The sequence below is a fragment of the Castanea sativa genome, chromosome 11, assembly GCF_040712315.1.
Source record: "Castanea sativa cultivar Marrone di Chiusa Pesio chromosome 11, ASM4071231v1".
Taxonomy (NCBI): Eukaryota; Viridiplantae; Streptophyta; class Magnoliopsida; order Fagales; family Fagaceae; genus Castanea; species Castanea sativa.
The window spans coordinates 9,811,460-9,883,548 of NC_134023.1; the positions used below are offsets into that span (position 1 = coordinate 9,811,460).

Sequence of the window (72,089 nt, forward strand, 5' to 3'; positions counted from 1 at the left end):
TTACAAGAACAATCCAAAGACCATGGCCAACATGCTGTACTGAGCCACAAAGTATATGAACGTTGAAGATGTCATGATTGCTAAAAGCGGCGGGCCAAAGAGGCAAGAGAAGTATGACAATCCCTATCAGGATAGAGGAAGAAAGGTAGCCCAAATGAATGACAAAAGGGATGAACGAAGGTCAAGGCCTCCTCTAGGTCAGATTGCCAACTTCACTCCACTAAAAACTCTGCTCAATTAGGTCCTAATGCAAATGAAGGATAACCCTACACTGACATGGCCCGATAAGTTGAAGGACGATACAAACAAAAGGCTAAGGAATAAGTATTGCCGCTTCTATCAGGATCATGGGCACACACCTCTGAGTGTTCTGACCTAAAGCAACAAATAGAAGCCCTCAACAAGCAAGTAAAATTGTAGCAATTCGTAGGTCGGGAAAGGACAAGAGAGAACCCACCAAAGGACCTAGAGCCAAACCGAGGGGCGGAAGAGCAACCCAAGGCTCCACTTGGAGAAATAAGAGTGATTGTAAGGGGAAGCGCAATGGTGGGCTCCTCAAGAAAGGTGAGGAGGACCTACTTACAGATGGTACATAATGTCCAGCTCACCAGTCTTCTGCCCAAACTAACTCGGATCGACGACCAGGTGATCAGTTTCGCTGAAGAAGATGCCCGACGACTCCATTATCCCCATCACAATGCCCTAGTAATCAATCTGTCCATAGCAAAATTCAACATTCGATGGGTCCTGGTGGACAACGAAAGCTTAGTCGACATCTTCTACTACTTGGCCTTCCAATAAATGAGGGTCGGTAGGAAGCAGCTCATACTGACAAATATCCCTCTAATAGGGTTCATTGGAACAAAGGTCTTGTCCATTAGATCCATTACCTTACTAGTCACGAACGGCACCTATCCTTAACAGATCACCAAAGATGTCACCTTCTTGGTAGTAGATTGTTCATCTGCCTATAACGCCATCATTAGGCAATCAACACTCAATGCATGGAGAGCGGCCACATCTACATATTACTTACTACTAAAGTTCCCAATGGAATGCGAGATAAGGTGGCTTGTGGAGACTAGATGGTGGCTCGAGAATGCTACGTAGCCATGCTAGAGATGGACGAGCAACTAACTATCATAAACATTAAGGAGCGACGAGTGAATGTAGAACCGATGGAGGAATTGGAAGACATCTCTCTGGACAAAGGGTACCTAGATAGGATCTCACATCAGCACACAAGCCAGCCCATCAATCCAAAATGAGCGAATTCTTTTCCTAAAGAGCAACCTAAACATCTTTGCTTGGAGCCATGAGGATATGCCAGGAATCGATCCAAAGATTATGGTCCATCAACTCAACGTCACCCCGTCCTTCCTTCCTTTTCAACAAAGGAAAAAGGGTCTTCACCCAAGAAAGGGGCAAGGCCATAGCCGAAGAAGTTCACAAGCTATTGGATGCTGGTTTCATTGGAGAAATCTACTACCGTGAATGGCTGGCCAACGCGGTAATGGTAAAAAAAGTGAATGGAAAGTGGAGAATGCGTGTGGACTTCGCCAACCTGAACAAAGCCTATCAAAAGACAGTTACCCTCTCCCACAGATCGACCTCCTAGTGGACTCGATGGCCGGGTACCAATTGCTGAGCTTCATGAATGCCTTCTCTGGTTACAATCAGATCAAACTTAAGGAGTCCAATAAAAAAAAGATGTCGTTCGTCATAAGTCAAGGCCTCTTTTACTACAATGTCATGTTGTTCAGACAGAAGAATGCGAGAACAATGTACCAAAGGCTTGTGACAAGTGCCAACGCTTCAACAATGCAGTAAGGCAACCATCAAAATTACTCACTCCAATGAACGCTCCGTGACCTTTCAATTAGAGGGGACTTGACATAATGGGACCCTTCCTGATAGCAATGAGACAACTCAAGTTCCTTGTCATAGGGATTAACTACTTCACCAAGTGGGTAGAAGTAGAACCACTAGCAACCATCACGGAGAAAAATGTCCATAGCTTCGTCTAGAAAAAGCATCATTTGCCGATTCAGAATTCTTAGGGTCCTCGTTTCTGACAATGGAAAGCAATTTGACAATGATGCATTCAGAGAATTCTAGCAACAATTGGGGATAAAGAACCACTACTCTTTGCCCACGCGCCGACAAGCTAATGGGCAAGTTGAGGTTACAATCGATTCTTGCTCAAACTAATCAAGTAATGACTTGAGGGGGCAAAGGGGATATGACCAAATGAGCTACCAAGTACCTTGTGGGCATATAAGACAACAGCTCGAACACCCACAGGAGAAACACCATTCTGTTTGGCATTCTGGAGTAAGGTTGTCATCCTAGCAGAAGTGGGAATAGCAAGCTACGGGGATAGCTCACCATGATGAAGGGAAGAACGAAGAAGGGATTAGTCATCACTTAGATCTACTGGATGAGGTCAGAGTGACTGCTAAGCAATGGATTGCCTGGTACTAAGACCTCATGGCTAAACACTGTAACGCCAAGGTCAAACTTCAACACTTTGGCATCTAGGACCTTGTCTTGAGGAAAGTGACCCCTGCCACAAAGAATCCTGCATAAGGAAAGTTAGGACCCAACTGGGAAGGACCATACAGAATCATTGATTGCAACAGAAAAGGTACCTACTACTTGAAGACACTCGACGGGAAAAGGCTACAACATCCTTGGAATACCAAGCACCTCAAAAGATACTAACAGTAGTGCGTTGGCAGCAACTTATGTTATCGCTTTTCTTTAAAGTTTTGTTTAAATCATTGACAGACCAGTTTTTCGGTTGATCAAACACTGCAAGCTAGCTGCATTTTATTCTGTTTAATGGAATTATTATTGAAAGAATGGTCTACAATGAAGAAAGGCACATACAAAAGCTAAGTCCTACCTACGAGGTGGATCGATGATCAAGGATGCCAACGAGCACCTAATCCTCATCAAAAAACTAAGTCCTACCTAAGGGGTGGACCGACGATCAAGCATGCCAACAAGCACGTGATCCCCATCAAAAAGCTAAGTCTTACCTGTGGGATGGACCAACGATCAGATGCACCAATGGACCAACAATCAAAGGTGCCCATGGGTGCCTAATCTTCATCCCTCTATAATCGATCAACAATCAGCTAAAACCAAACCAAGTTCTCCCAAAAAATGGGACCAATGGTTACCGAAGGAGTTGGGTTCACTAAAGGCAAACCGATGAATTAAAGACGTTAGAATATTTTCCTTAAAGAGCCAATAACAACTCAATATTCTAAGTTGATACTTCCTAATTGACAATTAAAGAAAAATTTGGGCTAATATAAAGTCAACCAAAAAACACAAACACTTATGCACAAAACATAAAGGAAAACTGCTATAAGATAAACAAAAAAGCATTATGAAATAACTGAAAGTATGAATGTCAACCCTAACAAAGGGTAAAGTAACTTATGCCTAAAACATGGTACTACCACTGTTTTTAATTTACAAACAAAAGAGCAAAGGAAAAGAAAGAAAAATACACAAGAAAACAAAAAAAAATTAAGGATTAGCATTTGAGTCTGTTGCTTGTTCTTCGGATTCCTAGGGGTCGTCAGCCCTCACATCATTAGGCTCGTTGGTCTCCAGCACCTCATCGTCAGTCTCCAAGTTTGGGAACATGAGGATGGTCTACTTAAGGAAGTCCTCAAAGCTATCCCTATAGTAACCCCCCATTTCATTGAAATAGGGTTGGGACAATTGGAACTCCTCGATGGCCTCCTCTTTAATCTTGTCCATATGCTTATGAAGAGCAGCCACCTCAGTCTTCGAATTGGCATTCTCCTTCATCAGCTCTGTTGGGAAATTTAGACCCTGGTTGATAGAATTAACAAGTTTTAAACTCAAGTTGTTAATTAGATTTATTATGCATAAAACTTGTTAAAACATACAAACATCAATATCATGTCAAAACTAAGTGCAGAGGAAAAATAAATAAGACAAGATATGTGATCTAGAAAAACCAATGAAACCAACCAGTTTCACAGTAAAAAACCTAGGGGGAAACCTTCTTGAAAAGCCTTTGTCCCTAGACTCTACAATCCCCGTAGATGAACTCATAGTAGAAGCCTTCTACCGCTTCAGAACCTCTGAACTCTTCAATATATGAACGCCACCCTTTAATGCACGGATCCCAATACGTGACTCACTCACCAACTTGAGGAAGAAGAATGTTGGCTGCAAAGTTCTTCACTTCATCAACAATGAAGATCAAGAAGCCCTTGGTTACAAAACCCTAAGGTGCAAAGACGTAGTAGCTTCTTCTTGAGAGAATAAGGCTTCAATCACCTTTTGCATATGTTCTCCTTTTTATTCTCTTATGTGACGGCCTCTAAAATAAGCCTTATATATGTCTAAGGTTGAGAGAAAAGAAACCCTACACAAACACAAAAGCCTGGCCCAAAAACAGTTCTGAAAATTCTGATTTTCGTAACCTCGATAGATAGCATCTGTCAAGCCTTATTAAACATCGATAGATAGCTATCTGTCGAGCAGCTATCCACCAAGTGTCTAGCAGGTGTCCAACAACTATCCGCAGGTGTCCAGCTTTAGTAAACACCTTTTCTTCACTTGTTTCTTGGTCCAATCTTCATGGCTTTAATACTAGACTCGAACAACATGTTCTTTGAAGTATTAAACACATCCTAGATCAATCCAAATACAAATAAAGCGCGTTTTGTCAAAGGATTAGCAACTATATAAAATATGTCCTTAACAAGCTCGTCAGTTTGGTGAGTAGCCTCACTAAGCTTAGCCTTCAACTCAATCACATTTTGGCTAAGGGTTCGAGTAGACTCCTTGAATTGCTTCAAAGCATCCGACTTGGTTTCCAAGCGATTCTTCAAATGCTTAACTGATGTCTCCCGCGAAGAGCATCTGATTTGGAGAGCCCGCATCCTAACCGAGCTCTAATAGAAAATTAAAAAAGAGAGTAAATACATTAGAAAGGAAATCGAAAGGGATGAAGCAATAATAGTTGTGTTAGGTTCTAAGTACTTAGGAACTAATGTATTAGAATTCTAATGTGTATTGTTGGCAAACCATGATCAAAACACGTGTCTAGTTATGTTTAGACTTGCTCAAAGTATGTTATTTATGTAAAGTTGGAATCGAGTTAACTGCCTGTGCATTTCTGCCTAGCTCGATCGATCGAGAATTAGACTCGACCGATCAAAAGTCGTGTAGATTGTTTTTTCTACAAAATTTCCAACTCAGCCCTAAGTTCATATGACATGTAGGGTTTTATGTTGCCCAAGGTATAAAAGGCAAACCCTAGTCATATTTTTGAGGTTGTTCATATTGTTGTTTGTGTAAATCTCTTGTGAGATCTGAAAGGTGCTTGCCTTCACACAAGCTTGGGATTATCAAGAAGAAGATCTCTTCGAGAGCTTGATGATCATTCAGTTGCTGCCATAAGAGCTTAAAGATACACAAGAGGGAGTGCTTATACTTGTTATAGAATCCAAGAAAGAAGGAGTCTGTGGTCTCGGAGCTTGCACATGGTCGTGTCAGTAAGTTTCTACTGCTGGGTAGCAATAGGATGTTAGTGGTCTAAGTCCCTATTGTACAACTTCAATTCTTTCATAGTGGATTCAGGTTTACCCTGAGGATAGCTAAGTTAAATCTTCCCCAGGTTTTTTACCGATTTGGTTTTCCTAGGTCATCATATATTTGTGTTTTTATATTTCACACTTTACATTGATATGATTATATGATTGTGTTAACCTAGATCTAAAATTTGGACTAAGTAATAATTTGGCTTGTTAACTAGGTTAATCCAATTGTGTCTTTAAGGGGTCTAAACAAATCAACAAGTTGGACAAAAGGAAATCAAAAGGGACGAAGCAATGGCAGTACAACATACCCTCATCAAGTCAAAGAAACCAGAGTCACCCAGAGGGTCGGTCTCTTGCTCTGAACACTCATCCAGATCAGCATCCCCGACGATGGAACGTGTAGTATCCACTAAATACTCCTTTTCTTTCACCAAAAAAGGAAGAGGAGGAGGGCCGACGGGGCCTTGGAAGGTCATGAGACCCTTCCCAATGTCGCGAGGAGGCACATCAGCAATGACCTCGTAAGATTTCAGACAAATGGAGGGACCAGTGGCATTCTTCCCTGACGACTGAAACTCAGAAGGATGCTTTCTCTTCTTGGATACGTGCAAGGGTAAGGCCGACGATCCCCCACCGTGGGCCCTCAAAGTAGCAGCCTTCTTAATCTCTTCCGGCTTGTTCTTCACAGCTTACTTGTTCTTCAAAGTTTCTAATTTTGAATCCGACAAGTCATTTAGACAGTGGGACATTCGACCTAAAATAAAGTAAAAACTGACGAATAAATATACTTACGAACTCTCGAAACTTGATCAAGTCATTGGGCTTCTTCAGAAGGGACTTGTCCCCCATAAAAAGCGTGAAAAGTGTCCAAAGTGACGAGCGTCTTCCAAGACCTCTCCGCAAAAGGTATGGCAAAAACCTTCTCCAAAACAAGCCTCTTGCTCATGAAGGATCATTGGGCGATTTGTGGCTAAAACAAACCAAGAAAATGTATAAGTTAACTGAAAAAGCCAAATAGATGACCCAAACTATACCGACGACTTAACTAACTTATTCAAGAACCCCTAAGAATGGTCATAAAAAGACCCTACACTATCCCATTCGTCGAGATGGCATACCCAATTGACCCCTCGTACAAAAAAGAACCTAGCCTTCTATTGACGATTAGAATCGAGCATGTCAGATACCAATCTCAAGGCAACCTAACAACACACAAAGTTGTAAACCCCCTTGGATTGGGGAATCTCCAAAGGTTTGTAGCAATAGAAAAATTCCTCAAAGGTCAGAGACCGATGACCTCCACTAAGCTGACCTCATAACACCTCAGCCCTAATGAAAATCCTCGAAGCATTGGGGGTAATCTAACAAATAGACACACCTATGTAGGCTGTTAATCGATAATGCAAGGAAGTCAAAGGCAACTGTAACCCCGCTATAAAGGCAACCTCGTAAAAATCCACATCTAACGAGTCCCTAGTATAATACTTCTCTCCTCTATAGCCCTTCCTAATGGGCATGTTGTCGGGAATCTAGAAACGAGGCCTTAACCTACTGAACATATCCTTGGTCATGCCGACTAGGAAGTCACAGACCTACCAGTCGTCGGGGAGAACAACCTCTCTAGGATGTCACTCAGAAGGATTGGCTTCCTCAAGGGGCAGATTGGATACCAACTTCCTATTGAAAACTGACGAGTCATTCAACATGTACCCGAGTCTAGACTGGCTAGTCTCATCATCATCCTAACCCATGCGGACTGAAGATGAATGCTCACTCATCGCTTCACTATCTCTAGACATTTCTTTACCTACAAGCGATGAATGAAAACTAAGATTCTACTCTATCTCCTAAGTATAAAACTAACAATGGTGTAAAAGGAAAAGCAAAGAATGTGAAACAAAACCGACGAGGGATGGATGGCATACCTAGAATTGATGAAAGCAACGAATTAATGAAAACCGACGAACAGAAAAAAAAAAAAACCAACGAATGAGCTCTGGGATTAGAAATGGAAAAATAATCGAATAATGAGGACAATAACAGCATTGAATTATTTATAGGGTAGTATGGCACAGAAAATGAAGCGTCGCTACGCTTGAGGCCCCGAACCAAAAAACAACACGTCCCTAGCACAATACAAAAGACATAATTACCCCTATTTATGACGCACAACACCAAGGCAAGGCATTAATGATGACATACTCCGCGACCCTTTGGCTACCCCGACGACTTACAGAGTAAGGGCAGCTAATAAGGACATTTTTTATCAATCGACATAAGGGGCCAATAAGTTTCACTTGATCATTGGTTTTGTACTTGTGACCAATCCTAGGGGGTCACCAATCCTAGGGCTCGTCAAGTTAGGTAGGCTACCAACCCAATCCCCTTCCCAACGATCCAAGGCTCCAAGACTCCACGTAGGATTTGCGTGGAGTCCACTCATATACCTCTACATGAAAATAATTTGCACACCATGACCAAAGATCCTACCGTACAATTAGATCTTCCCTATATGGGAAGAGAATCCCTAAGATCTTGGGACCTTTCTCTCTATAGGGAAATTCCCCCCGTATCAAGGGATTCAAGTCAGTTCTCTACTACTATATAAATAACAAACCCTAACCTTCTTGAGGTATGCAAATTCTCCCTAGCTCTTACGCTCTTAAGTTCTTGGAAGTTCTTCTATCACTGACTTAACCTTCAGAGGGTCTTTGGTCGGCACCCCACCGGTGCTCTCTGTAGGTTCCTTCTCCCTTTTTGTTCTTTAGGTACACCCATTGACGCGTGCGTGGACGATACTCACTGACGATTTTGTGCATCATCACTCTCTCACCAAGCTTTAACACATTAAAATTGAATCTATGAATTATTTGACTAGGTTATGATCGAGAAATTATTATTATTTGTAGTTATTTTGTATGTTGACATGCTTAAAGATGTAAGGGTCTTGGAAAAGCCTAATGAAATAAGTTACATTGGCTATTAAGCCCCGCCCCTAGAAAAAGGGATAGAGTCCACCTTGTAGAATCTCATGTTAAAAATGTTAAAGACCAAGAGAATTAGGGGTTTTTTATGTCAAAAGAAAAGAGAAAAAGGGAGGAGGGAAGTGAAGCAGTGAAACTATGAAAGCCAAAGGCTAGCATTTGGTGACAAGTTATTCTTTAATCAGCCTTGACTGATTAGACTCGGATCCAATGCTAGTTAAATGGGGCTTTTTTTTTTTTTTTGGGGGAGAAAAAAATGAGGTTAATTTAGATTGAAATTTTGTAAAATCCAATTTATAAAGACCCAATTTCAATCCCTAGCATAAAAATTTAATCTAATGGGTTTTTGCTAGTAACCAATGTCTTAAAGGTATAGGTTTAAGATAATCCATTGAGGACTGTGATGCTCTACAGCGTGTCTTGAACGTTTATGAAATGGCCTCAGGGAAACAGCTAAATAGAGCAAAAACATCCCTCTTCTTTAGTAGCAACACTGACAGAGAAGTCGAAGAGGAGATAAAGGCCAAGTTTGGGACTTAAGTTATCAAGCAACACAAGAAATATCTAGGCCTACCTTCTTTAGTGGGGAAAAACTAGAAAAATATGTTCAAAGAAACTAAAGAGAAGTTGGCAAGAAAATTGGCGGGATGGAAGGAAAAATTACTTTCTAAAGCTGGAAAAGAAATTTTGATAAAGGCAATGACTCAAGCTATACCAACCTACTCTATGAGTTTTTTCAAGATTCTGGACTCTCTTTGTGAGGAGATGACTAGTCTTATAAGGAACTTTTGGTAGGGCCAGAAAAATGGGGGAGTGTAAAATGGCTTGGATTAGTTGGGAGAAACTTTATCTCCCTAAATCACAAGGGGGTATGGGTTTCAAGCAATTAAAACAATTCAATTAGCTCTTTTGACCAAGCAAGGGTGGAGGTTGCAAGTTGGAGGAGAGTCATTGATGTACGGGGTCTTCAAGGCGAGATATTTCCCTGTGTGACTTTATTCAGTTCAAGGTGGGGCGTAATTCTTCTTTTGCTTGGCGTAGTATCATGGCAGCCCAAGCTATAGTATGAAAGGGGGTTAGGTGGCAGGTTGACAATGGTAAGAGCATACGAACTTGGCATGACAAATGGCTTCCAACACCCTCAACCAATAGGGTGTTGTCGCCTCCTCCTCTAGATCAAGCTCAATGGCGGGTATGTGATTTGATTGATCTTTCCTCGGGGTCCCTGAAGACTGGGCTGATACGAAGAACCTTCACAACTTAGGAAGCTGATGTGATTACTGGTATTGCGTTGAGTTCCCATATACCTAAAGATAAACTAATCTGGGCTCTAACAGGAAATGGCTGGTTTACTTTCTGCAGTGCCTATTATGTGGCAATGGAGATGGTGGATAATAAAGAGAAGGGAACGGTGTCTGATGATGGTCTGTTAAGGAAATTCTAGAGATCATTATGGCGCCTCAATCTCCCTCATAAGATCCACCACTTTGCATGGAGAGCATGTAAAGATATTATCCCTACAAAGGAGAATCTTATTAAAGGGAAAGTGCTGTTAGAAGGAAGTTATGAAGCTTGCCATCAGGAATTGGAGTCTTCAGGTCATCTTTTTTGGGGGTGCGAATCGGCCTGAGAAGTCTGGATCATGTCAAAGCTATTTCCATCGAGCTTGGCAATAAATTTCAACTCTTTCATGGATATGATCTGGTACGGATTGATGGAACCTAAATGGGAGCAGGAGAGAATAGAGAAGATTATGATCCAAGACTTTATCCTTGAAGGTGATTCCTTGACCCTGATGAATGCCCTGAATGAGGTTTCTCCTCCCCCCTCATCGGTTGCTGCTATGGTTTATGAATCTCTATTTGCTTCTCATGGTTTTCGCCAAGTGGAGTTCTCCCATGTTCATCGGCAAGGCAATAGAACAGCCCATCTTTTAGCTAAACATGCTTTGGGCATAAGTGATCTTTCTGTTTAGATAGAAGAGAATCCTTATTTTTTAGAACAAACTATTCTACATGATGTACTGTTTTTACCTTAGTTCAATAAAAGTTTTGAAGTCTTTCCGATCAAAAATAATAATAATAATAATAATAATAATAATCTTCTTCGCGTTATCTTATCTTGGTCACAATAATGCCACGATGCAAAGACGAAAAGATTACTCTATCTTTAGGGTCAATAATGAAATTTTCATCCAATAGTCTTTTTAAAATAAAAAAATAATAATAGTAGAAAATTTTCCCTGAAAATTCTAACTATGGTATCACCGACCTCCTCCACGTGTTTCAAGCTTTGAAAAGGTTGTATGAAAAGGAATTAATACTACTCCTAATAAAGAATTGTGGCTAACCAGCCCTGATTCACTTGCTGATTGTTGTTGAATGTCTGGTGCAGTCTGCATCTGACAAATTTTCCCTTCACGTGTTTCAAGTTTTAAAAAAGTGTAAGGGCATTTTCTGCGGTGTTATCTTTGTAAGAACTATCTGAATTCTAAATTAGAATATAACCTAAATTTAGTAAAATGGTTTTCATATAAATACATCTTTATATATAAAATGTTAGTTGAATTCTAATTCAAACCCCCTAAATGCAATGCAAGTCAACTGTAAGTGCAAATTAATTTAAAAGTTTGTAATTGAATGTCACTGAAATGCAATAGAAAAATAAACACACTCAATGGAATCAACCCACCTTTTGCAGAGACAACCAACCATTTTGTCAAACTTGGAAAGGATGCTTCAACTCACCCAAATAAATAAGTGGAGCACGATCTAATATATCTAGATTAACTTCACAAACAAAACAAGAACAATCAGAACTGATTGAGATCAAATACTCTTTTCCCTCCTGAATCAATCTTAAACATGCAACTTAGAATAAGATACAAATTTTCACTTTGTAGAAATACTGGAGCAATTAGAAATATTTCTTATTTCCTGTAACTTGCAACTTGGTGACTATATTTTAAAACTAAGATAACCACACGATGAAATTATGTTGAGCAATTTTATTACTCAAATTTGCACGCAAGCACGGCCCACACACACACAAAAACAGAAAAGGACCTGATGAGAAAATATGAAAATAAACGCAAACCTTCAATGTAAGTCCTCAAAGGTCCATTGTAAAGTGGAGAAAAATAAAACAGAGGACATTAACAGGTGAGATTGGAGATCAATATTTCACGTCATCATCACAATAAAACTCAACACTATAGCACACAACACCGTTCTCCATGCTTATAACTTCAACCACGGGTTGTGCATGAGTGACAACCATACCAGCAGATCAATGTACAGAAGGATAGAATATATACTAAATACTTTTATGCTATGAGAACCTTGTAAGGCATGCATTAGAGAAATATTTGAAGGACAAATTCGAGAAAATTTGGTCATTGGCAATATTAGTATGTAAAAATCCCCAAGTCCTCACTGAACCTTCTTTCTCCATCCGTAGAGACCTAGGATTTAGGGGTTATTTAAGGAGATAAGCATAATTTTTCAGTTATTTAAAGTAAAAATTGAGCTAATCAAACTATTGAATAATTCACTATATATCTCCGTAAATCTATGAATTAAAAACCTCAAATTTCCACTAAAAACACACAAAACTCATAAAATCCAATTAAATACTAAACCCATAAAGCCAGAAGTTCACTCAAAACTAATGAAAAACTCAACTTGGTGAGCGGATGCTGCCCGGAGAGGTAAGGAGAAGGAGGAGCAGATGGAGACATTGCTGGAGGAAGAAGTGGATTAGAAGTTTAATGCATTGGGTTTAGGTTTTGTGAGAAGAAAATAAAAGAGGGAGAGGCAAATTGTTGCGCATACATTGAGGATGTGGTTGAACGGAGCTATAGATGGGTGGTGCTAGACCAAAAAAATAACCCTAAACCAAAATCAAGTCTTTTAAAAGAGTATATCATATTTAAAATTGAGAAAAAATAAAACGTTTTGACAGAGAATCCAAAAATGTATGTACATTGCAGGCAAGTATTTCAAAAATGTTTATAATTTTTTAACATTACTATTTTTATTTTGGACAATAACTACTTACTAGTTTACATGAATAGCAACTTATAAATTAAGTGTACATTGTAGGCAAAAATGTGGCATATCTCTATACGCTTTTTCAGCGTTCACTTTCGTTATACCAATTAATGAGAAGTGATTTTTTTACATCCTTTAGTCTGTTATTATTGAAGGCGAAGATACACACGCATCTATCTTTTTCATCCTATTGGTGTTTTTTTATATGAGTACACCTCAAAGATCTAGCAACTGTTCTCTCGTAGAATCTCAAAATTAAATTTGAAACAATCATGACTTTTCTATTTTCATTTCCACTTCTGCAACTGGAGGAATTCAGTGGTCAATCATGGCTACCCACTTAACCCTTCTCAAATTTCTGTTCTTGCTCTTCTTCTCATCCTTTTGGACTTCTCATGCCCAATACATCAAACCAGGCGGTACGATTAGCTCCTTTACTGGGTCTCAGCTACATTCTCCAAATGGGAGGTTTAGTTTGGATTTCATGTCGTTGGGTAACTACACATATTTGAATGTACTTCTAGTTTTACCCAATGATAGGTTTCAATATATATGGTATGCAATTCTAGGCATTCTTATTGTTAACGACTCCGACGAGGTTATTTTGGAAAACAATGATGTAGTATTGAGAATTAGGCGCCAATTAGGTGGGATTCCTATTAAGCTATTCTCTTCCGCTACCAATAAGACTGTCGCTACTTTATTGGATTCTGGCAAATTTGTCTTCAATGAAGTGTATTCCAAATTCTCCAATGGATCTACAAAGCGGGTGTTATCACAAAGTTTTGATCACCTGAACTTCATGCTTATACAAGGAATGAAATTAGGGGTCAAAATTGGTCACTCACATCGTGTTTAACTTCGGACATCCTAAATGCAGGGGCTTTCACTCTTGAATGGGACCCCAAGGAGTGCCAATTGGTCATTAAGCATCGAGGGGTGGTTCACTGGAAAAGTGGAGTCATTAAGCATCAAGAGACAACCAATTTGAAAATATTTTACCACATCTAACATCTATGTATAATTTCAACGTTGTTTCAAATGGGGATGAAGAATCATTCTCTCTCATGTATAAAAATCAAAGTCCGCCATAGACGTGGGTACTTAGTGCTTACTCCTACGGGGCAATTAGTGGAAAATTACATAAACGGAGCCGTATGGAGCAGATAAATGTTGTGGATATAACATTGATGGAGGGTGTCAAAGGTCGAATCAGCCAGAGTGTAGGCATAATGGTGCACAGTTAATTTTAAAAGTGGTTTTTTCACTAGTGAAGAAGACTACTATTATACTACTCCAGACACAAATCTTGCCCTCAGTGACTGTCAAGTTATTTGCTAGAACAACAGTAGCTATGTGGCTTTTTATTATTTACATAAAAATGCAACAGGGTGCCAATTTAGACAAATATTTCAACCTCACTTCCTGACGATTCGTCAGGATCAGAACATCTTTATCTCATAACGCCAGAGCCTTCAAATTCAGCGCATCCCAATAATATAACTTCAAAGGCTTCTCAGAGTGGTATGTTTAATAGTCTTTTGTGCTATGAATAACAATGCAAACTCTCCAAACAAGTTAATTTTAAGCAGCTCCTACTCAAACCTAACAATTCTATTTCAAAGATGAAAGTCTCAAATTATCTTATGAGTAATGCTATAGCCACAAACTATTTTATAACATTTTTACAAAATGTTGATGTGGTCAACCTTTTATTGGTTTTCATTTAGACCCACCACTAATATCATTTTTTTTATTTACCAATAATCACTCATCACATCAGTAATTTGTAAAATAATTTATATCACTAGCATTATTCTTATCCTATTTGAACACTATCGGTATGCAATAATATAAAATTTTATTTAGAGAGAATTTCTCAAATGATTACTAACCACAGCTATTTATGACCTGTAGGAAAAAGCAAGTGGATATGGATTGGTATTGTAATTGCCATTGCTTTTGTAACTTTTTCCAATATAATGTGCTATTGTTGTCAACTAAGAAAGAGAAAAGTTGTGCTTCAAGGTAAATAATTCACATATAAATTGAATTTGTTAGAGAAATCATTTCACATTTTTTTCATTATTATTTGTTAGCTTGAAATGGAAGCTTCGATTTTAAGTAAATTTATACAGGACATAACGAAACCATGGAAGAAAAAGAATTGTGTAATTTAGTGATTTCAAATAGATATATTGATGTGAATGAGTTTCCAAATGATGGAAAGGATGGATCTAATATAACTATATTTAGTTACAAATGTATCGAGGTTGCCACTAACAACTTCTCATTAGAAAACAAGCTTGGAGAGGGAGGTTTTGGACTTGTCTACATGGTAAGCCCCAAAAATTTTCTAAGTAAAGATGTATAAATTAACTTATGTCCAACAGTGACTAAACCTTGTTTGATCATCACAACAGAGAACATTGCTAACAAGTCAACAAATAGCCATAAAGCGACTATCAAGAAATTTAGGGCAAGGCATAATTGAGTTCAAGAATGAGTTGATACTCATATCTAAACTCCAACACATGAATCTTGTTAAGCTTTTGTGTTGTTGCATTTTTGGAGAAGAATGGATGCTAGTCTATGAATACATGCCCAACAAAAGCTTGGACTACTTCCTATTTGGTTTGAAAAACATTAATTTTTTTTTTCATCTAAAAACTTCATTTGTTTTCTTCATAGAATTAATACAATTATAAAAGCTTAAACTACTTCCTATTTGGTTTGGAAAACATTAAATTTTATTCATCTTAAGGCTTCATTAGTTATCTTCATAAAATTTATACACTTATCTGTATTACTTTATATCAAGTATATTATTGGTCAGATTTAACTTTTATATTGGCCAGATTCCAATCAAAACAAGCTACTATATTGGAAGAAACGTTTCAAAATAATTAAAGGAATTGCTCAAGGATTGATCTATCTCCATAAATATTCAAGGTTGAAAGTAATTCATAGAGATATAAAAGCCGGTAACATACTTCTTGATCAAAGTATGAATCCAAAGATTTCTGATTTTGGCATGGCAAGAATTTTCAAGCAAAATGAAGTGGAAGCAAATACTAATAAAATTTTTGGGACATAGTAAGTTCACTATACGCTATTCTTCTATAAAAAAGTAAATAATGCTAAAGACTACCACCCTTTTAAGTTCATCAATTCTTTTTTCAAATAAAAATGTTCATCTTGTGTTTTCTTGTATTACATGTCTCCTGAATATGCTATGGAGGGTGTGTTCTCTATAAAATCAGACGTTTATAGCTTTGGAGTTTTAATGCTTGAAATTGTGAGCAGTAGAAAAAACAACAATTTCTATGATAATGAGCATGCACTTAATCTAGTAGGATATGTACGTAATATATATTGTTAACGTGTTTTAGTGTTGTGGGCTTTACACTCACCTAGATTACTTGTATAACACACATACTTGTACTGCACACATCTGCCTCCTATATAAAGACACTCATGTATATTCTTTTACTAAGAAATACAATACAATTGAATTCAGTATTTCTAACTTGGTATAAGAGCCACTGCTCTGACCTTTCCTTAGCAGTCTTGTCTTTATTGTTGTTACTTCATTTTCAACATCACTTCCGCCATCACAGCAGCCGCCACAACCTTTCACTATTGAACCTCCTACATCTTCTAGCCGTCGTCCTTGGGTTCCGAACCTGCAACCGCCACCGTTAAGGAGTTCCACACCGTAAAGACCACTGCTTTTTTCATCACCGATGCGAATATTGCTCCGATTAATTTTCTGTAGGTACCACTGAGATCATCTTGCACCGACCTAAACACTCATGGAAGCCTCGAAGCCATCGAAGACCGCACGTGCCCCCACGCACCACTTAAAGGATCTACGTTGCAACTAACACCCCCACACGCCATCAACTACTCTAGGCTGATGTCAGCCGTGACGTCAGCAAAGCCACATCAGCCCTAACTTACATCAGCATCCAATCATCTATTGACGTCATCACCTCTAACTGTTGACCGAGGGACTATTGACTTTGACGAACTGTTGACTGACCGTTGACTTTTGTCAAGAGTTAACTTTTGCAGTCCAGGTTCTCCTTACCTAATTTTTCACGTAGATTTCAATTTTTGCAGTTTGTTTTTGCATATTGTGTCTTTAAATGGATAAAAATGATATTTTTCGTCCTCGCCCCATCAATAATATATTGGAAGGGAATAAGAATTACTTTTCTTGGTCTCATGCTATACGCAGTTTTCTTAAGGGTCGCATGCTCTGGCAATATTGTACTGGTGCAATCACTATTCCTGTTAAGGGGGCAAGTGAAGACGATGTTGTGTTCCTCAGTCGTATGATTGAATGGGATAGTCACAACCACATGATCCTCACATGGATTCGGAACACTTCTATTTCCTCCATCTCCAATCTGTTGGGCAACTTTGATGATGCAAAATCGGCATGCGATATGTTGGCCAAAAGATACTTCACTACTCACGGATCCATGAAATATCAGTTAGTGGTTGAATTACATCAACTCAGGCAAGAACTAAGGCAATCCATCAATGACTACTATGATCGGCTTCGCTTCATTTGGGACCAAATTGACCTTTTTGATCCAACTTGGGCATGCTCAAAGGATGCTCAACAATATGCCACCATTAGAGATGAATTTCGTCTCTATGAATCCTAATGTCACTTCACAAGGACTATGAGCCCATCCGAGGTCAGCTTCTTAATCGCAGTCCTTCTCCTTCTCTTGATACTACTGTAAACAAGTTAGTTGGAGAAGAAGCTCGTCTTGTAACCTTCAAGCCCAGAAGAAGCTTAATGTTCTGGCCATTACTCCTTCTACTCCACCCATAGAGCAACCTCTACAATCAAGGTTTGATTCCTCTGGCTCTAGCAATCGTCGCAAGTAGACTAACAAAAAGTTCTGCAACTATTGCAAGCTTCCCAGCCATACTATTGAGACTTGTTACTGTCGCAACAAATCTACTATTGTTGTTGCTAATGCTGAGTCTACTCCGCCGATGCCTTCCATTTCAGTTGAGTCCCAGTCCTCTGGATCCACTATTAACCTCTCCCCCACTGAACTACAAGACATCATAGCTCAGGCTGTTTGTATGGCTGGTAATGTATCTTTTTCCACTGCTCTCTCAGTTTTACCTGGTAAGTCTCACACTTGGCTTTTTGATTCTACCTGTTGAAATCACATGACACCTCAATCATCATTATTCTCCAAACTTGACCCTGGACCACATCCTCTTAATATTCATATAGCCGATGGTTCCACCATGCTTGGAAATAGACTAGGTTTTGTTTTGACCTCCAACCTCTCTGTTCCTGGGGTCTTCCATGTACCTGACCTATCCTATAATTTATGCTATGTGGGACAATTAGCTGAACTAGGATATCGCCTTATTTTTTACTATTCTAGATGTACTGTGCAAGATCCAAGGACAGGGCAGGAGCTTAGGACGAGTTCTAGAGTTGGGCATATGTTTCCCATGGACAATCTTCATCTTCCACCAGTTGCTCCTGTTTCTGCTGCTGCTGCAGTTTCTTCCTTACCTTCTCTCGCACTTTGGCATTCTCGTCTTGGTACAAACCCCAATTTGTCACCCCCAAAATTACTCCCAAAAATAATTGCCACCACCAAAATTAACCAAAAATAATTGCCGCCACCACCACTAAAAATCCAAACGATAACCATCAAAACTCAACCCCCACCACTACAACCACTGCAACTAACCACCACAAAAAGCACTCATCATCACCAACCACCACAAACATCAACAACCACCAAAACCCACATTTTGCCTATCCCACATCAAAACCCATCCACCACTGTGGGGTTTGTGGAAGATCATGACTATGAGCAAAACACAACACAACACAAAAAAAAATCCCCCACTGCCAGCAAGCCTAGACCCACGGCGAGCGGCTGCAAACCCAAAAACGATCTAGCACCACTCCGTCCACCACTCCCAACCTAGCCACCAATTTCGTCCAAGCCCAACCAGCCAACACCCTAGCCACCACTCCCAACCCACCTACCACCACATACATCCTAACAACCACCAACCAAAAAAGAAAAAAAGCTTCACTGTCAGCCATGAGAGGAAGAGAGCATGAGAGAGAGATGAGGGAAAAAATAAATAAATAAAAAGAAGAGAGAGAGGTTAGAGTCTGAAGTGAGAGGAAGAGAGAAGAGATTAAAAAATTATATAATTTTTACATCCTCATGAACAGTGAGGTTGCATATAACCTCACTGTAGCTAGGATGAAAAAAAAAAAGGCGTAAATGCACTTTTAGTCCCTACATTTTAGCTGTTTTACCATTTTGGTCCATATATTTCCATTTTACCACTTTTAGTCCCTAAACCAATTAACGCGTGACATTTAAGTCCTTACCGTCACCCAACTAACAAAAAATGCTGACGTGGCTGACGGCACAGTAAAATAATAATTAAAAATTCTATTTTGACATTAAAAAATTGCCACGTCAGCATTTAAATTAAAAAAAAATTAATTTATTAATTTTAATTAAATGCAAAAAAATTAAAAACAAAAAATCACATGAATGGAGATCTAAGAGTGCCTTGAACAAGAACACAACCCAGATCTAAGAACACAACCCAGCTAAAAACACAAACCCAGAAATTAAAAAATAAAAATAAAAACAATACACACAACAACAAACAACCATTCAAGACCGAATTCTCCAGCAAATCACTAATCCACATGATTTTCACAAATCAAACCCATAAACTTAGTAAACAAACCATCTCCAACAAACCCATAACCCTATATTTTTTAGGCAACAAACACAAAATAAACCCAAAAAATTTAGTCTCAAATCTGGGTTTGTTGTTTGAATTGTGTTAGGGCTCTACAATCGAGTTCCACCTACTACTATTGTAGCAGTGGCCTCCTAGTGCTACTTCTCTTCGCAATATGTTGCAGCAATACCATTCGCTAGATCAACAATCCAGCGGCTCCAAATCGCTCAATCACATCACCCATTTCCAAACCCCTACTCCCAAATCTCCCAAATCTCCAACTCCAAAATACTCTATACTCCGGCGCTAAAGCTTAACGAAGCAACCAACCGTGACTCATCTCAGATCCTTTTCTTCAATCTCATACACAAGCAAAAACAGAGTCTAGCTCTGATTCTGACAAGCCAAAATGATGCCGCCAAAGCTCCAACCCCGCTCCTTCCGCCCTTACATCTCTTCCTCCATTAGCGCTCCTTCTTTCTCCTCCTCCTTCAACAATGGCTCCCCTTCTTCATACTCCTCTCCCGACTTTGACCCTAATCAAAGATTCCCCAACACCTCTTCCAGATCGCTCAAAAACTCTCGATTCTTAGCAACATCCTTCGCCTACAACGCTCGAATGGAATGGTTGTTTGAATTAACATTCAAAACCGAAGTGGGTTTTTCTTTCCGATCTAGGTAGTCTCGGATCTGAGTGATTACTTCGACCGAGTGTTCTTGTGGGTGTGGGGTTTCTTTGGCCGGTGTGTTTGGATTTGAAGATGAGTTTGGTTTGTTTGCGCTGTTGCAATGCAAACGAAGTTGGCGAATTCGGTCTTGAATGGTTGTTTGTTGTTGTTGTTGTTATTTTTCTTTTTCTTTTTCTTAATTTCTGGGTTGTGTTCTTAGATCTAGGTTGTGTTCTTGTTGTTCTTGTTCAAGGCACTCTTAGATCTTCATTAATGTGATTTTTTGTTTTTAATTTTTTTTTTAATTTTTTTTCATTTAAATGCTGACGTGGCAATTTTTTAATGCCAAAATAGATTTTTTAATTATTATTTTACTGTGCCGTCAGCCACGTCAGCATTTTCTGTTAGTTGGGTGACGAAAAAGACTTAAATGTCACGCGTTAATTGGTTTAGGGATTAAAAGTGGTAAAATGAAAATGTAGGGACCAAAATGGTTAAACAGTCAAAATGTAGAGACTAAAAGTGTATTTATGCCAAAAAAAAAAGTTTACATACCCGGATGTGGGGGGTTTTTAAGGCTTTAGTGGGTAAAATAGCAATTGGAGGGTTTTTACACCCTCCAATGCTAATGCTCTAAGAGAATCTATGTGATAAAAAAGAAATTTCAGTAATTATTTATTGACGAAAACACCATTTGTCCCTAAATTTTAAAGTCACAATTATTTTGGTCCATACATTTTGATAGCCATCAATTTGGTTATTGTTATTTTCAACTTGTGATCATTTTGGTCTCTACCGTTAACCCACTAACGAAAATATCTACATGACAAACAAAATGTACAGTTGGCACACTTGAATTTGACATGTCTAATATAATAATAATAATAATAATAATAATAATCTATATTATATATATATATAACCGAAACTTTTGAAACTCTCACAATTTTCCACATCAGTAAAATATTTAAATAAAATTATCATTTTATTTAAATAAAATTATTTTTGTTAAAGAGATAGAGCGAAACTCTATCTCTCTAACAAGTCCAACTTAAACTCAAACTCATCATTTTTTTAAACAACATTATTTTTGTTTAATTCAAACTTAACAAAGAGTGAAACTATATCCCTCTAATAAGTCCAACTTAAGCTCCAACTAATACATTGATATTATTATTATTATTATTATTATTATTATTATTATTATTATTATCTCTCTACTTCACTAACGCGATATTTTATGATAGGTGCAAACTTATAACCATGGATTATTCTTTTGAATGTGACTCAATCTTTTTCTTATATTTTTCTATTTTTAAGTTATATATATTTTGTTTTTTCCAATTTATTTCTAAGTCGTGAATCGTTTGATTCTTTAATATTTTTTAGTCTTTTAGAAATTTTAATATCAGAATTTTTAAGTTATTTTTTGCCATATCTAAATTGTCTGACAAATTTTTGTAAGCCATTGACATTCAAGCAATGACTTATTCATCAAATTGTGGTATAAATTGAAGTCATACAAGAGCAAATCATGTAATGGTTAGTTTCTTAATCAATTTAAGATTTTATAAAATTATTTTAGTCTACCTCACAAATAGGTAGATTTCTGAGCATAGCACGGTTTAACGACTAGTAATAATAATAATAATAATAATAATTTAATAGATACTAAAAAATGCCACGTCTTCATTTTTTTTTAAACAATTTATTATTATTTTTAAACCTCCATATCAACATTTAAATTGGAAAAAAAATCTAAATCAGAAAAATATAACAAGAAAACACAAATTTTAAAACATCAATGGGGTGTTTGGTAGAGTAGTTTGAGATGAGATTTTTGTAGTTTTTTGAAATACGTAAGAGTGAAAAATTGTATAAAAATGTGTATAATATTTAAAATGTAAAAATGTGAGTTTGGAATGGGGCACCAAACAAGCCCCAAGATTTTCTTTTCTTTTCTTACATTTCTTAGCAACCAAACATACAAAAACACAAATGTATACAAATCCCAGATCAAACCCAGACTCAACTCTCGGCATAAGTTCGAAAACAATGTTACTGAAATTGGAATGCTCCACTTGATTCGGCAGGATCAGACTGAGTCAACTCACTAAAACACAATTCTAGAGAATGACAACAATCTATCTAATCTAGATTCTTGAAGATACCGTGAAAACAAAACCCACATAATTTTTTTTTTTTTTTTAAAAGAGCCGAACTTTGAACAAAATAACAAATACCCATGAATGATTTACTTGAATAGAGTCTAGCTTAAGAAGCAATTCCATAGCTTTTTGAGAAAGAGCATCAAAATCAAAGTGAGTCTCACTGGAAATAGACAACTTGAGAGAGTTGAAAGTGGACTTGATGAGAGCAAGGCCTTTGAGGTTTCTAAGGGTTCTTGATCTATGAACAAGGAACACCCAGAAATGGGTTTGGATTATACACTTTAACAAATAGTCTATAGTATTAATTTGAAACACTCTTTGATCTAATTCCAAAGTTGGCATCATCTATCACTCTTAGAAGGACGCTGCCCCAATCCTCTTGTCCAAGCTTCTCAACCCGATTCGTTCCCTCAAATCGGAAGCAAGACAACAATGCTTTGTACTTTAAGTCACAATGAAGGAGGTTCATTTTTCTGGGTCCATGTTCATGGTTCACCAGATCTAGGTTCATGTTTCTTTTTCTTTTTCTTTTTTCTTTTTCTTATCCTATAAAAAAAATCGTTTTTTATTTCTTTAAAATTAAAATTTTAGATTTTTATTCAATGCTATGTGCCATTTTAAATACAAATTAAAATTTTTTTTAATATTATTTTATTAGCCATGTAAGCATCAAGTGTGCCAGCTATACAAACCGTTTGCCATGTAAGATATTCCGTTAGTGGGATAACGGTAGGAATCAAATTGACTACAAGTTAAAAATAATAGAGATTAAATTGACTGTTATCAAAATATAGAGACTAAATTGATTGTGACCTTAAAATGTAGGGACCAAAATGATGTTTTCGCCTTATTTATTTGAATTTGAGTATGTATTACAATAAATATTTAATAAAAAAACATTTAGTTCACTGGAACTATTTAATGGCTAATTATCAAAAACCAGCATTAACATACTCATAAGTATATAATTATTATACAACAATGCCTTTATCGTGCAACCATATTGGAAATGGATAACCCATATATAGAATAATTTTCCGATTCTTTCTCACATATATGTGCTTCAATTGCTTTTCTAGCAATAGAACATATGGGTTTTTCAGGCAAAGGTAGTGTCAAACTATCATTTGCCAACATAGCTATAACATCTGACATTGTTGGTCGATCAATTGCACTATCTCCTACGCATAGGAGACCAACATGAATGCATCGAAGCATCTGATCCTTGATGAATGAATCACTAAGTGTTGGATCCATTAAGTCTAACATGGCATCTTCTTTCCATAATTCCCATGCCTGAAACAAGATAACAGAGTGTCAGAGATACAATAAATATCACAAAATCATCCAAGCTGATTCATTTTTCACGTACATATCCAACAAGATTGACCAAGTGCTTAGTGTGGTAGAAATTGTTGCTTTTCCTACCACTCACGATTTCCAGCAATAGAACTCCAAAACTGTAGACATCGGATTTTATAGAGAAAACTCCCTCCATGGCATACTCAGGAGACATGTATCCACTAACATCAAATCATAAAACAAGTTTTAAGTCTAACATCATTATGTGGAAACAATAATATTTAGCATAGAAAGTGAAACAAGTATAAGAAGGTATGAATTAGTTTACTTACTATGTCCCCACAATCCTCCTAGTATTTGCTTCCAATTCATTTTGTTGGAAAATTCTTGCCATACCAAAATCGGATATTTTGGGGTTTATATTTTCATCTAGGAGAATATTACTAGCTTTCAAATCTCTATGGATTACTCTCAATCTTGAATACTTGTGGAGGTAAAGCAATCCTTGAGCAATTCCTTCAATTATGCTAAACGTGTAGGCCAATCTAACATTTTGCTTTTGGTTGAATCTATAAGATATAAATTGTAGAATAAGACTAGTAATTTACTTTGAGCAATCATATACATCAACAAATTACTTGATGGAAAAAAGAAAAAAGAAAATCAAGTGTTATATAAAAGGCATGTCTTCCTAACCAAAGAGAAAGTAGTCCAAGCTTTTATTTGGCATGTATTCATAGATTAACATTCTCTCTTCTCCATGAATGCAGAAACCTAAAAGTTGAACAAGATTCATATGTTGGAGTTCAGATATAAGTATCAACTCATTCTTGAACTCTAACATTCCTTGTCCTGAATTTCTTGAAAGTCTCTTTATAGCTATTTCTTGCCCTTGTGAAAATATTCCCTGATGAAAGAATCAATAAGTCATCACACAATGTTGAACAATTCAGTCAAAACATCTTTCATCAAAGAGTTTTGTAGGCCTAACCTTATAAACAAGTCCAAAGCCTCCCTCTCCAAGCTTGTTTTCCAATGAGAAGCTATTTGTCGCAGACATGATGCATTTATAACTGAATATTCTCAAATCACTCCCCTGCTTTCTATCATTTTGAAGCTCATTGACAGTGGTAAATGTATCGGAGTTCATCAACTCAAGCAATCCATCGCCACTCTTAGCATCCTTCTCCACTATTTAGATTAATACAGAGCTTTAGAGATCATCAGGAAATTCTAAATTTTACTGTAATAAGAGCATAACATATGTGAAGCATTCACCTTGAAGTATTACATTTCTCCTTCTTGATAGGTGGCACAAGATGCAGAAGAAAATTATAACTAGAGCAATGACGCCTAGGGCTATACCAAGCCAAATCCATTTCTTTGTACCTGCATATAGTGATTGTCAATGGGTAAAAGAAGGCGTGCCAGGGGCAATTTCTTACCCTCTCCCTATTTTTTATTAATAAAACTTTTAAATTATATATAAATTTTATTAAAGGACCCCCTTCATATTAAGAAATGTACAAAAACTCATTTAAAGTATCATTGTCTCTTTTATTTTCGTTAACTCCTTTTTTTTTTCCCCAAAGCAAACTATTTTTCATTATGCATCTTTTTTTTCTTTTTTGAGGAACGATTTTTCATTATGCATCTACAGAGCTAGCAAGTGTATTAATATATGGATTTTTTTTCCATTTAAAGAAAAGAAGCTATGATTCTTATGTTTCAAACTGTGGGATATATTCTACTTTAACCTCCGTAAACAAAAGAAAAGTTTTTCATTTAGTTTTATCATCATATATTTATGTTATATATGACATTACATGTGTTTTTTCTTAATCAATTACATTATACTACTTCTCAAAAAAAATTACATTATACTATATAGGTTAAGGCATATGAAGTACATTTATTATTTAATTAATCTATCAAAAATTAATTCATTAGTACACATTTTCTTTTATCTAAAATTACATTTATTATTATGTAATTTTTAGTTTATTTAACAAAAAACATTGATATAAAATGTTTATGAAATATTAATTATGAATGATATAATTTAAAGAATACTTATACATAACTTAATAAAAGAATATATATATATATATATACACCATTCAATATTTTTTAATTAGATACAAATTTTGACAAATTCACAATTAGATTATATTATTTTCATATATTGCTTGCAAAATTTCAAAGTGATCTTTGATCAATAACCATGTTTTAAGTATATATGTGTATACTTGGAACAAAAAATTTGGTTCCACCACTATTTTTCATGACTCATGAATCTAGGGATGGAACCAAAATTTGAACTTAGGGGGAGCAAGCATAACCAAAAAAAAGTTTCACCAATGTTGATTTCAGTCGACCAAAAAATACATACATATTGTAATGTCATATTTGTGAATGTATTCTAATATTAATTTTTAGGAATTTATCCTACATGACCATTCAAATTATTTCTTGAGTTGCGAAGTCAAGAATCTTTATACTATATAAAAATTAATATTTTTTTATTTTCCATTCCTATATTTATTTCTTTAGTTTTATTTTATTTTATTTTTTAATAACCCACAAGCCACATAAATATTTATATTAGTAATTTATTAACACAATAAAGTTACAACAAAATTAATGCTAATAATAATTGGCACAACAAATAACAACTAGTGACCATTTATTTTAATTTTATTGTGTTATTCACTCTAAGGAGTGAATACCATACCTTTTTCCGAAGAAAAAAAAAAAAATTTGAATACCATACTAGAGATCAGATCATTTAGTTTGGTCAAAAAAATGAAATATATAGGTATCGATCATTGCTAATGTACCGTTTCTAGATTTTATATATATAAATATATATATATATATATATATTTATAAACTTACGTATTTTTGTATATTTATAAATTATAAATATAATCAAAGAACTTGTAAAAGGTTCAAGAGCCAAAACATTTGAAAACTCTTAAAAATGCCAATCTATTATCCAATCCATTCACCAGCCCAAAAAGTTCGGTAGGAATTAAAATTTAAAAGCTTAGCCCAAAGAAATAAAATACTACAACACGTTTTTTTTAAGATAGTTTTATGAATATGATCAGACTACAAAAATAAATAAATAAACTAGAAACAAATTAGTGCACGTGGCTTTTATGTTGGCCACAAGAACCACAATGAGTTGTTGCCGTCTTTGCCACAATCTCCAAGGTGCTTTTGTCAGTGCATGCCTTCTCTCTGTTTTACAAAATAGAGAGAATGCATGCATTGAAGTCTCTGGAGTTCCTGAGGTTAGTAAAAAAAAAAAAAAAAAGCAGGCAGAGATGCAGCCGACTAAAGAAGAAGATGGTGGTGGTGCTACACTAACGGATTGTTTTGCTAAGGATTTGTCATTTGTAATTATCTTGTTGGTATATTTTTTCTAGACTAAATTTGTGATTTGTCTAAAAGTTTTCCAATTATCTAGGTTTATGAATTGTTTTGTTGGTTTGTATAATGGATTTTTATGATATTTTAGGGGAAATAGAGCAAGGGATGGTTTGATTAAAATATTTGAGGAAGGGCAAGTATATACAATTTAGGGTCAAAAGTTAGAATTTTGTGTAACTATGTATACTAGTTATTTTATCTGCATGAATCATTTGCTACTGACTGTTGTGTTGAATCAAAATTGCAAAAAATGTATATCAACAATCATGCAACAAGTGGGATATGAATTAACTTTGACATATTCATATCGCTATTACTGGGTTCTTATTAATTTTTGTATCTACAATAATGGAATGAGATTCACTCATCTTAAGTTGTCTTCATTTTGTCATTTTATAGTTAATCCTTTATTCTTTAAATATGTGAGTATATAGATTATCACGTCATTTAAAAAAAAATTCCTATTATTTAAAACTTTACAAAATTTAATGTAAACCATAGTACGCATCCATTATAAATGGAAACAATCTTTTTCCTAGTATAAGTAGATGTAATTAAAGTGAAAATTTCTCAAGAGTTTATTAGCTTTAGAAACATACCATTTTGGGAAGACTTTGGTATTAGAACATAAAGAGCTGGAATTATACCAGAGAGGTCTTGGAAGAATTCCCCCTTTTTCACCCAAAATTTGCATCCAGTCTCATTAACATATAGGAAAGTATAGGCATCACAGCCACAGAGGTTCCAGCAAGTAACCCTGCAATCATTCATGGTAAGTTTAGTGTCATTATCCAAGAAGCTAGGTTCAGGCCCTTGTATGAAGTAACCAGATCTTTTATCAAACATGTCATCACGACGACGACACGATGGTAGCCATCTCTTGCAGCCTCCATCAGTACTGTATCCATTACAGTTTTCAGTTTCTGCAATATAGGATCCATCAAAACTAAGAAGTTTCCCCTCAGAACTTAAAAACCATGCTGATTGTCCACCTTGGTTTATATCATTAACCAAGTATTCTTCATCCTCGTTAGAAACAATGGTGAAATTATACATGCGCTTGGATTCATCTGATAAGAACTCAAATTTGTCACCTTTCAAGACCCCACTAGCCCAAAACTCCACCCCTTGTCGCCGAATGATCAACTGGCGACCCTTGGGATCCCACTCTAGAGAAAACTGCCCTGGAACTGGGACAAGCTTGTTCAACCATGAGGTAAGTGACGAAGGTCTTCCATTCTTGCGGTGGACACCTAACTTCATCCCCGGCAGAAGTGTGTCTGTAGGCTCATCAAAACTTTGCCACAAAACCCTTTGCGTAGTTCCATTGGAATCCAACTCTTGCAGGACAAAATTCCCTGAATCCAATAGAATTGCAAAGAGAGTGTATGTGTAGTTGGTTGCTTGATGAGAATACAGAGATATTGCGTCTCCACCTTGGGGCAAAATTTTGAGATTTCCTTTGGCTTCCAACGTAAGAACCGCAGCAGTGTTCATTACAGGTTCGTTTCTGTTGCCAACCCAAACAATTTTTGTAGGGTCATTGGTGAACCATATTCCCAAGTAGATGTTGTTGGTACTTCCAGAGTGGAAGAACCCCAAAGTGAATTCACCTTTGGCAGAGACTAGATGACTTGAGAAATTAAGAGTGTCGCCTGATTTGAGAGTGTCCCTTGGCCTTGCTGCAGCAATGAAAATCCACATGCATGATAACATTAGCAAGAACACAAGTTTAAGATGGTTTTCATTCGTAGCCATGAATGAACTCTGAATTTCTCCAAAGGGAAAGCACTTTGCTCGAACTCAAACTTAATGCTTAGGCAGCGTAGATATTTGGGGTTTGGAGACCGTATTTCTTTACCTATCTTTATAGATGTGACTTAGCATGGTCAACACGGTTTCAAAGTAGAATCATTTATTAGGAGGATTGTACTTTATAATCATGCTAAAATATTAATTAATTTTTGTTGTAAGCATCATATAAACTTCAAATTTCTTACTGGATAATGAGAAATTTTATTAAATAATTTAATTGAAACTCATAAATATATAAAATTTAAATTAAACTAATATATATATATATATATAATGACGTACAAAATTGTGACATTTCAAAAAATTTATATGGTACAATTATATTAGATGAAGTAAAAGGCATACTGTATAATAGATATTTGGTACAGTTTTTTCAAACTATCTCATATTTCAAAATTTGGAAAAATAAGCTGAATCAAAGTTCAAACGAGCATTCATATCTCTTTACTTTTCTTTTATTTCTTCTTGTACCGTATTTAGCTAAGTCAATGAAAGACCAAAAAGCAAAAATAAATGGAGCACGTGAACAGTGCAAATGTGCCCTGAGCTTTTTCCTAAACCATGAGGCTATGAAATCCAAGGAGAAAATTATTGAATACTCGAGAACTACTCTAAATGAGTACTCTCTTCTTTCACATAATTAAGAGTATTGGTGCTCACAGTTATGTAAGAAGAGAGAGTATGCATTTATGATATTCCGGAAGTGCTCAATAATTAATGTCAGTAAAAGTATATATTTGTTTACATTATAATATATAGTTTTAAGAACATGGCTTGCATCTAGTGTCACGTGTATTATACCCAAACCTTGCCCTAGTTCCAATATTTTCAAAATTCTAGTTTTCCTTTTCTATTTTTAGCTCCTGATTTGGGGCAGCCAGCGACCACTTACTTCAGCTGCGTGCTTTATTGTAAATATTGCTAATCTCAAGTTTAAGACCTTGACAAAGCCAATAGCTCCAGCAAACTATGAAATCAGCATGATAAGGAATTTCAGACAGCATTCACGTTGGCATAAATAATAATTTTTTTAAAGCCAAATTGGTTAGTGAATAATGCGATTAGATTAAAAAAATTCATGATTCTCACACCCAAAAAAAATAAAAAGAAAGATTATCGAAAATCATGAAGGTAGGAAAGAAGAATATATGGGAAATGTTAGGGAATACTCTACTTAATGCATAAATATTACCTCTTAAGTAAAAAATTAAATTTTATTGGTTTTGGACCAATTATGTTATATTCATTCTTTAAATTTATTGCCAAAGACTGTAAGTCTATTATGGGTTTCTTATGAACCTGTTCTTTCTCTCATACTAGGCAGCAGGGTAACGCGGTTGCTCATACTTTAGCCAAGAGAGCTAGAATGTCTTCCCCCCTCTCTATTTGGATAGGATTTGTTCAACTAGACATTTCTTATTTAGTTTATGTTGATGTACCTCCCTAGTTTTTGATTTAATACATTGCATACGGATGTTTTTCTCAACAAAAAAAGAAAAATCGTTATTGACTAATCATTTTGACTCTCAAAAGAGGAATATCTTCAAATTCTTTAATTTTCATATATTTACGTTCGACCTCTACTCATATACGTATGGAAATACCACTTGTTTGAGAGATAACACTTTCAAAAGTTTAGACATATATATGGGTTCGATGTTTGAGCCCAATTCTGTAATTTTAGTTTCTCAAATTCTTTATTTTCCTCCGTGTGAAATTCCACTTATACGTCCCTTTGAAATTCTAAGAGAATTTTCAAAAATCATAAGAGAAGAACTTTGTGATTTTATTAGAGAACAGTCTCAGCATCGTTATACACAGGTTAGTCAAAAATTAGAATTTCTTTGTCCTACCGTCTTTTAGAGTTGAGAGTTGAGACTATTCCCAGTTATTCATGAATAAATAATAGGAAAGTTCCATCTTTTGTCCCTCAAATATGTCTTTGTTCGATTATAGTCATAAATTAGCTAGAATTTGGAAGAAAAAAAAAATTCAAATAACACCTTTAAGTTTGTCAATTGTCATTTTGATTCTGTGAGTTTGCATTTGCTATGACTATTAGTCTTTCCATCTATAAATCTTGTTAACTTAAGCTTTACAATAAACAATAATTTATTATAAACTTTATAGTATTAAAGTAGAAAATCTTGAATTTAAACCATGTTTCCATTCTCCCATTTGAAAATTGGTTAAAAATCTCATATATTGAGCAATTATTAAGGTAAGTTGAGACCCATACATAAGCGAGAGTATTAGAATAATGATTTCTGTCCTAATAGTTTTAGGGATAAACCATAGTTTATCATGCTACGCTTACAAACCATGACGTTACAACTAAGATTTTACAAAATTCGTAAATCTAAACATCCACTTTAAGTAGCATTGGATCCAAGTATATTCTGTGTAGGCTGCTTAGACTTTTTTTTTTTCTTCCTTTTCGAGAAAAGGCTGCTTAAACTTTAAATACAAAGAAAACTATTATCTAATAAGACCCGCAAAGTTTTTTTTTTTTTAAATGATTCTACTGAAGTTTCTTTGGCAATATAGGCTATAAAGCCATAACCATTGCAGATTCAAGAAATGGAATTTTTATTTTCTTGCACCCGAGCTCTTTGAATTTCACAAATAATGCTACAGTAAAAAATTATTTTACAATATTTTTACAAATTATTGATGTGACAAATTCTTATTGGTTCTCATTTGGACTCACATCTAGCATCACTTTTTCATTTATCAATAATCACACACCACATCAACAATTTATAATAAAAAATGTAGTTCTTGCATTTTTTTTCTAATAGAAATGGGTCTCATTCCCTCATTTTGTAATTTGTATTTTTTTTTTTTTTTTTTTTGGTTTTACTCCTTTGTTTCAATGAACGAAGTTTATTCAGCGCAAAAAAACAATACGAAATCCAAATAAAATAAAATAAAAACCAAATCCAAAAACAAAGCCTCAATTAAGAATCCAAATTTAAATCTAGTTGAACACTAATATTATGTCAAGTGTCTTCACAAAAAAAATTGAACTATAATTAATGAATGCAAATTTTTTTTTTTTTTAATTTTACACTATACTCCAATTTCATGCCAAGTTACCTTCTGTTATACTATAAACTTTGTATCAGTTAATTATATACTCATATTCATGAATTTAAACTTAGCAAATAAAAAAAAATAAAAAACTAATTCTAATTTGTTATGAATGTGTACAGCCTATAATAAGTAGAAACATTAAATATATGTGTGCTGTTTTTCTTGCTTTAATTATAATATATCAAATCAACAATTATATACTTAAAATAAAAATTAAATTAAATTTTGAAGAATATTGTTACCCTGGTATTACTTGGCTTTAAAAAACAACAAAAGAGCTGAAAATTCTCAGAGTTCAACACACTAAAAGAAGGTGGAAAGTAAAGTAAAATGAGAATTCTGAAAATTAAGAGAAATGAAAATTATCAGAGTCAAAAACACTTGTTTGAAAAACCAGATGTATCAATAGAAAATTTGCACGCTCTTGTCGTGGAGTGCGGGTCAGCCGTCTTCATTTCCTCTCCTAACGTATTAGGTGTGTTGTAGTCAACTAGTCACTAGACATGAAACCGTCTAAGAAGTAAGAAAATTCTTTGACTTCCCTTAAATTTCCTCCCTATTTTAAGATGAGTAATTCTTTTAAGATAAAATTTTCTTTCATTTCTTTTCTTTTATTTTAATTTAAATATTTTTTTATGAGAGAGAAAAAAAAACCTAGCCTTTGAATTTTTTTAATCAACTCTATCGATAAAATCCAGAGAAAAATCAAAACTATTGCCTTTGCCTCATTGCCTTGTATCAGAGATCAAGGCAACAGCAACAGCAACAGCAAGAAGACTCAGCACAGCTCATGGTTAAACAACTTGTAGCTTTGGTCTTTGTATTGTATATAGTTTAAACCACTGGCAGAGCCAGAGGGGGGCGAGGGGGGGCACCTGCCCCCCTGATTCCTAATTTTTTTCTTTTTTTCTTTTTTTGGTATTAGTAGTCACATGGAGGAAAAAAAAAAAAAAAAAAAAAAAAAAAAAAAAACTTCTACTTGTTGAAACTTGAAAATGACCAAACCACCTATTTCACTATTTTTTTTTTTATATCATCATTTACACAATTTTTACTATTTATGATACTTTTCACAGTATTTTATCTTTGAATGATAGTAGAGATATTACAAATTTTACTACTTATGTCTTACAAATTGGCATGTTATCAATCACAAAAAATAATTTCAAACATTTATTCATTATATTTTTTAAGTAACACTAATCATATTTTTACTCCATCAGTTTGTAAATTTTTTAGTAGCTATAAATTGGTTGTTTTTGTTTATTTATTTTAATAATATGAAATATATTCATATTTGCTTACAATCATTTATTTATTTTGTTATTATTGTTGATTAATGTTTTTTAGATAAATTTCACTTTTAATATCGTCTTTTAATTTTGCCCCCTCTAGACTGAAATCCTAACTCCGCCACTGGTTTAAACTGTGTGTAGTTTAGTCAGTCTTGTAAATAGCTTTAGTAATGCATGTGAGTGTGCACGTGTGTGCTTCATCTTTCTATTAAGAAGTTGTTATATGTTTGTTACGTTAGTTAGTCTCTGATTGCATATAAGGATCAAAGCCGTGTATCATTAAGCAAGTTAATGAGATTTTTCACTCTTAACAATCTTTCATATGGTATCAGAGCCATAGTTTGCTCAAAATTCTCCCAAATTTCTAGGGTTTCATTCTTGAAAGCTTGAAGCTACTTCAATGGCTTCTGAGTCAAATCCTTCTTCCACTTCATCTGAGCAAGATCCAGCATTGGTAGAAGACATCTCAAATCCTTTGTTCCTTCACCATGCTGAAAGTCCTGGAGCTATGCTTGTGTCTAAGGTCTTGATTGGTGAAAATTACCATGCTTGGGCTCGATCCATGGAGAAGGCTTTGATTGCGAAGAACAAGTTTGGTTTTGTTAATGGCACTATTACTCTTTCTTCTCCATTGATATAAACTCTAGCAGCATTTGATGCTTGGATTCACTATGATAATATGGTTGGTTATTGGTTGATGAAGGCAGATTCACCTCAAATCAGAATTAGTATCACTTATAGAGACACAGCATTGGAAATCTAGAATGATCTAAGGGATTCGCATTCTCAAGGCAATGGACCTAGGGTTTTTTAGCTGCAAAAGGACATTGCATCAATCAATCAAGGTGATTCTTCAATTACTACCTATTTCACTCAATTAAAGGTGTATTGGGATCAACTCAAGAATTTCAGGCCTACTCCAACTTGTTCTTTGTGGAAAATGCACTTGTACTATTTCACAAAGAATTGAGAATCTTCACTTTCAAGATTCAGTGATGCAATTCTTGATGGGACTCAATGATTCTTATTCTCAAATCAAAGTACAAATTTTGTTAATGGATCCACTTCCATCCATCAACAAAGTCTATTCCTTGTTGATTCAAGAAGAAAGGCAGAGGAATGTGGGAAATTCTAATGTTCACATTGAGTCCACTACTCTTGCTGTGAAAGGTTCCAATTCCACTGTTATTAATTCCAATTCTGCTTTCTCTGGAGGAAAGAATTCAAGGGGCAAGGATAGGCCTATTTGAACTCACTGTGGGAAACTTGGTCATACCATGGAGAAGTGTTTCAAGCTACATGGCTTCCCACCTAGATTCAAGCCTAAAGGAAAGACTTCAATGGTGAATCAAGTAGGCATTCAAGATGACACTGCAGAGAAAGGACAATCATCCAATGATGCCACCCAGTTCCCTTTCACTTAAGAACAATGTCAACAATTTTTAGCTATGCTAGGCAATCATATGCAAGCTGCTGCTCAACTTAATATGGGAACCAAGGAAGTTCATATTGCTAGCAGTGTGATAAAGCCTCATTCAGATCCTCAATCAGCATCTTTTGCAAGTGCTTCCAAGTTTGACAATGCTCTTACAATGTTAGGTATATCTTCTTTTGGAGATCTTGTTTAAGGCATTCAATCTTTTCTGCTCATGTAGTAAATAGGACAACCTTTAATGGAGATACTTGGATTATTGACACTGGGACAACTGATCACATTGTGCATTCTACTCAATTGCTTACTGAATTTACTGTTATTAGTTGTGTTGTTGAACTTCCTAATGGTGAAACAGCTATGGTAACTCACATAGGTTCCATTTCTCTTTCAACCACTTTAACTCTTACTAATGTTCTCTGTGTTCCTTCTTTTTCTTTTAACATTTTGTCAGTTAGTCAACTTACAAAATCTTGAAATTGTTGCCTTATTTTCTTGTCAAATTTTTCTTTTATACAGGACCTTATTTGCTGGAGGACGATTGGTGTGGGTGAAGTTATGATGGGTTGTATTTGTTGCAACACAGCCCCTCAAATGCTTGTACCTTTCCAATCAATTCCAAGGTTTCTGGATCATCCTTTCAATCCATCTTTAACTCTGTTTTCAAGTCTATTTTTAATAAACCTCAATCTCATGTAATCAATAATACTGTTGTACCTCCTTCTATATGGCATCTTAGGTTAGGTCATCCCTCTGATGCTAAACTCTCTTCCTTAAAGAATGTACTTATTAATAATGTTTGTACTTTTAATAAAGATTGTGAGATTTGTCCACTTGCAAAACACAAAAGACTTCCCTTCCCTTTTCCTAATCACATATCTGATTCACCTTTTGATATTGTATACTGTGATATTTGGGATCCCTATATAGTTTCTACTGTTGATGGACACAAATACTTCCTTAATATTGTTGATGATTGTACTAGATCAACTTGGTCTATCTCATGAAGTCCAAGTTTGATACTAGGTCCATTTTACAGTCCTTTTATGCTATGATCAGAACTCAATTCAATAAATCCATTAAAAATTTTAGAACTGATAATGGTCTTGAATTTCAAATGACTGATTTCTTCAAGACTCATGGAATTATACACCAACATAGTTGTGTTGCCACTCCTTAACAAAATTCTGATGTGGAGAGGAAACATCAACATATTTTGTGTGTTGCAAGAGCCTTAAGAATTCAATCCAATGTTCCTATTGCTTATTGGGGTGACTGCATTCTCACAGCAATGCACCTTATCAATAGACTTCCATCCCCTCTTCTTCATGACAAAACTCCCTTTTAATTGCTTTATGGCAAAGTCCCAGATTACAGCTCTCTTAGAGTTTTTGGCTGTTTGTGTTTTGTGTCTACATTGGCTCATAACAGGCCTAAATTTGATCCGAGAGCCATCAAATGTGTTTTCTTGGGTTATCCCTTTGCTGTTAAGGGGTACAATCTGCTTGATTTACATTCTAAAATGATTTTTATCTCAGGGGATGTTACTTTTCACGAGTCCATCTTTCCTTTTCAGTCTATTCCTTCCTCAACATTCCCTTCTCCTTCTGATCCTTTGTCTCAGATTTGCACTCCCAATGCTCCACCTTTACTTATAGATGATCCTATTCAACATTCTAAGTTTGTTCCTCTTGTTGATGGTCCTTCCTCTGATCATGTTGATGATCTTGCATCTCAGATTCTTGAAGATCATTTTTCAAATCTTCCAAAAGAATTAATTGTCTTCTTGCCCAATGATATAGTTGATGATCCTGTTTTGCATCCTGAACCCTTGCCACCTCCATCTGCTTTCATTCCCTCAACAACTTCTTTGCCTAGAAGGTCCACTAGGGTATCTAAACCACCACCCTACCTCCAATCTTATAAATGTAACACTATTTCAACTAGATATCCTATTGCTAACTATGTTTCACATAATCAGTTGTCTCCCTCATAATCTCATTTCTGCAATAGTATATATGCTCTTAAAGGACCTCAGTTTTACCATGAAGCTGTTGGTGACCCTAATTGGGAAGCAGCTATGGCAACTAAGATTCAGGCCTTAGAACAAAATAATACTTGGTCTATAGTTCCTTTGCCACCACATAAAAAGGCTGTTGGATGTAAATGGGTCTTTAGAATCAAATACAAGGCTGATGGCAATATTGAAAGGTATAAGGCTAGGCTAGTAGCCAAAGGGTACACTCAGCAAGATGGGTTGGATTATACAGAAACATTCTCTCCAGTGGCTAAAATGGTGACGATTAAGCTTCTCTTGGCTTTGCCTACTGTGCAAGGCTGGGTTCTTCAACAATTAGATGTCAATAATGTATTTCTAAATGGTGATCTCCATTAAGAAGTACACATGTCTCTTCCTCCTAGTCTGCACAACAACGGGGAGATGGATAGCAAGGGAGAGATGGTTTGCAAGTTGCATAAGTCATTATATGGACTTCATCAAGCTTCAAGGCAATGGTTCTCAAAATTTTCAACCACTTTACTCCAGCATGGCTTTGTACAGTCCAAAGCAAACTACTCCTTGTTCATTAAGCAGCATGGTAAGCTTTTTATAGCACTTCTAGTTTATGTTGATGACATACTAATTGCTAGTAATGATCCTAAAGCTATGGAAGATCTCAAGTTGTATCTGGATAAGCATTTCAAGTTAAAGGATCTAGGCAATTTGAAGTATTTCTTGGGTTTGGAAGTTTCAAGATCACAAAAGGGTATCTCATTGTGTCAAAGAAAGTATGCCCTTGAAATTGTTTATGATGTTGGGATGTTTGGATGTAAACCTGCTAGAACTCCTAAGGAAGTCAATTTAAAGTTGAGCAAGGATGATGGTGAGTTATTACATGATGCTGGGATGTATAGAAGTTTAATAGGTAGACTATTGTTCTTAACCATCACTAGGTCAGATATCACATATTTTGTGCATAGGTTAAGTCAGTTTATGTCTAAGCCTAGAAAACCTCATTTAAAGGCAACACATAGAATCATTCAATACATCAAAGAAACTGCAGGTCAAGGGTTATTGTTTCCATCAAACATTTCACTGCATATAAAGGCCTTTGCAGATGCAGACTGGGTAGCTTGGCCTGATTCTAGAAGATCTATTACAGGTTTTCGTGTCTTCCTAGATGACTCATTGATCTCCTGGAAGTCTAAGAAGCAGCATACTGTCTCTAGATCCACTGCTGAATCTGAATATAGATCAATGGTTGTGACTGTATGTGAAGTGACTTGGATTCTCTACTTGCTAAAGGATTTGAGTGTAAAACATGATAAGGCTGCTCTATTGTTGAGTGACAGTGAGGCAGCAATCCATACAGGGTCTAACCCTATGTTCCATGAGTGTACAAAGCATATTGAAATAGATTGTCACATTGTGAAAGATAAGGCGCAAGATGGAGTTATAAGATTGATGAATATTAGGAGTCAATCTTAATTGGTAGACTTGTTAACAAAGGCCTTGAACTTGAATCAATTTTTAGTCTTCATTGTCAAGATGGGAATCTTGAATATTCATTCCAATAGCCCCCATCTTGAGGGGGAGTACCAGAGATCAAGGCAACAACAATAGCAAGAAGACTCAACATAGCAAGAAGAGTCAGAGCAGAATTAAAGAAGTGTAGATACTCATGGTTAAACAACTTGTAGCTTTGGTCTTTGTATTGTATATAGTTTAAACTGTGTGTAGTTTAGAAAGTCTTGTAAATAGCTTTAGTAATGCACGTGAGTGTGCACGTGTGTGCTTCATTTTTCTGTTAAGAAGTTATTATGTTTGTTAAGTTAGTTAGTTAGTCTCTAATTGTATACAAGGATCAAAGCCGTGTACCAATAAGCAAGTTAATGAGATTTTTCACTCTTAACAATCTTTCATACCTTGCTATATTAACTACCACTCCTTCCCTTTTAAGTTTTAACTACCTTTCGGATTTGGATTTAGATCTCATTCAATAACTAGACTATCGCATCATGCAATTACCATCTCAATGTGAGATGTATAAAATAATACATGAAAAAATAAAATTTTAAAAAAGTTAAGAAAAAATTAACCTATCAACTTTTACATCTCACATGTGATGGTAGTTGCATGGTGCATCGAATTCTAATCTTTTGAATTCTTAATTTCTTATTCCACACTATTAGAGTTCAAATCCATTCATGCTCTGATTCTTAGAAATGGTTCTTACCAAAAACCTCACGCTTTCCACAAAAGATTGTCACTTGGGCCTCCCAACTTATAGCCCCCACCATGGAATATGTACAAAACCTGTTCCACACAATGACTAGAAGTGAAGTATGAGAGAGAGAGAGATAATGGATGGGATGGGTCACCTACAGTGGTCCCTATATTTGGGGACAAATTAGAGTTAAAAGTTATTTTACTTAATACGTCGGGAAGTTAATATAGGTGTTTTTACTCGGTTCTTTACCCAGATTAGGCTTTTTGTCCTATTTTAGAGAACCCATAGTGAATTCTTTAATAAGATATTTTGAATAAAAATAAATTATTGATTGTGTCAAGCATTGGTAAATATCAGCAACGAGAAATATTCATTTTGTTTTCTGAACCCCTTCATGATGGATTATTGTTATCAAATAGAGATTTGGTGGATCTCCCCTTTACTTGATCTATCTGTTTAGTTGTGTTATTAGTAAATTCTTTTCTACTTAAAAACAAAAAACAAAAACAAAAAACAAAATGAAAAAACGGTTAATAAGTTTTCACTATTGTACAAATTAATGAGTGTTCAACATTAATTTCTCTATATGCTTGTATCAAATTTGATGTTTTTACATATAAACTATACAATTTGGACGAAAATTTTGATGAAATTATTAAAAATTATAAGATAATTAAACCGACGAAAATAATTAGATAATACCATGGAGTTACAAAACTCTTAACAAACCCATAAATTTATTAATTGAAAGTAAAATAGCATTTTCATAAGATGAAGTAAAGTTTTAATTGTATTCAAAAAAATTTACTATGATTTTAAAATTTTTTTAAAAAAAAAATCTAACCACCCTCAAGGTTTTGAGAATTATCATAATGAACTTTACTTTAAGAAATAACACTCTTTCCCTTAATCTAATTTGTAATTCATATAATAAATACATTCTTACGAATATTCACATGCCATTATAAATTGGGGCCAAATATTCAATTTTCAAATTTAATCCCCATTTTACTTTAATCCCACAAAATGGTTACTAAAAAAACTAACCAGATTTATACGCAAGGAAAATTATAATAAAAAAAATGAATAAAACTAGTAATATTTGGGGGGTAGAATATCATTTCTAATAATTACTTGACATTTTTTTAAAATGTCAAGAAAGGTTAGTACAATTTATTTATTTTGAAACTAATTTATGTTAAAAATAACCTTTAAATAAATTAACTACACCGTACCCATACGTGCATATGACTGAAATTATTCTTCAAGAATATTATGTACTGTATTTCCCAAAAAGGATACAACAAACTTTTTTATTTATATTTTTTTTTTTTTGAGAAAAAGAATACTCCAAGCTAGATGACTTATTTATATATATATATATATATATAGAGAGAGAGAGAGAGAGAGAGAGAGAGAGAAGAAACATTGACTTATATTTATGTCTAAGAAAGTTTTTTATTTTTTTATGAGGGAAAAAAAGGTGCTTATCTAGTGGCTGCTTCCTACTAATTCTCAAGCACTTGACTATGGACCCAAACCGCATAATTAAAATTTAAAAGCAGTTAAAGGGCTGAGCAAAATCAAACATACAATTAATACTATTAAGACCAAAACTGCATGGAAAAATATTTGAAACTTTTGAATGGTTTTTGACCGGAATTCATTGAACTCTAAACTAATCTGAAGGAAAATTTCTCCAACTCAGTAGGTGAGAGTTCGAACAGCCAAATCCAATGTATTTTAGATTTTTAATCACATAACCTATTTAATTAGTTACGTAATTTTTTAAAATAATTTAAAGAGTTGTGCAGTCATCTAATTTAAAACATGTAAATGATTTTATAAATTACCACATATTGATAATTAATAAACAAAACTCTGTTATCTAGTCCGGGTTGGTAGCCTGCAGTTTGTGTAATCACTTGAACTTTATTTAAATTTTCAAGGAAAAAAAAAAGTGACCCTTTATTTATCTTTTTTTGGAATTTAAGGAATATTCAAATGGTTCTAGCATCTCTTGCGGTGCTTGGACCCTATGGTCTGAACCCCACCAACCCCCCTCCTATATTTACCAAGCAAAAAGAGTAATGCTTATCTAGTTTTTTGGTTAAAAACAAGTTATCCATTAAAAATGATCTTTGAGGAGGGTAAGGCTTGTGTCCAGTGGAAGTTTTCACTGGACACAAGCCACACCCCTTTGAGGAAGTATGCATCCATAAATAACTTTTTTTTTCTATTACATCTAAGAAAATTGTCACCTTGTGAATTTGAGATTTATGTTATTGATTACTGCAACAAGAATGTTGCCATGAGGTTTTTCTTAAAAAGAAAAAATCAAAATCAAAACCAAAACGGTAGAAAATTTTATCGATAATAAAGCTAAATCCTCATTGTACATCTTTATTGATCTCATCTCCCTATTAAGAAAGATGAGCCGCGTCCATTCCACAGAGTCTTGGAATCAATATTACAAGGTTAATAAAATAACCATATTAAAAAATGGAACTCACAGAAGTACCTAATAACATAAATAGACTTGTTGTGCAGTGACCGCAATCATGAGGTTCTCTTTTCATTTAGCAAATAATTTTAAAAGGATGAAATTAAAATAGACGGCCTCGTTTTACAGAACTTGCCATGAGCAATGGTACTAAGTAGTGAAGGACCAAAGGGAAGGAAGAAACACGACGAAACGTGTCCAAGGTGGACGGACTCTCTATGACGGATGGACAGGAAAGCAAACAGATACAAAGTGGATGGTGACAAAGTCACGTGGCATCCACATGATTTAATTGGTCCCCAAGAAATTCCAAATAGAAATGTCTTGTGCTCCACAATTAACCATATTCAATTAAATCCCTATATGGAAAGATCCCGTAAAATACGTGTATTAATGTGGATCTTCCCTACAAGGAAACATCTTCCTCGCCAAGAAACTTGTTAGGTTCTAAAAGTTTAGAACAATTGGCAAATCGTGAGCACAAGCGGCAAATCGTGAGCACAAACATGTCTAGATATAGATCCTAGAGTCTATAAGCATTATTAGACAATGTTCAAGGTGATACAAGTCAAGATTCAAGAAAATACAAACTGCAGAAAGAAGAGTTCAGAAACTGCCTGATTCGATCGATCGAAAGACAGGCTTAACCAATCGAAATACGTCTCTGCAAAATTTTAAATTCGACCCAACAGCAGTTCAAGCCCATTAAGGATTAAGGTTTCAGATCTACTTCTTCTAGTATATAAAAGAAACCTTAAGCACGTTTTTATTAGGCTTTTCAAAGAGAGGAGAGCGTGCCTCTTTTGTAGATCTAGGGTTTTGTACCCAAAAGCTCTCTAGAGTCTTTCTTTGAGTGTTGTGATGAATCTTTTGTGAGATCTAAGAAGTGTTTACCTTCATGCACACACATTGAGCTATCAAGATCAAGACTCACATCAAAAACTTGATGATCGCTTCAGTTGCTGCTTAAAGAATTTAAAGAAGATCTGAAATCTTTGAGTGGAGTCTCAAAGTCACAAGTAAGAGAACTCGTGGTTGCTACAGATCAAGGAAAAAAGTAGTCCGTGGACTTGGAGCTGTCACATGGTCATGGTAATAAGTTTTCTACATGAGATAACAATAGGATGTTAGTGGTCTAAGTTCTATTGTAAAAACTTCAATTCTTTCATTGTGATCTATTATTACCTTGAGGATAGCTAGGTTAAATCCTCCCCAAGTTTTTACCAAATTTTTTTTCTTGGGTTATCATATCGTTGTGTTCTTTATATTTCCACATTATTTACATGATATGATTGTGTTTGTTTTAATCTAGATCTGATAAATAAACTTAAGTATTCACTTGGTTAATTAATTAGCTTATACAATTTAGTTTACAGGGATCTAAAACTTTACAATACCAAAGTCGATTGTGTACTACTATAAAAACCCAAAAAACTCAGAAATCAAGATACGCATAATTTACCCCAATTCTAACACTCAAGAGTTGTAAAAGTTTTCTAACTTAACCTTTAGAGGGTATTTGGTCGGTACCACACTGATACTCTCTATAAGGTTTTCTTCTTTTTCTTTTTCTTTGTTGTGCAGGTCTTGTCTAGAGCGTGCATTGATCATAGAGCATACTGATGATTCTTGGCATCATCAGTTAGCGCTATTTGTGGGAAAAAAAACTTGTAAGCCATACTACTGCTTCTTAGACAAAAAGTTGCATGGTACTTACTCGCTCAATGGCGACCACCAATAATAACTACGAAAATGAACCACGTACCACCGCCCTCAAAAGACAAGTTTAGACTCTTGCCACGGTTGTCGAACGCCTCACCAAGCAAAACTACGACCTAAAGGAGCAGCTACGCCAAAAGAACACAAGACTTAATACTCAACAAGAAGACCAAGAAGGTACCAGCGTTGAGCAAAGGGATCAAGAAGGGCCGGAAGGCAGCAACACCCCAAGCAGACTAAAGCGACAGGACACGAGTCATCCATCTGCCATAGACATGGCTCCGCCATGCCTAGTTGTAGAGATGCAAATGATGAACGAATGAATGGATTTCACGATAAACGCCCTGAGGGGATGGGTATCAAATGACCTCGACAAGTTGGTCCATCGGACGAACTCACCCTTCACCGCATCTGTCACTACATTCCCCCTGCTACCGAAGTTCCACATGCCACAAGTAGAGACCTATGATGGATCAAGAAATCCTTTGAACCATTTGGAATCGTTCAAAACCCTCATGCACCTGCAACGCGTGGCGGATGAGATCATGTATATATCAGCACGTTGAAGGGCCCCATGAGGGTATGGTTCAGCAGGTTGACGCTAAACTCCATTAGTACCTTCAAAGAGTTGAACACCCAGTTTGCCTCGCACTTTATCGAGGGGCACAGGTACAAGAAGTCCACTGCATGCTTGATGAACATCAAGCAACGGGAGGATAAGACACTGAGGTCTTACATCACTCGCTTTAACAAAGAGGCCCTCTCGATTGATAAAGCTGACGACAAAATACTCGTGGCTACGTTCACCAATGGATTACAGAAGGGGAAATTCTTGTTTTCCCTATACAAAAACAATCCAAAAACTATGTTTGATGTGCTTTACAAGGCTACTAAATACATGAACATGCAAGACACGTTGCTTGCTTGAGAAGAGAAGCCAAAGAAGAGGGAAAGACCAAAAGAAGCACAACAAGATAGGGGCGAAAGACAACAAGAACTGGAGACAGACGAGAGGATAGGCGCTCCAAACCCCCCCGCTGGAAAGTTCGCGAGTTTTACCCCACTGAATGCCCCACTCGATCAAGTCATATGCAAATCAAAGACGAAGGAGTCTTGACATTTCCTGGCAAACTGAAGGGAGACCCCAGCAAGAGGTCCAAAGACAAGTATTGCCGCTTCCACTGTGATCACGGTCACGATAGATCCAACTGCTACGATTTGAAGTAGCAAATAGAAGCCTTAATCAGATAAGGAAAGTTGTAGAGGTTCGTCAGCAAGGAGAGGACGGACCAACCCCAAAAGCAAGCTGCCAAGAAGGAAAACGAGCGTCCCAGACCACCCCTAAGAGATATAAGAAGATTGTAGGAGGCACCACAACCACTGGTTCAACGAGGAAGGCACGCAAGACCTACCTCAGGATGGTTCAGAACGTCCAGTTGATGAGCTTAGTCCTAAAAATGGCACACACTGACAACCTTATAATTGGGTTCACAGAGGAGGATGCTCAACGTCTTCACCAACCACATGACGATGCACTTGTAGTTAGCATACGTGTTGGGGACTACTATACTCACCGGATCCTGGTGGACAATGGGAGCTCTACTGATATACTCTACTACCTGGAGTTCTAGCAAATGAGGATTGAGAGAGAACGACTGGTTCTAACCAACGCGCCACTCATTGGATTCGGAGGAACAAGAGTGTACCCCCTCTATACGGTCACTTTACCCGTAACAGTCGGTGATTACTCTCAACAGATCACCAAGGATGTCATGTTCCTAGTTGTTGACTATTCCTCCGCTTACAATGCCATCCTGGGCTGTCGTAACTTCAATTTATGGAAGGCCGTAACTTCAAAGTACCACTTGATGATCAAGTTCCCCACTGAATACGGAGTGGGAGAGGTACGAGGAGATCAAGTAGTGGCACGCGAATGCTACATTGTCATGTTGAAGACGGACGATCATCTACGAACCATATGCATAAAAGAACAGCGGACTGTAGCAGAGCCCGTGGAAGCGTTGGAAGAGATACTCCTTGATGACGACCAGAGTAGGTACTCTTACTAGCCTACCAGTCCATCAGGCACTCACAGCATTTCTAAAGGAGAACCAGAACATCTTCGCCTGAAGCCGTGAAGACATGCCCGGGATTGATCCTTCAGTCATAGTCCACAAATTGAATGTATTGCCTTCGTTTTCTCCCATCCGTAAGAAGAAACGGTATTCTTGCAAAAGCGGGACAAGGCCATAGCAGAAGAGGTTTGCAAATTACAGGAAGCATAATTCATACAAGAAATATACTACCCCAACTGGTTGGCCAACGTAGCGATGGTCAAAAAGGCCAACGTAGTGATGGTCAAAAAGGCCAACGGAAAGTGGAGAATGTGCGTAGACTTCACGGATTTGAATAGGGCATGCCCCAAAGACAGCTACCCATTCTCGTGGATTGATATCTTGGTGGATTCGACAACAAGACACCAATTGCTGAGCTTCATGGACGCATTTTCAGGTTACAACCAGATCAAGCTGGACGAAGCTGATTAGGAGAAGACTTCTTTTGTCACTAGCCAGGGTCTCTTCTGCTACAAAGTAATGTTGTTTGGACTTAAGAACGCGGGTGCCACTTATCAAAGGCTGATGAACAAGATGTTTTGAGAAACGTTTAAGTCTACGTTGACGACATGCTGGTAAAGAGCCAACTGGGAAAAGACCATTTGAACGACCTCAAGAAAACCTTTGATACCCTTCCGTCGTATAACATGAAGCTGAATTCGAACAAGTACACTTTTGGGATGACAGCTGGAAAATTCTTGGGGTTTATTGTATCCCAAAGAGGTATTGAGATCAACTCAAACAAGATACAAGAAATAATGGAGATGACGCCGCCGACAAACATCAAGGAAGTACAAAACCTTAACGACGAAGTAGCCGCGCTAAATAGGTTCGTCTCTAGAGCAACAGACAAATGTCTACCCTTATTCCACACGTTGAAGAAGTTGTTTGAATGGACAGCTGAATGTCAGCAAGCGTTCAAAGACTTGAAAGCATACCTCTCCTCCCCATTGCTGCTGAGTCCTTCCAAACCAGGGGAGGAAGTGTTCCTCTATCTAGCCATCTCCCCGGCAACTGTCAGCACAGTCTTAGTTAGGGAAGAAGATAGGGTACAGAAGCCAGTGTACTAAACTAGCTGGGCGCTCCGAGGCGCAGAAAAGAGGTACCCCCTGATAAAAAACCTCGCCTTTGCATTAGTGACGGCAACTCCTAAACTCAAGCCATACTTCCAAGGCTACACTGTGGTCGTCTTAACAAAAAAGCCTCTGTGGAGAGCAATGAACAGCCCTGAAGCAGCTGGACAGATTGCGCTATGGGCAGTCGAGTTGAGTGAGTTCAACCTACAGTATCGCCCGCGAATGGCCATAAAAGGGCAAGTCATTGCTAACTTCATCGCAGACTTCACCAATGCGGAAGGCTAGGGGGCAGGAGCACAACCGCAATGGAGTATCCGCACGGATGGATCGTCCAAGAGACAAGCAGATGAAGCTAGTGTAGTAATCCATTCCCTAGAAGGGGATGAGATTGAATGTATGATTCGACTCAACTTCCCTACGACCAACAACGAAGCGGAGTACGAAGCCTTGATAGCAGGACTCGATCTAGCCAAAGCAGTAGGAGCTACAAATGTTGTCATATACTGCGATTCTCAGGTAGTCACAAGTCATGTCAATGGCAACTATGAATGCAAGGGCAAACAGATGAAAAAGTACATGGAGCAAGTAAAGAATCAAGTGAACGACCTCTAAGCAAAGTTTATTCAAATCTCAAGGGAGAAGAACAAGCAAGCCGACCATCTTGCCAAGGCTGCATCAGCAAAACACATGCTCATCCCTAGTCAAATATTGTCATTTGTTCAAAATTCACCATTAATAAACGGTGTCTGTGTGTAGGAGGTAGGTTCCGAAAACAACTGGACCACACTAATAACCTCCTACTTAAAGGACGGCATGCTACCAGACTACAAGGAGGCCGCTAGGAAGATAAAGGTTCAAGCAGCATAGTTTGTGCTAATAAAAGGCATCTTGTACAAAAGGGGCTTCTCCCATCCGTACCTGAGGTGTCTTAACTCCAAGGAGGCGGATTACGTCATGAGGGAAATCTATGAAGGAATCTGCGAGAACCATTTAGGATTGTGGTTTTTAGTGCATAAACTAATCCGGCAAGTGTACTATTGGCCCACCATGCAAAAGGATGCCCATGCGTACGTCAAAGCCTGCAAAAAGTTTCAGAGGTTTGGTAACCTCATCAGACAACTGACAGAGGAGCTCACTCTAATGATGGCTCCATGGCCTTTCGCTCAATGGGGGTTAGATATCATAGGCCCGTTCCCAATAGTAGTTAAATAGTTGAAGTTCCTAGTAGTCGGTTTAGACTACTTCACCAAGTGGGTAGAAGCTGAAGCTCTCGCCACCATCACGGAAAAGAATGTGTGAAGCTTTGTATGGAGGAACATCATCTGTAGATACGGTATACTTAGATTACTTGTCTCGGACAATGGGAAGCAGATCAACAACAATTCATTCAGGGATTTCTGCTCACAGTTAAGGATCAAGAATCACTGCTCATCACTAGCCCACCCTCAAGCCAACGGACAATTTGAAGTCATGAACTGATCCTTGCTCAAAATCATCAAGACTCGACTCGAGAGGGCAAAGGGAATATGGCCGGAAGAATTACCAATAGTTTTATAGGTTTACAGGACGACGGCAAGGACACCTACAAGAGAGACTCCGTTTCGACTAGAATACAGAAGCGAGGCAATCATCCTAGTTGAGGTTGGACTCACAAGCTACAGAATTGAAAACCATGATGAGAGTAGGAATAATGAAGCTATGCGCCTTCAGCTTGATTTGGTGGACGAAGTCAGGGCGACGGCTGAGCAAAGATTAGCTCGTTACTAGAACCTCATGGCCAAGCACTACAACTCCAAAGTCAAAAACAGGGACTTCCAGGTTGGAGATCTCATCTTGAGGAAGGTGATAGGCGCGACAAGAGATCTCGCCCAGGGAAAGCTATGACCTAACTGGGAAGGACCTTACAAGATCACGTCATGGCAAAGGAGAGGCAACTACCACTTGGAAACGTTGGACGGGCAAAAGCTGCGACACCCATGGAACATGGAGCTCCTGAAGAAGTACTACCAGTAGACAAGGGCACGAACAACGACACTGCTCATTTCCAGTTTAATTCCTTTTAGTTAATTTTTACTATCTACAGTACTTTTTAAGCCCAAAGGGAAATTTCTTATTTTTCAAGAACAATTTCTACTTGCATATTTATCACAATAAAAGGAGTTATTCAAAAATGTTGTGCGTATGTCTAAAGGGATAATTGTTAATTTCATAAGTGAACGAGTTCATCCCAAGTGATGGCTTAAATATATTAAGTCCACAAGTGGACAGGTTCATCCTAAAGGGTAAATTACATTTATTAAGTTCACAAGTGGATACGTTCATTCTAAAGGGTGACTTACATGTATTAAGTCTGCAAATGGACGGGATCATCCTAAGTGGTGATTTACATTTGTTAAGTCCATAAGTGGATGAATTCATCCCAAGGGATGGCTTGAATATATTAAGTCCACAAGTAGACGGGTTCATCCTAAGGGGTGAACTACATCTATTAATTCCACAAATGGACGGGATCCTAAGGGGTGAATTACATTTATTAATTCCACAAGTGGACTGGTTCATCATAAGGGGTGACTTACATTTATTAAGTCCACAAGCGAACGGGTTCATCCTAAGGGATAATTTACATTTGTTAAGTCCACAAGTGGACGAGTTCATCCTATGGGGTGGCTTACATTTATTAAATACATAAGTGGACGGGTTCATCTCGATGGATGATTTAAATGTCTTAAGTCCAAAGTAGATGGATATATTGCAGACATATATTGGCATATATATGATAAAAAAAAATATACAAATGACAAATATCAAAATATTATGAAGACCCATAAAGGGTAAATGTCTACACGCAAGGCCTAAATAACAATAGGCAGTTAACAGAAATATTGTTCTTTCAAAATATCTTTACATTTGAGCAAGAAAAAACTAAATCAAAGAAAAAAAATGAAAATCTACTCTTTATCCACAAGGTCCCCTCCGTCCTTCCCTTTAGTAGTCTGATCCCCCTCAAGTGGACGAGCTTCGTCCCCATCGGATATGGCTTGGTCTATAGGGGCAGTCTTTCCGTCACCTTGAGGGTCTACGATGGTGTCATTACCGAACAACTCATTGGTTCTTTCGGAGTAGACAAGCTAGGCCAGGGTCTGTGGCTGGGCATCAATTGAAATATGGGTCAAGTCTAAGTCTAGAAAAGATGCCTTGACTTGGCGGAAGCAATCATCAAAGCTGTCAGCAAAATAGTCGTCGAGTTCCTTTAGAAGGATGTCGAAGTCACTGTTACACCTGTATCACATCATCCTTAGCCTGACGAAGCTCCTCCTTAGCTTTTTTAATTTCCCCCTCCTTGTCCTCAAGGACCTTCCTCAGCACCTCTGTCTGCTTTTCTAGCTCACCCTGGAGTTGCTCCAATGCGGCTAGTTTTTTCTCTTGGACCGCCTTCCAGGCCTTCAGCTCCTCTAGTTCTACTACTGTCACCTTTGCCTTCGCCCTTATACGATCCAACGCCGTCTCATGGGATAGACAACGGTTCATCAACCCCTTCATCATTAGCATCCCCTACAGAAACCAAAAAAGGGGTTAGAAAAGTAATGAGACAATTTGACAAAAAGAGGAAATGGACGAACATATTTACCTATGCAATACTAAAGAGACCTGTCTCCCTCATAGCCTCGGTCGCATGATTGCTTAAGTCCTCATAGTTATCGGCTTTAATGATGGACGAAAGCTGCTCAAGTGCATACCAAAGATCCTCACGGAGGAGGACGAGTGGTTTTTCGGCGACGAGAACCTGATTCGTCATGAGACCTTTACCCTTCCCCGGACCGGGGTAGGCGTCTTCTTTGTGTCAACCTTGACCCCGACGGCTGGCTCCGCCATAACTTTGGGTTTTTTAGAAGGACAGTCGGTCTTCTCCGATGGTTTCCTTTTCGTGGACGGGTTGACTTGACTCGTTCCTTTAGAAGGCAAGTTTCCCTCCTGCTTCTTCTTCGCAGCAGCCTGCTACTTTATGAAAGCTCTCCTCTTGCCTTCTTCCATTTCTACATCAAGGTAGACGGAAAGAAAGAGTTAGTTAATGACAAGAAATTAAAGGAGAAAATAAGGAGTGATGGACTTACGTCTGCGTGCCTGACTGTCGTAATGACGGGCAGCTTTGGTAGGTTCGGGACCGCCACAATACCAGTGGATCATGTCCAAGGTAACAAGCCTCACCCACATCCTCTTTTTCAACTTAATCGCAGAGATTTTCTCTAGAAAATGCCACTACTCCAAGGTCACCTTTGGATGGTCTCGAGCTCCAAAAAGGGGACGGTTAGACCAACAAGGATAAGAAATAAAAGACAAAATTTAAACCAGATAGACACCTATCCAACGGAGGCATTATGCCCCAAGTTTTGTCTACAGGCATGTATTCTTGATCGTTGGGGTGACACATCCAGTCGTCACCCTGAATGAAGAAGCACCGTCTCTTCCAGTTTCTGTTGGAGTCAGGAGTATCACACACTAGCTTGAGTATAGGCTTCCTTGGTAGGAAACTATACATGCCCTTAGACTAGCTAATTTCTGAAGGACGGTAGCAGTGGAAGAACTCCTCCACCGTCATCCTACACTCCCCGTCACTCAAGACTCCGTACAAGACTTCCGCACCAAGGAAGACTCTCTAAGCATTCGAAGAGATTTGGGTGACGGCAAGCCCCAGGTACTAAAGAAGACAACGGTGAAGAGCACTTAGAGGGAACCTAAGTCCCGCCTTAAACATCTACTCATACACCCCGACGCCCTCGTAGTAACACTTTTCAGACTTAAAAGGTAGACGGATAGGGATGCCGATGGGGATCTAGTACCTCTCCCTAAGGGACTCAAAGTGTTTTCGCTTGACGGTAGAATTAAAGTCATTTACCGTCCACAAGGAGAGAAGGATAAACTCCCTAAGGCCATCTGGACCTACGACAGACTGGACGAGAGGATCAACATAGATTACGTTTGAACTATATGAATCATCACTTGAACCCCCCTCTGATCCGACCATGTCCACGTCCTTATCCTCCTTCGCGGAAAGAGAACTGGCAAACGGAACCCTTTCATCATGAGAGGTGTCAAGGTCATCCTGACCTGATGGATACACCTCATCGTAGCCCATTCCTTCGCAGACACATGATTTATCACTTGAAACCTCTACAGTAGCGCGCTCCTTCGCCGAGGTCACGATTGATCACCTACACGTGACAAATAAACTTCTAAAACTCTACAGATCTACATAGACAACAGGCAAGCAATATTTGAAGTAAAGAACAAAAAGAGAACTCAGTGTAAGGTAATGGGTGCTTACCATTTGAACAATATGAAGAGGCAACGAACACGGCGTGGCGAACGGTCACAACAAGTGAACGGTCTCCCAAAAGAGACAGAGAAGACATAGCTGAAAAGAAAGTAGACAGTAGTGCTTTGGCTCTGGAAATTTGTTGTGGAAAGTAAAAATGAGAGGGAGAAGCAACATATATATAGACGTAACGACACGGAAAACGAAGGGATGCTTCAGTACGAGCAATTAACCACTAAAAACGTGTCACGTGCCCCTACTGCATTAATGGCGCTAGGATAGCCGTCACTTTATGGATCCATCTGGAAAATAAGTCGATGGACCCATAAAGTGAGGGGGCAACTGAAGAGGATGAAATTAAAGTAGACAGTCTCGTTTTACAAAACCCGCCATGAGCGACAGTACTGGGTAGTGAAGGATCAAAGGAAAGGAAGAAACACGATGAAACGTGTCCAAGGTGGACGGACTCTTTATGACGGACGGACATGAGAGCAGACGGATACAAAGTGGACGGTGGCAAAGCCACGTGGCATCCACATGGTTTGATTGGTCCCCAAGAAACTCCAAATGGAAACGTCTTGTGCTCCATGATTAACCATAATCAACTAAATCTCTAAATGGAAAGATCCCGTAAAATACGTGTTTTAATAAGGATCTTCCCTACAAAGAAATATCTTTCTTGCCAAGAAACCAAAGTTAGTTGTGTACTACTATAAAAACCCCAAAACTCTTAGAAATGAAAGTACGCATAATTTACCCCAGTTCTGACACTCTAGAATTGTGAAAGTTCTCTAACTTAACCTTTGAATGGTATTTGGTCGGTACCACACCGGTACTCTCTGTAGGGTTTTCTTCTTCTTCTTTATTGTGCAGGTCTTGTCTAGAGCGTGTAAGGATCGTGTAGCTTACTGACGATTTTTGGCATCATTATAATTAAATAAATAGACTTAATTCTATATAAAAATACAAATACAAATAAATAAATAACTTGGAGTTTACACTTAACTTCTATTTTTTTTGGGGGGGGGTTTCTATGAATTATTAAAGCATTTATATAATATTGGATATATGCAATTTTCCCATCTCACACGATAGGCCAATTTCCACTCATGAATTCTTGAAAATTCAATCAATTTTTTGCTGACTTCACTCTTCTTATGCTTTCTTCCCCTCTCCCTTCAATCCAAAATTGCCATAAAAAAAATTGTGTAATTATTCACTACTCCATAAACTTTTTAAATTCACGCTCTTTTCATTCACATAAATAGTGAGTCATATGTGACATCAGCATTTTAATTATATAAAAGGCAAGTCCCAACTTTTTCATTCTTTCTCTTTCAAAGTAAGTTCTTGTCTTATGGTTGAAACTTGGTAGTTGGTACACACGTCGCAATTTCCCGTTATTTTCTCAGTACTGGACCTACTACCACGAAAGGATCGAGAAGGAATTGACTCTAGTCTGCAGTATTACAATTCTAATCAAGGAAAAAACCAAAATTCAATTTTGGGGGCTAAAAGCATGAATAAAAAAAACATAGAATTCTAAAATAAAAAAATATACTAAAGTTCAATATTAAATTATCATGTGAAAAAATTTTGGCCTCGTTTGTATGACTGTCTTGTCAAATAGTAATCACAAAAGTAAAGTCTTGTGTTTGCATAGCGATTTAATTGCGTCCAAATGCAAATTAGAGTCCCTGTATTTATTGGCAAATACGTATGCATCTTGTTGACGACGGCTCTCGGATCCAACCACCAGCCAACTCGGTCTTGGAGATGCGAAATGATTTTGTTTTTTTGTTTTTTTGTTTTTAAAAGATAAAATTTATACTCTAACCTAATTTAAATGTATATGTGTATGAAGCTCTCTCCTGAAAATTTTGTTTATTTATTAATTGTGTGTGATTTTAGGGTGGATGTGTGCATATATACTTTTTCATTTATTTTTATTCATTTAAAAGAGTGATCATTAACCATTGGATTTCTAAGACGTAATTAGTCATTATATCTTAAATTGAATTTATCTTCTAATTTAAGCTAAGGAATTTCCTAAATGGTTCCTATGCTAGACTAAGGTCTAACATTGTGGCTCAAACAAGATGACAAGAACTCAGAAGTTTGGTTCGCTGTGAAGAAAGTGTTAGACACCCCCACAATAACCATATTTTGATGGTCCCGTGTTTTGATTCATTCCTATAGTCTACTGTTTGAAAAGTAACTTAATATTCAACATGAAATTTTTGGAAACGAACTTCATACGCTTTTATTAATTCAAACAAGACAAATGGTTTTTTAATTATATACATCTGACCTTGCTCCTTTAGCAGACCATATCAGACTTAATTTTATTCTCCCGGGGATTTTTCTCATGTAAAAGGAAAATAAGAAACACACAAATGGTGGGATTTTTGGGGTTGATGGCTTGATTTTGAAATCTATGAGCTCAATTAATTTTATCCCATAGACAAGCACCACTTTGAAATTTTGAAATTAATTTTCGAAAAAATGGTTTTTATGGAAAATAAACTTTTGAAAAAAGGATTTTCAAGAAAACATTTTATTCTTTTTTCTTTGGATTTTTGGAAAATCATGGTTTTTATCATGGAAATTGTTTTTAGATTTTTTTAAGGGAAAACTTGTTTTGTAATGGGTCAAGGTGGAGGCGGTATATCCTGTACCCGGCATATATGCCGGGTATAGGATATAATTTTCGGTCAAGGTGGGTTGTGGGTTCTTTGTTTTTTTTTTTTTTAACTGGTGGTGGTTAGTGGCAGTGGGTGTGGCGACAGAGAAGAGAAAGAGATGGAGAAGAAGATTGAGAAAAAGGGGAGAGTAATACTAATAAAAAAATAAAGAAATAATATTTAAATGAAGTTGTAAAAAAAAATTTGATGTAGGGTATGTTGTAAAATGGAGTGTTAAAATATATAAAGTAGGGTTTTGAGTTGCCAAAAGCTAAATTTTTTTGAGATCTTTGATGTAGCAAAAGGAAGAGAAAATCGAGATTGAAAATTGGGCTTAACAAAATCAACAAGAAAAAGAAAGAAGAAAGAAAAATGAGAAAGGGATAGAGGATCTCAATGTTTGGAAGGTGGGAAAATGAGAGGAAAGCCTAAGAAAATCAGCAAGAAATGGAAAGAGGAGAAAGGGAGAGAAAGTTGTTAGGCGGCTGTGTTTTTTCTTTTTTGATAAGTATTAGGTGACTGTGTTAGGGATTAGGGTTTTGATTTTGTTATTCTTTTTTTTATAAATGTAAATGGGTAACCCACTAAGTACCCAACGGGTTTATTTATTAAGACTCATTTAATTAAATACCCAATTGGATCTTTATCCATTTAACCCAAATGTTTAATTGGGTTGGGTCAAGACTTATCTAAATTAAGTGGGTAAAAGGTGGGTAAATGAGTTTAGATAAAAATTGCCACTCCTATGTATGAGTAATGCTACAACTACAAATTTTACAATATTTTTACAAATTTTTTATATAACCAATTCTTACGAGTTCTCATCATGTGTCCACTACAAACATCATTTTTTTACTGACCAATAACCATTCATTACACCAGCAGTTTATAAAAAATGTTGTAATATAATTTGAAACTCTAGCATTTTCTATCATAAGTCAAAAGATTTGGAATATCCATTTAGGGTTGGAAAAAATACACACACACGCACGCACGCATATATAAGCATGCACGTTGCATGTGCTCAAAGGCTCTTCTTTTTTCTTTTGGATAAAGGTTTATAATTTGTATTTATTATAATTTGAAAATATATATATATTTTTCAAAAAAATAAAACAAATAAACTTTAGAGATAAGCAGTAATTTCTTTTTTGAACTTGGTTTTGAAAGTGGTATAGTGATGTAGAGAAAAGTTTTGGTAGGAAAAATAAGATGTATGTGAGTGGAAAGAAGGCTAACTTTTTTTAAGAGTTCTCTTAGTTTTTTGTTTTTTAAATTGGGGGCGTTTTTCCTTTATTTGGATGAAAAATGAATAAAAAATGCTAAATTTTAGGGAATAAAAAGATGAACATGAAAGGAAAAAAATCCTAAACTTTAAGAGTTCTATTTTTGAATTCAAAATGAAATTGTTATTTGACATTTATGAACTTATTTCTAAAAAAAGTTACCCTTCATTAATAAGGGTATTTTTTAACCAAATAAAGTCAAATTCATAAAAAGAATCATCTTATAGATAATATAGATATAATAATTTTTATTTAAGATAAACTTTTTTTTTGAGAGAGAGAGAGAGTTTCAACCTATGGCGTCCGCTCTCGATGATAGCTCTTTATCATCAGACCAAGACACTAATCAATTTTTGGTGTAGGCAGGGATTGAACCCCAGATCTCTTATTCAACCATTAGAGATTTTATCAATTGAGTTAGCTGGAACTCACATTTAAGATTAACTTTTAAACGCAAAGTTCATAACAATTTCACAAAATTGCCCAAATAACTCAACACCTCACACATGGCTTATTTTAAAAAAAAAAAAAAAAAAATTATAGATTGTGGTGGGCTTATTGCTAAGTGATAGGTGTGGTACCATTATAGACTAATTTAAAATTATTGTGAATTTTTTATTGTGTCCCTAGCTTTAACTTTTTTTTAATACAAATAAAATTTTTACTCTAATCTAATTTAAGTGTATATGTGTGTGAAGCTCCTTCCTAGAGACTTCAACCCCAGCTCTTACCTCTTACACCTCATAAACACTTATACTTGTGGAGTGATCATTACACCAAGAGTGTGCGGTGGTTAGCTTTATTATTAAACATATACAATTATTTGCAAATTCCGTTGTTTTGAACCTCTTTTCTCTTTTTTTTTTTTCCTTTTTTTTTGACCGGATTATTTTGCTGGCTAAAAATTCAAAAAGTTATGGTTCAAATAATAGTAACGATACTTATTGTGATGTTTGTTGTTCACTTTGATGTTCACACCCATCCCTCCAACCCACTGTCAAATTATAAAATAGACAAATATTCAGAGAACCGCCTGCAAGAATTCTATTTCCTTAATCTACTGGGATGGCTTTATTGCTAAAGCAAATTTCGTCACTTCAAAAATAGTTTTTTTTTTTTTTTTTTTAAATCTAAATCCTAAAGTTCATAGCCTTAAACAGATTATTGGACTAGTCAAACGGAGGTTTATTGAAGAAATTTGTGAAAGCCTAGTTGTATAAGCAAGTGATCAATTTGTAAATTTGTATGCGTAGTACGAGAAACATTATCTCCACATAACTTCAGATTTATAGGTCCCAAAGAGAAAAAATCTCGTGAGGATAGAAACCACATGCAGAAATGGTTCATTTATAGACATCCATATACCCTTTCATGAAGGATTATGAACCTATAGATATATATACAGTGCTTTGGAGCATTAGCACCACCAATACTAAAAAGTCAGGGATGGACCCAGGTAGAGGTGCAATGGGACCCGGGTCTCCCTGGTCCAAAATAATTTTTTTTTTTTATAATTATTATATATTTTATTTTGTAGTTGGCCCCTCTGCCAAAATCTTAGGCCCCTACTCCCTAATCAGTCTAATTAACCTGACTCAAATAACAACTATTTAACTCAAAAACTTAACAAAAACATTCACAATGATAAATGTATTTTAGCAAAAAGACTATTTTACTACCAAAAAATCATGTGTTATTGAAGAAGTTGAAGCTAAATTTTTTATAACTATGGTAAACTGGTGTATATATCAGTTGACTGTAGCAAGTTGTTAAAACTAAAATACAATATCTTATTAAGATTATATCTCTTCTTTTAATTAAAAAACTCAAATTCTCTTTCTTCCTTTATTATTTTAATGAGTTGTTTATATTATTTTAAATGAAGTGATAAAAAAAATAAAATATTTGATATTTGTTGTATTGTAAAGTAATGTAGTGAAATAGATAAAATAGTTTTTTAAGGTACTAAAAGCTAATTTTTTTAGCACTACCACTATGAATGCTCTAATTTCAACAACAACAAAAATCCTAGTCAGCCTAGTATTTAAAAAAAATTATTTTGTTTTTGTTTTTATTTTTGTTAGCAGATGATTTCATCTTAATGTGTTTAAAAACAATGATTTTATGTATTTATAATTTTTTAATATTATATGAATGCCTATTTAGAGAGTTTTTTTCTTTATAATCCAGCCTCCACTAATTTATGTGGCGTTTGGTACGGAGAATCCACATTACTCCTGGCATCTAGATTCCCAGGAATGTGATTCCTAGGAATCACATTCTTAGGAATGTAGCTATTCCTATGTTTGGTTTCATTGGGAGATTCCCAGGAATGTGAGATGATAATGTTTGGTGTATTTTCAAGAATCTTAAATGAATTATTTGTTTTTCTCATTTTGTCCTTAGATTTGAATGTGAAGTACCAAGCCCATTAAAAAAAAATCTTCCTTTAAATAAATAATGAAAAAATATATATAAACTATTAATTAGTCCTTTAAAAAAATATCTTACTCTAAATAGATAGATAAAAAACATTATATAAACTATCAATTAGCAACACATTCATTAAAACTGTGATCTAACATTTCAAAATGACAAGAATAATACAAAAATAACTATTAGCAGAGTTATTTATCCTGTTTATGTTGTTTTGGCGGGAAAAGATAAAGACAAGAGAGAAGATATTGATAATTTGTTTTATAGTTTATCTTAATTGCTTAAATGATAAGGAAAAAAGGGTTAAAATTGTCAATTTATAAAAAAATACAATTTCTTTTAAGTTTGGGAATCTGGATTCCCACCTGTTTTAAAGGGAATCCACATTCCTACTGAGAGGGGTTTAAGGATTCCCCTGGCATCTGATTCCCTAGCGTAATTTGCAACCAAACATGGGAATCTTTAAACATTCCTAGGAATCCTAAAACATTACCTCATACCAAACGCCACCTTAAGGTCTTAGGTCTATCTCTAAAAAAAGCATACTACAATGGCGGCAAAGATTAAAAAAAAAAAAAAAAAAAACTATTTTATTCATTCTCTCCCCCTAATTTAATTAAATAATATTTTCTCTCTCCCTTGTCTTTTTTCTATTTCCTCTTCTTCCTATTTCCCCTTCATAGCTCAGTCATAATGTCCATTATTCTCTCCCCTTTCATTTTTTTTTCTTCCTCGTTCTTCTTACAGCTCCACACCAACACCATGGATCACCCTGTTGTGATGGCGGTGGGTCACGCCGCTGATCACTCTGTTTCCGTTGGTTTCTGTGGATCAAACTGTAGGTGTGCGATGGTGGTGCAATGGACGACAACATGCGTGTGCGGTGGTGGTTTGGGTTGCTGTCTTGCTAGGTTTTGTGGGTTTCCCATCTGTTGGTCGTTGATTTTGGGTCATGGGTTTGTGGGTTTCATATGGGTTTGTGTTTGATATGGATTTGTGGGTTTTGTATGGTTTTTCGATTTGTGGTGGTGGTGATTAAGTGGGTTTTGTGGTGGTGGTGGTTGTTGTTATGGGTTTGTGGTGGTGGTGGTGGTGGTGGTTGTTCACAAGGAGTGGGTGGCAAGGCGGTGGTGGTTATTCACAGGGAGGCAGTAGATATAGGTGGCAGTTCACAGTGGTTGTTCACACTTCACTGGGAAAGGAAGAGAGAAAAACAGATAAGAGTAAGAATAAAGAAATAATTAAAGAAATGAATATTTAAATGAATGGCTAAAAAAGAGTATAGAATGTTGGGTATTTTATAAAGTGAGGCGCTAAAATAGATAAAATAACTTTTAGTAGTGTTAAATTGCTAAATTTATGGCTTCACTAACATCCTTATAAGGGTCATATTTGTTCACTAGAGAAACTAACTTTGTGCCAAGTTATCAACCATCTTCCTAAAAGAAATTGTAGGTTACTAGATACCAGAGGGCACACCATAGTTATTGTGTGATCACCCCTTGTTCCTTCGTCTCCAACTTGATCACTCAATAACGATGGTGAAAAACTATGGCCAACATAAAATATCGGTACCAATTAGGCTATATATATTAATTCTCATCTATGATCCCACATAGATAGCATTGGTCAATAACATTACCAAGAGTACAAAGTCTATTTGGCATTAGTTTTAACTTTTAGCTTTTAGTTTTGGGAGTAGATTACGTCCAATGCATAGATATGGTGACACGTGTCCAAGAATGGACACATGTCACAATTGCAACAGGTCCAGTGTCACTAGGCACTAGAGGTAACCCACTCTCTTTAGTTTTTATGTACCGCTTTTAAAAATCTCAAAATTTTCAGTAAAAAGTTAAATAAATAAGTTGTTTCTAAACGAACACTAAGTACCAATTTGGTTTGAAGCATCACTCAAACTAAGTTCTCCTAACTCAATTCTTGTAATTCAAAACTCTATTTTCATATCTCATATTCTGTTCTCTATTTTTTATCTTAACTCATTCCCAATTTGTTTGGCTAAAATTTGGCTTCAATCTTCTTAACTTTAACCCAAAATGATGGAGCTCACACATCTGCTTCGGTCAGAACAGTCTTCCCTTACCTGCGAACATTCTATCTCCAATTGAGGGTTGAGACAACCCTCTAGGAGCTAAAGAGGCCAAACCCAGAGGCCAACAGCCAACTTAAAGTTTCCCCACCTCCTACCACCACTGGCAACCTACAAATCCACCAATCAAAACCCTCAAAAACCCAACCTACCACCGTTGTTTTCCATCCACCACCTAACAAATCACAAAAAAATCAAACCCATCCACCATAGCAAATCCACTCACACTACCAACACCTTCAACAGCACAACAAATTCTCTCATAAAACCTACAAACTCTAAATAAATAAATAAAGAAATAAAACCCATAAACGTAGATCACAACCCAAATTGGAGTGCTAAGAAAGAAAGAAAAAGTTGAGAAAAGAAAGAGATAAAGCTGAGAGCAAAGAAATATGGGCTAAGGAGAAAGAAGGGATAATTACACTTTACCCACCTATGGTTTGCCTCTAATTTGATGTGTCTACCCATGGTTTAAATTTTGACACTTTATCCACCTGTAATTCCCACCGTTACTCTACCGTAACCCACCTCTCCCTCAGCCGTTACTCTAACACAGAATATGTAAAAAACCAAAGCCCAAACAAATCAAAACACATTCACTCCCAAATGTTGTGTGGAGTTTGATTTTATTGATTCACTCAATGAATATGCTTTTTCTTTTTCAATTGATGTCTTGCGTGTTTAAACACACAAACCCAGCAAATCCACCACAACATACCCAACGTCGACAACAACGAGATCTAAACCTAGCCAAAAACTCAAATCCACACACACAAACTACCGTGAAAAATGGGATTTGAGAGAGCAATTCCAGATAATTCCTACATTAACACACACCACCGACTTTCAAATACAACATCAACAAGAATTAAAAAAAAATGATACAAATTACGTAGAGCACAAATAAATAAATAAGACCACATAGAGCACTTTAAAGTTGCGCGGAGGCAAATTTGAGTGGGCCTGATTATGAAGCGAAGTACATGTGAGGTCTGATTGTGCAGGGCCTCCACACCACTGTTTGGAGCTCCACGCGCCACTTATGTCCCTCCTAGGTGGTAGATTGAAGAGTGAGTTTGAGAGTTAGGTTCAGAAAGATCGGGTAGAGAAGTGGAGGGATGGTGGTGGCTGATATTGGGTTAAAATAGAGATTCCAAAGAGAGGGAGGTTCGAGCTAGAGAACCACATCTGAGGTGGTGTTGGAGCGGCGGAGATGTGGTGTGAGTGGTCGGCCATGGCTGGGTTTGGGGTTTGGAGAGAGATTGTTGAAGAAGAACAGGTATGAGTGGTCGGCCATTGATTTTTTTATTTATTTGAACAAATTAGTAACCATTGTGGTGAAAGAGAGACAACAAGGCAAATATATATTTGTGGAGGTTGATTTGAGTTTGATTTTTCTGGGTCTATGTTCTTCATGATCAAGATTTGTGTAAATTGAGGGAGAGGTCAATACTACTTTTTGATCTTGTTTATCTTGTGTTTTTAGTTGTATTTTAATAGATCTGTAGTTTGTACTTTGATGGTATTACTTAATTTAATTTGTATTAGTTTTCAGGGTTTATGTTCTTCACATTTGTGTATGTTCTTCATGTTTGTGAATTGTGAGAAACTAATACCATATTTTGATCTTGTTTTATTTTTTATTTTCTTGTTTTGGGAGGAGAGAGACATAAAATGGGTGTAAAAAGACTTATTTACCCATTTTTTAACAGAGGAGGGTAACAGAGACTATATAAAAGTAACCTTAGGTGGGTAAAGTGTCAAAATTTAAATAACGGATAGACACATTAAATTAGAGGCAAATCACATATAGGTAATCTGTAATTATCCTGAAAAAGAAAGAAAAGAGAAAAGAAGAAAGCAAAAAACATAAAAAAGAAGAAAGAAGCGTACAAAAGAGAAAAGAAGAAAGCAAAAAACATAAAAGAGAAGAAAGAAGCGTACAAACTGAAGAAAAAAAAAGGTGTTGGCACCTATTTTTTTGACGTGGACTTGACATTGAGTTGGGTCCCACATGTTTGCCAAAATTTACGAGAATGCCACGTAGCTCATAACTCCAATTAAAAACAGCCAAAACTTGTTTTCAATTTTCATTACTCAAACTCAGTTTTTTGAGTTTTGAGTGATGATTTGAGTGATGAAAATTAACTTATGAGAGCAAAATCAAACAAACTTGTAGTGGGGCTTACAAATTTTGAGAATTTAGTGATAAAAATGGAGTATTGACTATTGAGCAATGATTTTGCCTCAACCAAATATTTAGTGATAAACATTTTAATGATTCACTATTTGAGCAACTTTAATTATTGTTCAAAATTCAAATAGAAATCCTAAAGCAAGAGAAACCATTCACACCTTACCAAAATCAACGACTTCAACTGTACATAGTCAACCGTGTGTATGCCTGAAATTGCCAAATACTTTCCTCTTATTCTAGATTCTTAAAGCTTTTTCTCAATGACCTTATCAACAACTTTGACACTACTAATAAGTCATGGATACGATCCGTTATCATCATTTATTTATTTATTAATTATATTTATTAATTATATAAAAGGAGCCAATAGCCTCATGAATAGTTTCTTTGATTTATTCAACCGATGAGCTGCGTTTTTTCTTTTTCTTTTTTTCCTTCAAGTACGCCAGTTTAGTTTAGTTTTTTTCATTTTTCATTTTTCATTTTTTTTTAAGGAGTTTTATATGTTTACTTTGTAAGCTTAGATTGTAGACATACAATAAGCGGTAAATATTATACACATATGCAAAAAAGAAAAAAGTAAATATTATACAAATTTTGCAAATGTGTACAAAATTTGTCAATTTTATGTGTCTATAATATAAATTTACATTATAAGTACAATGTATGCATAGAAATATTGTGAAAATGTTGTGACGCATATGTCAATTCTTTATCGGTCAAATCTATATATAAAAAGAGTGAATGAGAAAAGTTACAGTAGCTTCACTACAGTAGTTTTGGTTTGTTCAATTTTCACTGTTTCGCTGGCTTTTTTTTTTTTTTGTTAATGCATAAAGCTGCAGTAGATTTGCTACATTGTTTTTTGTTTGTCCAATTTGCACTGTTTCACATAATAATATAATATTAACACAACAAATTGGTACAATATTTTCACAATTATTGAGGTGTTAATTCCTTATAGGTCAAAATAAAACAATAAAATATCATATTGGAACCAACCACAACTAAAAATAATGGCATTGTGAAAAAAAGTGCTGCATTCATAATATTTTTCACAATATTTTTCACAACACTTTCATAACAAATCATAGGTGGTAAATTATTATTGGTTCTAATATAAACTTATTAATGAAACTACTTTTTCGTCCACCAATAACAACCTATAACTATGGGCGTAGGCAAGATTTTTCCCTTAAGGGAGCCAAATCATGTATGTATAGGTTAGTCACAACTCATAACTAATAACTATATTTTATTATTGAAATATAACTATAATTATAATGATAATGAGGTAAAATATATATATATATAAGCAAAACAAATTGGTGATATAAGGAAAAGATCAAATTTTGTGAAAAAAAAAATGATGATTGTGGGATGATGATGAGAGAAATAAATAAATAAAATTTTGTTAGAGATATATTAGCCTATTAGCATAAGCCCAAGCCTAATTCTACTTTGTGGCAAGCTAAGTCTCCTACTTGTACTAGAAGTCTATTAGTCTAGGGTTTAGTCTACTATATATATATATGTTATGGTTCATTGTAATATAGGATTTGTACTACACTCTAATATATTATTGATGTAACCCTTTAGGGTTTCCTCCGTAGATGTAGGCCATTAGGTTGAACCACGTAATCCTCGTGTGTTATTGTGTTCTATACTTTATGCTTTCGCATCCGCATCCATACTAGCATATTCAACATGGTGTATCAAGCTAATATTTAACATGGTATCAGAACCACCTTCCTGTGGCCATGGTTTTCTGTCCTTACGGTGTATTAAGAGCAATCTTTGTCTTCCTTGATGTTTCTTCGCTGCGTTCATCTTCTTTGGTTTCCCACTACTACCGTTAAAACTCTCCGGTATAGTCATGCCACCATTAGAAGTCGCATCAACACTGCAAGACCATTGCCTTTCTCAAACCACCGTCTCTGAACCAAACTTCATTTAAGGGATCTTTTCAACCTAATCAAATCTCAAGATTTCATTAAGTCTTCATCTTGAGTTTGAGAGGGGGTGTTAGAGATATATTAACCCATTAGTATAAGCCCAAGCCTAATTCTACTATGTGTACAAGCTAAGTCTCCTACTTGTACTAGAAGTCTATTAGTCTAGGGTTTAGTGTACTATATATACACATGTTATGGTTCATTGTAATACAGGATTTGTACTACACTCTAATATATTATTAATATAACCATTTAGGGTTTCCTTTGTGGATGTAGGTCATTAGGCTGAACCACGTAATCCTCATGTGTTATTGTGTTCTATACTTTATGATTTTGCTTCCACATCCATACTAGCATATTCAACATGATGTATCAAGCTAATATTTAACAAATTTGAAGACTAATAATGAAAAAGAAAAACACACCAATTCAAGCAACGCACATTGCATTTCACAATTGTAATCAATTTGTATTCTTAGAAAGAAAAAAAAAAAAGCAAAAAGAAAGGCATCTGGAGGCTAGGGATTTATTTGGTCTTGGTAAAAGTTTGTGTTTTTTTTGGGTGTACACTTAAGAAACTAACTAAATATTGGAATTGTAAATGGCTAAATATAGTTATTGTTAGATTTTAAAGGAAAAAAACATAAAAGCTAACACTAGACTAACCTTTGTAACATTTTCCTAAGGAAAGTCATAAGTTTTCATTATCCAAAAACAAAGTAAAACAACAATAAAAAATGAGCATGAACTCTGAACATGATGAACATCCATAGCTAATAGAACTCTAAAACTAGGGACCATCTTGTATCCCATAGTTTAGAAAACTCTAGTTTTTGGCAAGGTAATGCAAGTAGGTGGACTGCTCGGTTATCTTCGCTTTTAATATGATATGATTTAAACTAAGTTAAGAGTAATCATGCCTAAGTCAAGACCAATCCTCTTCCATTGACAACGTGAATGCTCTGTAAAAATGTTTGGAGGGGCCAATCATGACATTTTATAGGGGCCTAATTTATTTTTATACAATACTATAAGAGGGTATCAAAATTTTTAGGGGGGTGTCATTGCTACCCAAGGCTATATGTGCCTCCGCCCTACCTGTAACAACCTACTACTTATGATTTGTTGTGAAAATGTAGTGAATATAACATTTTTTTGTAAAAATGTTAAGACATCTTTTTGTTGTCATAATATTTTCAAAACTGCTAAGCTATCAATTCTTTATAAGTCAAAATAAAATATAAACAAATTATAAAGGTATTACAAAAATGTTGTGTCATCCTGTTGTGTTTTTAGAAATTTTTTGTTGGTTTAGTTAGGTTTGTTGAGCCAAAATTCACTATTTCACATCTAATTTTCTTGGGTTGACTTTTTGTATTTTTTCCTTTGCGCACCATTTTAAGTAAACAGTAAAAACACATAGTTTTACACACAAAAACAAAAACAAAAACTTATGATAAAAACACTTTTCATCCTTTATGTTTGGGGCAGTTTACAATTTCACCTTAAACTTTAAAATCAAGCAAATTTTCTCTTAATATTTTGAAAAAGAACAAATATGTTATATTGTTATTCTCTCAGTTAAACCCTAATGAAAACTTATGATTTTTAAAATATTTTATTTTTTTGGTGTAATCTCTAAAATATTCCCACTAAATTTTAACATCTCAAAAAAATTTCTTCATGTATTTTGAGTTTTAGATAGTAGTAATTCTTGGAAAGTTGAAATAATGATATAAGGTGTTTTATTTGTTATCTACAGAACATTGATTTTTTAGGTTTAAATTTTCAAAACTTATAATTTATCTAATGGAAATTTTGGTGACACATGCATTTTGTTATCTTTTATTTATTTATTTATTTTTATTTTCTTAGCAAGACTCAATTGTTTATTGTTAGAAGATGATGATATTCATTATTATTCTTAGAAGTTTTTAGTGGGTGGATATATTGCCTTTAGCAAATAGGTACTAAAAAAATATTATAATATATATATATATATATATATATATATTTATTTATTTATATGTTAAATAGTTACCCTAACTTTGTGGTTAATCAAAATTCTTATACGAATTAAATTAACTTTTTATGGCATAATTATCAAAATTCTTAAAATTAATGTCTCATTTGATTAATGTAAATCTCTATATACTTTAAAAATCAAATAGTTTATATCTTTGTTTTGTGATACAAATAAAATATAGAATTAACCTTAATCACTACTCTTTTTCCAAGCACGTGCAAACATTAAAGTGAATTGTGATCTCTGTACCTCTTTAAATTAAATTAACCTACAGCTTGTGTCCCTCAACATAATTTTCATAGATGAATTCCTCCATAGCGTCCCCATATGGCTCCGAGTATGCAATCGCCATGCAAAAACTATCTAGGCACTCACAAGCCCCATTATTACTACATGATTCTAAATTTATCCAGAGTCAACTCATTGATAATGTATCAAATATGTGTAATGTATTTCATATAGCTAACATAGAGAAACTACTATGTCTATGTGTAATAAGTTTAAGGATGAAAATTTTCATTTTCATTCATTGCGTTCCATTTTATGCTTCACAAAATATGATATGTCTAGTGTCTTCTCTTTTTCTTTTTCATCTCAATTAACGGAAGCAATTCCATTGATATTAACGGCTCAACATGCAATGTTATCCTATGCCCACCTCCACGGCAAAACTGAGAGAGGAACCATCTGAATTATTTTTGGTTTATATATGCTAAAAAATAAAGGGGTTACAGTAGAATGACCCTCTATATATATATATATATATATATATATACATATATATATATATATATGTATTTTTTTTTAAATTAAAAATAATGTCCACATTATATATATATATATATATATATATGTATGTATTTTTTTTAAAATTAAAAATAATGTCCACATTTTATACATGGAATTATTTTTATTTTTTTTAAAGTAAAAAAAAAGTAAGGGTAAGAGTATCACTATTAGTTCATTACCCGTTTACCTATTCTGATTCAAATGAGGAGGAAACTCAATATACCTTTTCCAAATCGGGAACTAGAAATAGAAATAGAAAAGGCATTTAATTGTCATTTTCTTTTATGTTATTACCTTTTCCCTTTTCATTTCATATCACGTTAACATGGTGTTTGATGATTATAGCCTACGCTAGCTGCTTACCAAGTCCAAGATACCATTCTTCTAAAAAAAAAAGTCCAAGATACCATGACTTAGTACCGCCCCCCGAAGGCTTTATTTTTTCTCTTTTATTATCTTCTTTTTTTAAGTTCTGCTTTTTGGATGAGTAAGGTATAACACTATGGATTCAGCCAGAATACAAAGTATAGAGAGCTAAAGATTACCAATCAAACAAACACAACACAAGGTGCTTTACCAACCTTCACTTCTCAGTTACCTAGAACAGACATGTGGGGCTTTATAATTTCCACTGATTCTGGTCATTCATTGGCTCGTGTAAAATGGTTCTACAAAAAGAAAAGGATAGGTAAAGAGATACAGTCCTCAAAGGCTCAAACCCCACATCTCACACAATAATGTTTGGTAAAGAAATATGATCTTAAAACCCCAAATATCTATGTTGCCTGCGGATAAGTTTGTGTTTGAGCAAAGCATTTACCAATTGAAGAAATTAATTGTGGTCACTATTTCATGGCTTCAAACCAAAACCTTCACAGCATTATTTTCCTGCTAATATTCTCATGCTTGCTTACTTTCTTTGCTGAAGCAAGGGATACTCTCAAAGCAGGCGACTCTCTCAATTCCTTAAGCTACCTAGTTTCTTCAAAAGGAGCATTTACTTTGGGGTTCTTCCACCCCTGCATCAATACCAACAACAGCTACTTAGGAATATGGTTCACCAATGATCAGAAAAAAAGAGTTTGGGTTGGCAACAGAAACGCATCTGTTGTCAACATTTCTGCTGTTCTTACTTTGGAGACCACAGGGAGCCTCAAAATTATGACGCAAGGTGGAGATGCAGTAACTCTTTCTCCTGCTCAAGTCACCAACGACAGTAGTACTATCAGTGCTACCCTATTGAATTCCGGGAACTTTGTTCTGCAAGAGTTGTACTCGAATGGAACGCTGAAAAGGCTTTTGTGGCAAAGTTTTGATAAGCCTACAGACGCTCTCCTACCTGGGATGAAATTAGGTGTCAACCACAAGAATAGAAGCACTTGGTCACTTACCTCATGGTTAGACAATGTTATCCCAGCTCCGGGGCCTTTTAGTCTTGAATGGGATCACAAGGGACACCAAATGATCATTCGGCGACACGGGGTGGAGTTTTGGACTAGTGGGGTCTTAAAAGGTTACACTTTTGAGTTTATAACAGATGAATCCAAGAGCAATTATAATTTCAGTGTTGTTTCAAATGAGGATGAAGAGTACTTGTCTTATACTAATATAAAGCAAGGTGAACAATCAGCATGGTTTCTAAGTTTTGGGGGGAAACTACTTAGCTTTGATGGATCCTATGTTGCAGAAACTGAAAACTGTAACGGATACAATACTGATGGAGGCTGCAAGAGATGGCTGCCAAGGTGTCGGCATCATGATGATATGTTTGATAAAAGATCTGGTTACTTCAAACATGAGCCAGACCATACTTCCTCGGATACTAACACGAGTCATACCCTGAATGATTGCAAGGTTGCTTGCTGGAACCAGTGTGGCTGCGATGCCTATACTTCTCTATATGATAATCAGACTGGATGCAAATTTTGGTTCAACAAAGGAGAGTTCTTTCAAGACCTCTCTGGTGTTATGCAACCTATTTATGTTCTAATACCAAAGCCTTCCCAAAATTGTAAGTTTCTCAAGCTAATATTTACTATGGTGAAATTTTCACTTTCATTTCATTTACCAAGAAGCATAATTATAATAGATCCAACACATAAATAAATAAATAACACTTAGCAAATGAGCCCTTAAGGTGCAAGAAGTTGACACAATATAATTTTATAATTTTCCTACCTTTGTTAACGAATCAACTTACCTACTTTTTCATCTGAGCGACTTGGGTTTCTAGTTTTTTGAACTATGGCTCTAGCTAGCTACCACGAACCAGCCTTACCTACCCTTTTAATTTGGGGATAGGTTTCTGCCCACCAGTGTAGTTTATACAGCCATTCCATCAAAACATATATTTTTAAATTAACAATAATTAATTATCTTCAGAACGGTATCTCTCTTTTTCCCCCTTCCATAATGCACAGCTCTTAACTCTTAAATTAGCAATGATGAAGTTATTAAAGAAATGAATCATGCAAAAAAGTTCACTGACCTCCCTCTTATTTGTTGACTGCTGAAATGGATATTGTAATTTTGATCCAAAGCAATAGCAAATTATTCACATGCCAATCACTAAGAGGTTAGTTACTGAATGCAGATACAAAGAAATCAACATGGATTGGTTTTGTCATAGGAGGAACTACTGCTCTTCTTGTAATTTTCTTATGCATCTTGTACTATCTGTCAAGAAGGAGAAATGTAATACTTGAAGGTAGATGCTTCACATTTGGTATGCACTTGTTAGAGTAACTTTCCGATTAGGATCTCTAATGCTCTGCATCTGAACAGGGGAGAATGAAGAAACGATTGATGATGGATTGCGTGAGTTAGTAAACTCTGATAGATTCACCAGTGCCCATGGGTCTCAAAATGATACGAAGCAGGGGCATGATTTAAGAGTTTTCAACTATAATTTCATCATGGCTGCCACAAATTGCTTCTCATTGGAAAACAAGCTTGGAGAGGGGGGCTTTGGACTTGTTTATAAAGTTAGCTTTACATTACTCTTTGAACAAATATGTTTTGATTGAATTGTGTTCAACAATGTGATAACTTATTGAGTATTGCAACAGGGAAAAATTCCAAAAGGGCAAGAAATAGCTGTAAAGAGACTTTCAAGAAATTCAGGACAAGGAATTTCAGAGTTCAAAAACGAGTTGATCCTCATATCTGAACTCCAACACATGAATCTTGTTCGGCTTCTGGGTTGCTGCATTCATGGAGAAGAAAGAATGTTAATCTATGAATACATGCCAAACAAAAGCTTGGACCGCTTTCTCTTTGGTTAGGAAAACATTCACTTTATATTAACATTTGAATTCTTTTCTTCCACCAATTAATTTGTTTTTGAATAAGATTTTGCTCAAAGTAAATTACTAATCCTGTTGGACAACTATTACCCTATAGATTCAACCAAGAGCAAGATGTTAGATTGGCCAAAACGTTTCAGCATTATTGAAGGAATTGCTCAAGGATTGCTCTACCTCCACAAGTATTCAAGATTGAGAGTAATCCATAGAGATTTAAAAGCTAGTAATATACTCCTTGATGAAAATATGAACCCCAAAATCTCTGATTTTGGTATGGCAAGAATTTTTCAACAAAATGAATTAGAAGCAAATACCAAAAGGGTTGTGGGGACATAGTAAGTAAATTTAATTCATATATTCTTATACTTGTTTTACTTTGGATGCTAAACATTATTGCTCCCACATGATTAATGGAGTCGAATATAGTTTTAAAAGTTGTTTAATGATTTAATGCAGTGGATACATGTCCCCTGAGTATGCCATGGAGGGAATTTTCTCTGTAAAATCTGATGTCTATAGTTTTGGAGTTCTAATGCTTGAAATCGTGAGTGGTAGAAAAAACAACAGCTTCTCCCACACTGAGCACTCAGTCAATCTAGTTGGATATGTATGTCAAAAAAAAACATTCAGCTTGGATGGTTTTGTGACATTTAATATATGTATCTAACATTGTATAATCTTTCTCCAGGCATGGGAATTATGGAAAGAAGGTGCCACATTAAACCTAATGGATCCCGCACTTACTGATTCATGTTTCGAGGATCAGATGCTTCAATGCATTCATATTGGTCTCCTATGTGTAGAAGATAGTGCAATTGATCGACCAACAATGTCAGATGTCATATCTATGTTGACAAATGAAAGTTTGGCACTACCTTCGCCTAAAAAACCTGCATTTTCTTTTGCAAGAAAAGCAATTGAAGCACATCTATCTGACAAAGAATCAGAAACTCAGTCGATATATGGGTTGTCCATTTCCAATATTGTTGCACGATGAAGGTCTTGTGCTATCATCATTACATACTCTCATTGTATATACTGATTTTAATTAATTTAAATAAATACTGCGTATGAACTAAATGTTTTCTCTTAAATATTTACTATTATACATACTCAAATCCCTATATGTAATTACTGAAAATTTTGTTTTATAACAGATTCTCTTAATGACAAATGAAAGGAATTTTTCAAATGTAATTTTGGAAGCAGACTCAAAGCTTTGTATAGATTTTCTGTACTTCTCATTCCTCAACGCTCTGTTGAGAGATTGGAAGATGCTAATATATTAGCTAGAGAGTTTTCTGGGTGTAAATATAATTGGGTTCATATATCTTGAAATGGGATTTGCTCATGCTTTGGAAAAATGGGCTTTAAATGTAATTTTTGTTGGTTACTTAAGTCACTTGACTATTTCCCTCATGTTTTGTTAAGGCCTTATAGGAAAAATGCTTGTATTTTAGTTTGAGTAGTGCTAGAAGTATTACAAATTTTACTATATTGAGTTTACAAATTAATGTGTAACCAATTGCAAAAAGGCAATGTAAATATTCATTTATAAGGTAATTGAAATCTACCAATCACATTCATTATTGCGTTAGTTTATAAGGTGTATATAGTAACATTAGCATTTTCATTTTCATTCCATTTGTTTGAATGTTAAAGGAAATAAGTCATTTTAAAAAAAAAAACATATTGTGAAAAGCTATCTCATTTACTATATGT

At 35.8% G+C, this 72,089-nt stretch overlaps 2 protein-coding genes and 2 pseudogenes across 4 annotated transcripts; 3 read left to right on the top strand and 1 right to left on the bottom strand.

Moving 5' to 3' along the window:
* Positions 1–12,961: 12,961 nt before the first annotated feature.
* Positions 12,962–14,062, top strand: LOC142616041 (uncharacterized; annotated as a pseudogene).
* A 129-nt stretch (positions 14,063–14,191) lies between these two features.
* On the top strand, positions 14,192–16,015 carry LOC142616042 (G-type lectin S-receptor-like serine/threonine-protein kinase CES101). Its single transcript, XM_075788932.1, has 6 exons — positions 14,192–14,210; positions 14,551–14,661; positions 14,772–14,971; positions 15,057–15,267; positions 15,492–15,726; positions 15,841–16,015. The coding sequence occupies exons 1-6, from the start codon at positions 14,192–14,194 to the stop codon at positions 16,013–16,015; spliced, it is 951 nt and encodes a 316-aa protein (XP_075645047.1).
* Positions 16,016–23,230: 7,215 nt separating this feature from the next.
* On the bottom strand, positions 23,231–28,741 carry LOC142617863 (G-type lectin S-receptor-like serine/threonine-protein kinase CES101; annotated as a pseudogene).
* A 39,001-nt stretch (positions 28,742–67,742) lies between these two features.
* On the top strand, positions 67,743–72,000 carry LOC142614631 (G-type lectin S-receptor-like serine/threonine-protein kinase At1g67520). 3 transcript variants are annotated; one of them, XM_075787186.1, is made up of 8 exons: positions 67,743–69,073; positions 69,656–69,769; positions 69,847–70,046; positions 70,131–70,341; positions 70,465–70,702; positions 70,824–70,974; positions 71,056–71,366; positions 71,525–72,000. In XM_075787186.1, the coding sequence occupies exons 1-7, from the start codon at positions 67,915–67,917 to the stop codon at positions 71,362–71,364; spliced, it is 2,382 nt and encodes a 793-aa protein (XP_075643301.1). In that variant the 5' UTR covers positions 67,743–67,914; the 3' UTR covers positions 71,365–71,366; positions 71,525–72,000. The 3 variants fall into 3 exon arrangements, with proteins under 3 accessions (XP_075643301.1, XP_075643304.1, XP_075643302.1); XM_075787189.1 differs by lacking the exon at positions 69,656–69,769; XM_075787187.1 differs by lacking the exon at positions 71,525–72,000 and having other exon boundaries at positions 71,056–71,461.
* The last annotated feature ends 89 nt before the right edge of the window (positions 72,001–72,089 follow it).

Coding starts and splice junctions, on each gene's coding strand:
- LOC142616042 (XM_075788932.1), top strand. Junction 14,972..15,056: donor GTTTTGGACTTGTCTACATG/GTAAGCCCCAAA, acceptor TCATCACAACAG/AGAACATTGCTAACAAGTCA. Junction 15,727..15,840: donor ACTAATAAAATTTTTGGGAC/ATAGTAAGTTCA, acceptor ATCTTGTGTTTT/CTTGTATTACATGTCTCCTG.
- LOC142614631 (XM_075787186.1), top strand. CDS start 67,915: ATGGCTTCAAACCAAAACCTTCACAGCATTATTTTCCTGCTAATATTC. Junction 70,047..70,130: donor GCTTTGGACTTGTTTATAAA/GTTAGCTTTACA, acceptor GTATTGCAACAG/GGAAAAATTCCAAAAGGGCA. Junction 70,975..71,055: donor CAGTCAATCTAGTTGGATAT/GTATGTCAAAAA, acceptor ATCTTTCTCCAG/GCATGGGAATTATGGAAAGA.